The sequence below is a fragment of the Dama dama genome, chromosome 13 (genome assembly GCF_033118175.1).
Source record: "Dama dama isolate Ldn47 chromosome 13, ASM3311817v1, whole genome shotgun sequence".
Classification (NCBI taxonomy): Eukaryota; Metazoa; Chordata; class Mammalia; order Artiodactyla; family Cervidae; genus Dama; species Dama dama.
Window position 1 is genome coordinate 54,339,346 of NC_083693.1, and position 63,144 is coordinate 54,402,489.

At 37.5% G+C, this 63,144-nt stretch overlaps 1 protein-coding gene across 3 annotated transcripts; it reads right to left on the minus strand.

Moving 5' to 3' along the window:
• Positions 1-36,501: 36,501 nt before the first annotated feature.
• Positions 36,502-55,688, minus strand: MBIP (MAP3K12 binding inhibitory protein 1). 3 transcript variants are annotated; one of them, XM_061159185.1, is made up of 9 exons: positions 55,485-55,688; positions 51,727-51,846; positions 49,756-49,980; positions 49,570-49,666; positions 47,156-47,221; positions 46,776-46,928; positions 44,183-44,280; positions 39,040-39,078; positions 36,502-37,035 (listed from the first exon to the last, which is right to left on the minus strand). In XM_061159185.1, exons 1-9 carry the CDS (start codon positions 55,611-55,613, stop codon positions 36,931-36,933), a joined length of 1,032 nt encoding a protein of 343 aa, XP_061015168.1. In that variant the 5' UTR covers positions 55,614-55,688; the 3' UTR covers positions 36,502-36,930. The 3 variants fall into 3 exon arrangements, with proteins under 3 accessions (XP_061015168.1, XP_061015167.1, XP_061015169.1); XM_061159184.1 differs by having other exon boundaries at positions 36,502-37,038; XM_061159186.1 differs by lacking the exon at positions 44,183-44,280 and having other exon boundaries at positions 36,502-37,038.
• Positions 55,689-63,144: the final 7,456 nt, after the last annotated feature.

Here is a 63,144-nt window from a genome sequence, read left to right on the forward strand (position 1 = left end):
ACACTTCCTTGAAGTAAGCTTTTTATTCTTTAATTTAAAAAAGAAATCTCCCTCTGCCTTTTACTCTGTCTCTCTTTCGCACACACAATTGGAGGTTTTCCAGGAACATGACCCGTTCTTTGCATTTTGAACATGCTCATCACGAAAGGTTCCCAAAGGCTTACGCTAGTCTGTCTAGAATGTGTGACCTGCAACATGGACCTCAGGAAGATTTGAAACTGACCAGTCTCCATACTTTCAGTATTTTGAGGAAAATGTGGAAGAGCTTGAACCACATTCACTTTGTGCAAATTGCAGGATAATAGAAACGACAGGGCATCTGCATTCCTTTTACAGTCTGCCTTCCAGTGATGATAAAACTCAAGGACCAAACAATCACAGTGGGTTCCCAAATTCTGATAAGGTTTCTGTGAGTTTAGTGATATGTGCTTTAAACATAATTTGAAGCTTTTAAAATACTGTAATGGCAGCTCTTGACCTTTAAAAAAAAAAATCACAGGGAGCAAGAGGTGGTGAAAAATGTTTATTTACTCTGCATTAGTGGCTAAACTCCCGCGCCTTTCTAGAACCGGTAGTTCCTTTATACTTGGGAACTCACGCATGTCGCCCCCATTCTTCCAGCCCGAACCAGACAGGCCCACTTGAGCTGGAGAAACAATGGCCCGCAGTCAGTCCTATGCCTCAGTGAGAAACAACAATGCAGGCCTCTTGACAAATTCTGGCGTCAGGAGTGGAATCTTGCAGTTCAACATGTCTGCTGAACAGAAGTTGGAAAAAAGAAAAGATCATCTTGTAAACAATTAATTAATGTTTGTCATGAATTATCATTTTTACTTCCTTCTCAAGAGGCTCAAAGGGAATCAAAAGGCATTTTTGCAGGTGGTGGCATTCAAAGTAAGGGCAATCAAAGGTTTGAGAGCCGAGGCACAGCACTCCGCGCCTCGAAGGGTGAATGGTGCTAGGATTAGAGCACAGCGGGGGGTTGAGGGCTTCAGGTGTGAAGCTTAATGTTTGTGATCAGCAAAAAAAGTCTTGAATTTATCTAAACTGCTCTTCTGCTAACAGTACTTCTAGCACATAAATGTTCTGAAACTGACAAGTGTTCTCATTGCTCTTCTAATGCAAACATGATCTGCATTTGAAAGATGCATCCTTTTGCCTAATTTAGAATGTGCATCACAAAGAGCATTAGATGATGACCCCACAAAGAGATAGCACACATACATACCACACACACTCAGACACACATACACACACACTCCAGACGTGCCCGCTGCATGCATATAACACACATGCAAACCGCATCTTTCTTGCCTGGATCTTCTCTGGAGTTCCCAGCGAGGATCCTGCTTGTCTAGAGTACTAAACCAGAGGTTGAAAACTAGGAGACTTAATAGCCATCTGACCAGTGAGTCCCTCTGAATTCTCTCCAGAATAATTCCTTTTCATTTGGTTTGAATCATTACCTAGAAGGTAGCATGCTGCATTTTAATTTATAGTCCTTCTCCTGCCTCCCCCTACCTCTTCTAACAGTAGAAAGATATCAACACATAAAAATTTTGAACATGCACATACATACAATCAATGATATTAAAATGTATTGAAGAATTGTTAAGTAATGTTTGCAACCCCTAGAACCAAAGACCAAGACAGGCATTGTTGATGGTGAGAAGGTTGCTAACATCCATAGAAATACATCTGATTGTTTAATGAATCCCCTCCTAATCTACTGCTGAACTCTCAATACTCATTTTCTCTCTCTCTATGTCATCGATAGGTGTCACCTACTAGAAGAACTCTAAAAAGAAAGACTAAGTGAAATGTTGATAAGACAGGATGGGGTGAAAGTCAGTCAAAGGCAAAATTTGGAAGGACTAAGGTCAACCTAAGATTGTTGAGTTAATTTTTAATCTAACCTTCCAAAATTCTCCATTATCCCATGGTACCTATCCATTTTCTGTTATGCGTTTATAGTTTATATTCTCTGTACTATTCATTTACCATAATTCAATAAACACAGCTTCTTGGGGCATCAAGCTGCCTCTTTCCCAGTGGAGCCTAAAGGGCTAAGATAATAAAGGGAAATGTAGGCTCACATTTACCTTCTTTTGCCTTGGCTCCTCTGGAGTGAACAAAACTGAGCACTGCTCTGAGCTTTGTGGTCACCATCCTTCACTATCTCTAATGATGTTTTCCTTTGAATCCAAATTTGGAACATAAACTTGTGGATTTAAGACCCTCAGCAACTAGAGAAGAACTTGGGCAGAAAGGGCCAAATTGGGGGACAAGGGGCATGAAAGGAATTTTAGGAAATTTAGAAGAGAAAGGGACCCAGAAGGAAAAAAAACCGGCACAACCTCTGAAACAGAGTGCAGGTTAGGGAGCCCCTTTCCTCAAATTTCTGGAAACTCTGGTTTAACTTTGAAGAGTGGGTAAAATGACTTACCAGAAAAAGTAAATTAATTGTTCATAATTATCAAAGTTCTTCAAACCTAGAGCCCTTCCTAAGTATTTAGCTGGTTCCTCACTCTTTGTAAAGATGTTAAAATCCCATTCAAAGCCTAATGCCAACTGCCTTAGAATCGTAGATGAGAATAGTGAAAATAAAGTAACAATAGTTGCTAATAAACTGAAAAGAACTCCTGACATTCAGGACCCAGTATAGAAAGGAACACTTTTAACCAGTGTCAGGATTATTAGGGTTGTTACCTGGTTCTAGGATCCTGGAGTCTAGGATCCAGAGTTTGTGGTTCTGCCTGGTGGCCTGCCCTATGCCCACACTGCGTCTCTGAGCCTACCTCACGTCCCCCCCAATCCCTTGCTTAACCATGCTCTCCATGGGGTGCTGTCTCCAGGACAGATCATTTGTTTGAGGAAGACGGAAGCCCACCTTTATTCCATGCCTGTCTCATACCAGGCTCGAAGCCATGTGCTGTCCTTTCTTCCCACTGCTTTGGATGGCTGAGGTGGCATGCACTAGTGGGTATGGTAGGTGGGTGCTGAAAAGTCTGCAAAAGAGTAAAAGAATTGAAACTCTGCATGGCTTGTATTGGTTCAATTGATCAGGCTCTAACTGGAAAATGTTTTACCAGAGAATGAGTATTTGCAAAGTTAAGAGCATCTATCGTCAAAAGAAATAACACTGCCTAATCCAACCCTTTAAAAAATGTACGAAAATGTATCAGCCTGATGCCCTCTCCCTACCAGGAATAACAGATTGAAAAGTAGATGGCAATGATTTTTTAAGTTTTTTTTTTTTTCACTGTAAATAAATACAAGTATTTAGCTGCAAGTTGCATTAACCCAAAGTGACAAAGAATAGTTTAAGGAGCTTTACTAGGAATATATGAACTTCCTCCCATAGCAGAAAAACAGTGTTTTTGAAATAAAGTCCTCCTGTAAATTACTAATAAATGCCCCCCTACCAACACCACCCAAGAATGAGTTGATGATGAGCGAATTAAAAATTGTCACCACTTGAACAGCTCTCCTGGTTGGATATGTCTTTGCCAAATGCATTGACCTTTCTAGGACTTCAGTCTGCAGTAAGAGGTCCCACCCACCCTGTTACTATTTTAAGGAGATCTGTAAAAGCTTCTTCTTTGGCTTCTCTCCTCCCCCCACCCCCCTTATGCCACCACTGTGTGCTAGTCCTTGAAATTAATCAAGGGCCCCTTCTGGGGAAGGGATTCCTCTTGGAGAGAGAAACGGAACTGGACACTTCTCTGCCTTCCCACGTCCCCTTGCCCTGCCAGGACCTGCTCCCAAGGACCCTGGAGGTGGGGGTGGGGGGGAGGCTGCTAGAAGCCGGAGACCTGTCTTTGCCAGACAGCTGCTGTTTGAACCCAGCTCTGACCGTAAAATCAAAAGCGGGTCCGAGGGAAGCGGTAAACACTGTGCACTGAGCCTTTTGAAGGCAGCTGATGCCTCATTTGGGGTGACATGTTGTGGCTGATGAGTGTGGATGATGTGGGGTTTTCGATAAGTGCCTCATCAGTACCCTCATCATGCTCGTGTTGCCCCGCCGCGGCGTGTGCCCTGACTTGATTGTAATTGCCCGAATCTGCTCCTGCTGCTCCGGCGCGCACGGTAATATGCAATAAAACAGCAAGAAGTGAATGTTAACCATCTGAGTTCTGACACGGCAGCTCTGCAGTTCAAGATCTCCATTAAGGACCAAGAAAAAAAAAAAGATAAAAAACCCATAAGAAAAAAAGGAATCATTCCCAGGGTCTGCTGCTGTGATCAAAGGGAAAGTCCAGAAATGAAGGTGCTATTTAGCCTTCCTAGGTCCTCCCAAGTAGAGACGAACAGATAGTTTGCTGGTATTTATTTATTTATAATTTAATTTTTTGAGCCCAGGTGTCCCCGCTTTTGCTCATTAGCTCTAATAGCTGTGCTGCCATTTGCCTCTTCCCAGGTGTGGCTGGTGGCCCACCTTCGGCAGGGTGATCTCAGTCTGTCAGTGCCCAGGCTCTGTAGCGGCTTGTTTCAGAGGCTAAATTTCTAAGAGCCAATTTTTAGCAACTCCAAGAGGCAGACACCTGAAGCAGGGCTTGGGCAAGTCACAAACCGCTGCCAGGCTTGGTTGTCAACTTCACTGACATGCAGAGTGACAAAAGTTATCACCTGTTCTTTTTACCATCGCCACATACCAATGGAAGCCTCATTCAATACTTTGAAATTAAACCTGATAGTATCCGGGACTCTTAGAAACTGACTTTGAGGAGTGAGGCGGTCCTCAGGACTGGGTTCCATCTTCAGTTTTAAGAAAGTCTCTGAGCAAGGAGACCTCAGTCAAGTGTGTGTGTCGGGAGTGCCTTTCCTTTCTCAGCTGAAATAGGCTGAATGGTGGAGGAGGGGAGGGCTTGTGGGATATTTTAAAAGAATTTTCTTAGTCAAGTTTGGACTTTGTACAAACGTTTTGTTTTCAGCTTAGGTCTAGGGATAAATATGCACACTTGAAAAATCTGATTTTACACTATAAACCTACTTTTCTTAGCATACTCCCTTTTTCTTCTACCCTGGAAGGAACAATAATTGCTTATCATTTGGTGGTAAAAGCTACTCTCCAACCTATTGTCTTCTTAGTAGTATTTCTTAAAGTGTCTTGAAGAAAATACCATGTTCTTTGCAGTTTCCTGTTAATTGAGTTCTTTGGGAGCCAGTGGCAATGGTAACTTCAAGGATGAGATTTTAATTACATATGGAAACCTTTGCCATTGTTTTTCATTTTAAAGAAAGTAGCATTTGCTTGAAAGCATTTATTCATTTTTTCTCCCATCTCTTCATTTCCAGTAGCAGTGTCTTTTCAGAACTTTACAAATGCTGTTTGTTTGGACTGTGAGTTTTCTCCTGGCTTTAAAAAAAAAAGAGCTGCACATGTGAAACTAATGAATTCAGCCTGCACTCCCACTTGGAAGCCGCTATACAGATGGAGTTTCATTAACTGTTTGAATATCTGTATCAGTAACTGCTCCAGAGAAACAATTCCTGCTCACTTGGATAATGAACAGAGTACTTCACGGGACAAGACCATCTCTTACCGTAACTACCTGGCCCTTGCTTCGCTAAACCGTCAGGGTTCATTCACCCTTCCTATCTGTGCTTGCCCAAAGCTCTTCTTTCTATGGGGTCACTGACTGCTTCCGCACAACTGTTGTAGCCCACCACAGGCTCTTGCCTATATTCCTGGAGTGATTCATCTTGGGTCTACACAGAAGAGAATCAAATCACCCTGTACTTGGGACCCTCAATAATGCTGTAGGAGGCAGCCTTCCTCTCCACCCCAAAGACATGCCCTAGCCTGGTGCCTGGTAGACCTTCTCTTTGATAATAATGGCTTTATCCATCTTTTATTATGAGGCAAGTTTTAATTCTTCATTTTGGGTTCAAAGTCCCATGTAGGGTCACTATACTCCAGCTTTTAAGATTCTCCCCCTCAGCCCTGCAGATTCAGGTAGAAAGATCTTTCGGTTCTCGTCTGCCCTGACCAGGTGTGCAATGTTAGCAGGGCTGTGCTTCCTCACAGCTGTTGCTTTTCATCCAAGAAGCGGCTGTATTTCAGAGGTGGGTGATTCCAGTGTAGAGTTCTGGCTCTTATTATCTTGGGCATTATATTGCATCTTATAAAAGATGTTTCCTCAGCAGGTGATATGCACATGAAGGAATAAAGTAGGATTTTTAATCTCCTAAAGGCAGACATATTAAATGAATACAATTTGAAACCAGGATTTTTTAAAAAGCTACAAGAGTAATGATAATTGTATCAGAAAAGCAAAAATGGATAAACTGAGTAAAATACACAATTTTCAATGAAAGTGAGAGCAACCTAAATCAGGAGGCTACTTTGTGAAAGAAGTTAAGCCAGGAAATGGTATGTCGGAATATAGAAACTGATGCTTGTGTCATTTTTCAAAAACCGATTTTAAAGAATTTGCAAATAAGCAAATTATAAGCAATTTTTCAAATATATGGCTGCAAAGGAGGTTTTTAAGTTTCTTTCTTAACTAATATCAATCCAGTTAGTATGGTAGCTTAGAGAAGTAGTAAATGGAAAAGAAGTTACATAGAACTTTGTAGATGTAAAATATGTATGAGGTTTATTTTAGATGTTTTACTTTGTCCTGGGGGTATAGCTGACTAACAGTGTTGTGATAGTTTTAGGTGAACAGCTAAGGGACTCAGCCATACATCTACATGTGTCCATTCTGTGCCTACCTTCCCTACCATCCAGGCTGCCACATAACTGAATAGAGTTCCCTTGTTGGTTATTCATTTAAGATATAGCAGTGTGGCAGCGTGTACATGTCCATCCCAAAGTTCCTAACTATCCCTGCCCCCCACCAACCAGTAACCATAAGTTCATTCTCTAAGTCTATGAGCTTTTAAATGCATATTCCTTCAAGCATTGCAAGTATACACACACTGCGCACTGTGTGTGTGTGTTCACTTAAATTTAGAGTTTGCAAGAGAGTTTCTTCTCGAAAGTAGTTCTCTGCTATAGCAATTAAGAAAATCGTGAAAGGAGGAAAATGAATTCTGAAATGCAAAAGGCTTTTATTAAATGGCAGGTTTAATCAGTAAGAATGCATAAGTCAGCTTTTAGATGGTGTGTCTTAGAGAACCTGATTGGACTCAGGCTGATAAGTCCCGACTGTGAATTCTGCACAAGTTGAAGGATGTGCAAAAACTGCAGCATCAACAGTTCATTTCAAAAAGGTTCCAGAAAAAAAAAAAACAAAACCCTGCAGTCACATTTCAGCATTAATAGATGGAGTTGCCATGGGCACCAGAGAGAAGCTGAGGATAAGGAGTGCTGCCTGAAGTTCCTCATGGGGGATGGGTGAGAGCAGGAGGCACATATGTAGGGCTGGGCATCAGGAGCTGAAGGGTAGAATCATCATTCCATGGGACCTCCCCAAATGTCATGTACTATTGCCCAGTGGAAGAGAATGGGTGTGTATACTTGTGATATGTCCATGAAGTGAGAACTAACTGGTACCCTGGAATTTATAGACAGAAACTGAAGCTCCTGATGCTGGGATTATGACTAGGGTGAGGGAAACAGTTGGTGATCTGATGCACTTGCCCAGGTGCTAGTCCTGCCCCCACGTGCTGTTACTTAGGGAAGTGACTGGCTAGTCACTGGTAAATCCTTCTGGATTGCGATTAACTGAGATCAGAATGAACCCTCAAGCTGGAAATACAGACAGAATTTGGTAAGCTCGTATGGCCCTATACCTAAACCAACAAAAAGCATCAGGGAAGAATGTAGTTTCTTCCAGAGCCAAATACAGAACGTGCATTTGTTCAAGGAGAAGTTTAGGGTAGTCCAAATAAATCAGCCATCCTGATGGAGGTCCCGATTGCCTGCCACAGCGTAGACAGACCCCAGAGGGCCAGCAATAACATGTACCCTCAGCTGAGAATCACTGTCTTATTATCTCCCATTCCATGAACATACAGAAGGAGCTTTATTGATTAATGGTAAATTCACAGTGGAGAGTCGGTATTAGCCTTGTAAGGAGAATGTCTTAAAGAAAATGAAAACAGTAGGGAAAATGGCATAGGAGCGAAAAGGAGCAAATATCTGAACATCAATGAATAAGATATTCCCATCTTTCCTACCTAAACCTGGGACAAAAGAGACTAGTCAGGGATCTGAGTTTTATTCCTTTTCTTTTAGCCAATGGAGAGAACTTTTCAAGAAAAATCCATGGAATAAACTAGAAATGTGCCTCAAGACAGACAAAGGGAATGCAAAATTAAATTCTTGATGTGAAAGGAAAGGCACAATGAAGGCTTCTAGATGAGATACCTTTGGAGAAAATTTCAATTTCACTGTTTCTTTTCTTACTTGCTTGCTTTATTTTTTTCACAGATATGCTCTGTGGAACGCCTGAAAGGCTTTGTATTATTTCTTATTTTCTTTCTCTTTTTACTATGTGGTATACATTCATTTTTTTTTTTTATCTTCCTTCTGATGTTGAAGCGGTTCCCATTTTTCTAGTTTTGTTTCTGACACCTAACTGTGCCCAACAATACCTTCCATTGAATTCTTTCTTTCATCTGTCCCATTTCTCTTATTTCCTTCATCCCTCCTCTTCCTTCACCTCCTATATACCTCTTATTAACCCTTGACGTTCCAGGTATATTGTGACTCTCATAATGATACTTTCCTCTTTTCTTTTTCAAAGTCTAACCTATTTTTCTACATAAGCTCGAGTTTCTCGCCGTGATTCTATCTAACCAGGTCCGTGGACTCAGTCTTAGCAAACAGGGAACTCATATTAACTTACTATATGTTATATAATTTTGCCTATATTTTGAGGTGTTTATAAGATGTTATTCTCCTTGGGAGAATAAAGTTTATTTTAGCATGGGTGTAGAACAACTCTACAAACTTTATATTGTATTAATATAAGCTTTTTATTGTATTAATTTTCTAAGTCAGTGACTTCCAAGGGTCTCTGACCCTAGATTATGATGTGGCTTGGATATGGACATAATGTTTTCTGTCAATTTTTCATATCATTTTTCTTATAGAAGGATAATCAGTATTTCATTGAGTGACATTTATGTCTGGAAAACATCTTTAGGAAGCTGAATTTATGAGATATCAACTAAAATTTTAAGTTGCCACTTTTCAGTATCATTTTTCAGTATCAGAGCTCTTCCAGACACATACATATCCATGACATTTGGGTGCATTCACAATTTTTCACCATGAAAATCCCAAATTTATGAATGAGAGTTATCTCATTATAACTCTCATGTTATTATAACATGAATAACAAATATTCATGAATATTTGTTTTTTGCTATATTCTTCCACATGTTTATTTTTTGATGTTATATTCTTCTTTATAATGCTCTGAAACAAGGCAAAAAGTATTGTTTTTGAAAAACAGGGATTATGTTTGCTTGTGAATGTGGAAGATGTAAGCTTTTCTTTAATATCATCTAATATAAAGTCAGAGAAGATGTAAAATTCAAACGTGCTTATTTATCAGACAGAAGTCTTCCTTTAAATCTACCCAGGAATTTTTCTTTTAACTCTTAAACTAAATACTCTGAGATACCTCACAAAAATCTCTGTAAGTTAAGGAACTTATTGGAAAATTGATTAATGTGGCAATATATTTTGCATGAATCAGCAATGAAATTTTTACAAACCTAATCAACTTGGAAATTTCTTTTTTTTTGTGGTCTTTTCTACTTTGGAAATAAGCCTTAAGGAAAACACCTTTATTTTTTTCCTTTAGAAGAAAAAGTTCTTTTTTAATACAACATAGAAATAAGTTTTTACTTTATAAAACATTTATAAAAGTAAAGCCTTGAATGAATAGACACTTTGAAAATCCTAGGGAACAACATTTGGCTGTACCTCAAGGGTAAAGATGTGTTGTTTTTGTGACAATACACTCATGCATTCCACCCAACGTACTCTAGGTTATTAAGCAGAGAAAATTTAAAATAAATGATCTTGAGGAAAAGTCTATATTTCGAATTAAGGTGAAATGTGAAATATCTAGGAAATCTTAGAAACTTTTTAAAGTAAAATTTTGTAAATGATAATGTTTTTCAAATTCAGAAACTCCATTAACTCTACAGGCTCCTGTATCATTAAAAATCATGGAATAGAGAATTGATACTCACCATACTAAGGTAGCCACAAAACTGAAAATAGAATCATGTTTTTCAAAATATTTGTTCATGCAACACAGATGATTTTTGTGCCATACAAGTAGTCATGTTTAATGGCAAAATGCATATTTCTAAAAACTTATAAGAAAGTTTTATGGGAAATGATTTTCTGTTTTGGGAAAAGTTTCTTTTCCCTTTAGTATTCTCTTCCTGTATTTTCTTAGTAGTTATTTGCATCATAAACTTTCATCAGTTGGACTTAATATTTTTATTTCCACTATGCTCTAGGAGAGAGTTTTAGTAGAAATGTATTGCAAAGCCAGTGAGTTTGAGGCATGCTTTTATTTTGTTTGGGGCATTTCTTTTATTCATGAATTCGGAGGTATTGTTCCAGTAAAATATGCTTCCAGGATTGCTGAGGGGATCATATTCTTTTAATAGGCAACAGTAATTTTCTCCAACTACATTATGCCTCTCTGTGTCAGTCTAATAATTATACGCTATCAGTTTTGTGTCATTTCCTCGGGGATTCCCTGTCTGCTATCCACCACTTTTGACTGTTTCACTTCATTCAGCATGCTCTCTAATTGCCATATCAAAGGTTTACTTGAACTCATTTTTAAGGATAATGCATTTGATCATAAAATCAAGCATTTGCAGTTGAGTATGCATTTATGTCAAACTTATAGCTTTAAATTTCACTTAGGGGAAAAGCCTCATATTTTAATGCAGGTTTTGAATGCAGATTTACTATAAAATAAGTGAATAATAATGCCGGGTTATTTTGGAAAGTGTTCTTTTATGCAATCGCTGCATTTAATACAGTCACAAAAATGGCAGCCCAACAGGTGGTCTTTTCAGACTGTTAAGCCACAACAATCGGGACAAAAAGGACACCAGAGTCTAATGTTCTTCAGAATTTAAAAAGCTGTTCACTTTCTTTTGTTAATTTTCAGATTTAGCCATGTTCATTATTGTCGGGTCCCAAATGCAGGACATTCTTTTTTGACATTTTGCCCTAAATAGACACTGACCGAGGCTGACTCTCCAACTAGCTGTTTTGTCACACGCAAGCGGAAACTAGTCATGAACAATGAGTGGGCATTCTTGGTTCTTAAATGGCTAAGGAAAGGACCAGTTTTGACACATTGCAAATCTGGCAAAGTCTGGGTTAACAAAAGTGTGTTTGACAAAAGATGAAGTTTCTTTTCCTATATTTTCCCCCAAAGTATTTAATTATGTGGTAATGCATTTTCTTCTTCTTCGCCTGGAGGATTATATGCCCTAGTGACAGGTCCATTCACTCTCTGAGGTTATCGTGTGGAATCATGGACCATACCATTCAAAAGCCTTCTTTAGCAAGAAACTATTCTTTAACTAATAATTATTCACTAAAGGGAGAAGGACTCCAAAAATATATAATTTCATTGTAGCATTATTGTTACTTTATAATAGTACAATTTTGTAAGGTAAAGTTGTTTGAGAAACTTCTCAGAAAATTGACAAATATGGCAATATATCTTTCTAAGCCAAAGAGCAGGCTACATTAAATAACACTGTGCAGGATTTGAGTTTATAAATGCTCAAGTGAATGAAAGAAGGATAAAAGAAGATAACTTTTATACTTAAGTGCAAGACTTAAAGTATACTTTAGAGTCAGTTGTGAATATCTTTTTCACTGGAAAGTCCTTTTAAATTGAGGCTTTAAATACTAATATACATAAAGCATGGCATTGTTTATATTTCCATAAAGCTAAATATGAGAGAAAGAGGCAAGTGATAGGTATTTGTGAGAAGAATATGTAGATCTTATGATATTAATAAATTAGCATATTTGTAATAAATTGCATTCATTTGCCATAAATAAATAGGTTAAATAGCTGAAATGGTTTTATCTGGGTAGTGTCATAGAAAGAAAGAAGCAATAATAACATCTTACTCTTCAGGGTTTTAAGTTTTATTTAAAAACACAACCTAGGGAGTGTTCTGGGCCGTGTCAAATTCAGCCAAATCACCCTTGTCTTTTGCATCAGCTGTTCAAAGAACGCTGATGCTCAGAAGGGTGAACCTGAAGCTTCTGGACTTCTGACTTAGCTGCACAATCCTCAGAAAAAGATTTCATTGCATCTGGCAAAGTTTTTTATTTTTTTTAATCTCTTTATATTATTAAATCTTAATCCTTGGCAATAAATACTGTGTGTATTGTAAGTGGGACTTTCAGTTTTACAGACAGTTTTATTTTTCCATGGTATGTTTTTAAAAAAAATTTTTTGGAGTATAGGTGCTTTACAATGTTGTGTTATTTTCTGCTGTACCACCAAATGAATCAGTTATACATATACATGTATCCGCTCTTTTCTAGATTTCCTTTCCATTTTGGTCACCACAGAGCACTGAGTAGAGTTCCCTGTGCCCTACGGTAGATTTTTATTAGTGATCTATTTCATATGTAGTAGTGTACGTATGTCAATGTGTTTTGTGGCTCAGTCCTTTCCAACTCGTTGCAACCACGTGGACTGCAGCCCACCAGGCTCCTCTATCCATGGGATTCTCTAGGCAAGAATACTGAAGTGGTTTGCCATGCCCTCCTCCCAGGGGATCATCCCAACCCAGGGATAGAACCCAGGTCTCCCTCATTGCAGGTGGATTCTTTACCATCTGAACCACCAGGGGAGCCCATATACGTCAGTACCAATCTCCCAGTTCCTCATACCCCCTTCCCCTACTTGGTATCCATAAAGTTTGTTCTCTTCATTTATGGCTCTCTTTCTGCTTTACAAGTAAGTCCATCTGTACCATTTTTCTAAATTCCACAGATAAGTGATTTTATTCGATTTTTGTTTTTTCTCTTTCTAACTTCTTTCACTCTGTGTGACAGTCTCCATGTCTATCCATGTCTCTAAAAATGGTACCATCTCTTTCATTTTTATGGCTGAGAGTAAAAAAGTTGGCTTAAAGCTCAACATTCAGAAAACTATAATCATGGCATCCGGTCCCATCGCTTCATGGCAAATAGATGGGGAAGCAGTGACTGACTTTATTTTTTGGGCCCCCAAATCACTGCAGATGGTGACTGCAGCCATGAAATTAAAAGACGCTTACTCCTTAGAAGAAAAGTTATGACTAACCTAGACAGCATATTAAAAAGCAGACACATTACTTTGCCAACAAAGGTCTAGTCAAGGCTATGGTTTTTCCAGTAGTCATGTACGGATGTGAGAGTGGGACTATAAAGAAAGCTGAGTGCCAAAGAATTGATACTTTTGAACTGTGGTATTGGAGAAGACTCTTGAGAGTCCCTTGGACTACAGGGAGATCCAACCAGTCCATCCTAAAGGAGATCAGTCCTGAGTGTTCATTGGAAGGACTGATGTTGAAGCTGAAACTCCAATACTTTGGTCACCTGATGCAAAGAAGACCCTGATGCTGGGAAAGATTGAAGGCGGGAGAAGAAGGGGACGACAGAGGATGAGATGGTTGGATGTCATCACTGACTCAATGGACATGAGTTTGGGTAAATTCCAAGAGTTGGTGATGGACAGGGAGGCCTGGCGTCCTCTGGTCGATGGGTAAAGAGTCGGACACAACTGAGTGACTGAACTGAACTGAATATTCCATTGTATATATATGTACCATGTCTTCTATATCCATTCCTCTGTTCGTGGACACTTAGATTGCTTTCCTATCCTGGATATTGTAAATAGTCCTGCAATGAACATTGAGATACATATAGCTTTTTGAATTATGGTTTTCTTTGGGTATATGTTGAGGAGTGCGGTTACTGGGTCATATGGAATTTCTATTTTTAGTTTTTTGAGAAACCTCCATACTGTTCTCCATAAAGAGACACACAGTCTTTTAAAAATGGAGTTTATTGTGATGCCCGTAGCTTTTATTAGCCTGGCCTAAACATCTTTTATTCTTCAAGGATTCCAAGGCTTTCTGGTTTAGAGAATTTCAGCCTAAAATTCTATCTGATTTTTAAGGTAGATCTAAGTTTTCCCATGTAAATTTGGACTGACCTCAAAGAAGATCTGGCAAGAAGAGACCAAATGGGTTATGGCCAGTCCAGAAAATGGTTTAGATTATGTTTATAGCTTATATCACTTCCACCCACATTCCGCTGGCCAGAACTCGGTTACATGGTCCCTATCTAACTGCAAAGGAGGTTGAGAAGTGTAGTGTTCTTTTATGTCTAGAGAAACAGAATGATATTGGTGAATCTCTAATAGATCTCAGTCGCAGTGATCTTTACTCCAGGTTAGAGATCATTTGCTTTTCCTCCCAGTCACTCAAGTGTCCATATTTCCAAGCTTGGCCTTCTTTTGCACACATCTGAAGTGTCTTGACCTCTCTGGTCTGCATTATAGACTTGGTTGATTGTTAGCACTTAGGATAAAAATGAAAACGTCTTTCCAATCCTTCCAAAGCATTTATAACTGATCTGGGTTTTGGTGAAACAGCTTTAATTAGCTTCTTCTGACATAAATAAAGGGGAAAATGTCTCAGTATTTACATGTGAAAACTCTGGCCTTTAAACTTCTGTATGTGTGTAGTGTGTGTGTATGTGAATGTATGTATGTGCTCATTTGCGGCCAACTGTGTGCGACCTCACAGACTGTAGCCTGCCAGACTCCTCTGTCTGTGGGGTTTTCCAGGCAAGGATACTGGAGTGGGTTGCCATTTCCTATTATAGGGAATCTTCCCAACCCAGGGAATGAAACCACGTCTCTTGCATCTCCTGCACTGGTAGTTGGATTCTTTACCACTGAGCCATCTGGGAAGCCCTTAAACGTGTTTCAGTTCAGTTCAGTCGCTCAGTTGTGTCTGACTCTTTGTGACCCCTTGAATTGTAGCACGCCAGGCCTCCCTGTCCATCACCAACTCCCAGAGTTCACTCAAACTCATGTCCATGGAGTCAGTAATGCCATCCAGCCATCTCATCCTCTGTCGTCCCCTTCTCCTCCTGCCCCCAATCCCTCCCAGCATCAGGGTCTTTTCCAACAAGTCAACTCTTCGCATGAGGTGGCCAAAGTACTGGAGTTTCAGCTTCAGCATCAGTCCTTCCAATGAACACCCAGGACTGATCTCCTTTAGGATGGACTGCTTGGATCTCCTTGCAGTCCAAGGGACTCTCAAGAGTCTTCTCCAACACCACAGTTCAAAAGCATCAATTTTTTGGCGCTCAGCTTTCTTCACAGTCCAATTCTCACATCCATACATGACCACTGGAAAAACCATAGCCTTGACTAGATGGAACTTTGTTGGCAAAGTAATGTCTGTTTTCTAATATATTGTCTAGGTTGGTCATAACTTTCCTTCCAAGGAGTAAGTGTCTTTTAATTTCATGGCTGCAATCACCATCTGCAGTGATTTTGGAGCCCCCCAAAATAAAGTCGGACACTGTTTCCACTGTTTCCCCATCTATTTGCCATGAAGTGATGGGACCAGATGCCATGATCTTAGTTTTCTGAATGTTGAGCTTTAAGCCAACTTTTTCACTCTCTTCTTTCACTTTCATCAAGAGGCTTTTTAGTTCCTCTTCACTTTCTGCCATAAGGGTGGATGTCATCTGCATATCTGAGGTTATTGATATTTCTCCCGGCAATCTTGATTCCAGCTTGTGCTTCTTCCAGCCCAGCATTTCTCATGATGTACTCTGCATGTAAGTTAAATAAGCAGAGTGACAACATACAGCCTTGATGTACTCCTTTTCCTGTTTGGAACCAGTCTGTTGTTCCATGCCCAGTTCTGACTGTTGCTTCCTGACCTGCATATAGGTTTCTCAAGAGGTGGGTCAGGTGGTCTGGTATTCCATCTCTTTCAGAATTTTCCACAGTTTATTGTGATCCACAGTCAAAGGCTTTGGCATAGTCAATAAAGCAGAAATAGATTAGACGTGTTTAGGTTCATCCAAATGTCAAATCTAAACACACATACACACACTATACATACATACATACATACATACATACATATATATATATATATATATATATATATATACACACACACACATTGTAAATTTCTAAGAAAGAAAATTGAAAGGTTCTGAACAGACATTGTGGTATCAGTGGTGCTGTTAAGTCGCTTCAGTCATGTCCTACTCTTTGCAACCCTATGGACCATAGACCGCCAGGCTCCTCTGTCCAAGGGATTCTCCAGGCAAGAATACTGAAGTGGGTTGCCAGGCCCTCCTCCAAGGGATCTTCCCATTTTAATGGTACTAATTTTAATTCAAAGCAGGATAATAAAGGTGTGAGATTCAATATAGTATATTACTAAAGTGGAAAATATCTGTTTATTGAAAAAAATTAGAATCAGTGCTATCCATGAACTAATTTGAGTGGACAATGGCTCTCTGGGTTATCAAACATTTATCTGTGTACTTACTTTTAACAGATGGTTATAATTTTTTATCCTTGATTCAAAGTGTAAAAAGTCTTCACTGTGAAATTTAACATCAAGTAGCATTGGAGATGACTGTCCTTTTATTGTGTTCTTGGAGAGTTTTCAGTATATTGTGAAGCTAGAACACTGTGCCATAATTAATTTGGGTAGCTAGTCTACCACATGGACAGAAGCAATTCACTTGCACTTATGAAACTGATTGGTAGGGAGACTCTATTTTACTGTTGAGACCAAATAGATTTTTCATGATATTGTTATGCTAAGTTGAACATCACACCTTTTATGTTCTCTCCATTTGGCCTTGAATAAACATCACTACAGTAATAATCTAAATGGTTTGCAAGTGGTCATGAGCAGTTGCCCATCTGCTTGGACAGTATTATACAAATCAATTACATGGACATAAAAGCCAAACAAATGTGAGTGAATCAGCAACAGAAATGAAATGGATGAACTCTTAAGTTTTGTTCATCATATATACCCCCTTTAGTAACCAAAGATGGGTAAATTACACTCATTAACCTTGAAAAAATTAGATGATTTGTGCATAATAGGTTTGAAACAATACCTTTCTGTTCCCAGTTGTGATGAGTATTTTGTCCAGCACAGGCATAGTTTAATTAAAGGTCTACAATGGAGATCATTTTGATATGGTTTGTTCCTTTCTAGAGAGATTATGTCATAAAATTAACATGTATTTGTTTTCACTCTCTAAAAATCCAATTGTTCAGTTATGCCAGATAAAAGTGACCGTTGACTATCCCAAGAGCAAAGTAAGTATTTATTTAGTTTTAAAAAATCAGTGCTGAGCCAGTGGGTAGGGCCTTACCTTGAGAGAGGCCAAGAGAAACACTGTTTAAGCTTTCTAGTGGGTGTTTGTCAAGAGAGTCTTAAGCTAGTCATCGCTGCCATGAAAAACCTATTAATAGGGAATTCCCTGGTGTTCCGGTGGTTAGGACTCCATGCTTTCAGTGCTGTGGGCCTGTGTTCAATCCCTGGTCAGGGAACTAAGCTCCAACATACTGTGCACAGCCAAAAAACAAACAAAAACTTAATGAAGAAACCTTGCATGTTGAGATAAAATTAAGGCAAAATCTGAAACACTTAGTTTTTCTGAGGCTATTCTTCTCCCATCATAGGAGGACTCATTGAGATTACTTTTGCAGCCATGAGACTGTTGGGGGGATCATTACTGGGAAATCCTGAGAGATAGGTTTTGGGTCCTGGTTCTGTTTCTTATTAGACACTTCAATATCATGAATACATGGTGGTTGTCCCCTCCCCTAACAGGGGAACCTTTGATTTACAGGATCTGGGCTGAAAATCCAGTCACATCCTCTCTGCTTTGGAGAAAGCCATTGGCCGTGAGTTCTCTGAACTGAGGAAAGCCTATGAATGAATTAACAGGTTTATATTACAGAAAGGGAACATTATATTGGTGTAGGAATGATTAAATTGCTTGGATTAAAAAGTGGGCTGTGTAAGTGGAGAGTTATACCATAGATGATAGTTAATTTTATGTGTCAAATTGACTGGGCTGTATTTCTGGGTGTGTCTGTGAAGGTGTTTCTGGAAGAGATTACTGTGTGAATCATTGTACTGAGTAAAGAAATTTGCTTTCATCATTACAGGTGGGCATCATTTGATCTGTTGAGGGCCTGAATAGAACAGAAAGGTGTAGGAAGGGCAAATTTGTTCTCTGTTGAACTGTGGGACATCCATTTCCTGCCCTTGGACCTGTATCCTCATGGTTTTCAGTCCTTTGGGTTTGGACTGAAGATAAACCACCAGTGAAGCTTTCCTAAGCCTCTGACTTGCAGATGGCAGATTATTGGACTTCATTCGCCTGAATCATGTGAGCCAATCTCTCTTTATATTGGAATGGTCCAAAAGTTCATTTGGGTTTTTTCACAAGATGTTTTCCACATCTTATGATGTTCATTTCCCAGGTGAACTTTTTGGCTAACCCAGTATCTATTTGCCTGTCTGCCTATCTGTCTGTCTATGCTATTGATGCTGTTTTTCTGGAAAATACTAATATGTTCTGATATAGATTAATATGTATACCTAAGACATCTCATCAGATGTTACCAGCCTGGACAAAAGATACCTTGAATCCCCTTTCTGTGCTCTAAAACTACCTAAAATGATCACAGAAAAACTATTTTGTTTCCATCCCTATTTTTTGTCAATGTTTTCCATTTATCTCTGCTATTTTTTTATCTATCCATTTATATGCTATTTTTTTTTTTTTTTTTGAGGACTATGTCTGTGCTAGGCGCTCTGCTAAAAACCTTGCATCTTTCATGTTCTTCATGCCTCCCTTCCTCCCACAGCATCTTCTGACATGCGATGTGATGTAAATCTAACATGTTCAAAGCCTTAAGTTTTTAGCTTGTTCTGACAGTATGTCTGGGCTATCTTTCTAATTCCCATTTGCCATCTTTCAGTGCATTTTTTTTTTTTTAATGAGCACCTGCACACATCTTGATTCCTTAATCACTCTGGGTTGTTGCTTACCATTGTTATGTTTTCAAAGCTCTTCATGAATCAGGATTAATCCAGAGGACTTAAGCTTGGCACTGGGGGAGTTAAAACACTTGAGAAGTAGTGTACGTTCTTAATTAATACAGAAAGAAGAATCACTTATAATTTACCAAAAAGAAAAAATATCCAATGCTGATCTAAATAACGTTTTGGAGTAAATGCATATGGAGTGAACAGTCTTCTATGGTTCCTCATTCACTGATTCTTCCTGCTGGTGTGAGGGCTGTTCAAAATAGCACTTCACTTTTTGGTTTATTTATTAAGATCCTGCACTCAACTATAAGAAATTAGCCTCCTAGAGATGAATCGCTTTCTACACAGCAAAGAAGAAATCTGTTCCTATAGCAAAGATGAAAATCCTGCATACATTCCCTAGGCAGACAATAAAGGATCAGAGATTTATTGCATAGCCTATTCCCCATGTGAAATAGGGCAGCTGGGTGTTTAAGTAACGTGCACTGTAGTGTCTGAAAGAGTGATCTCCTTACTACCCATTAGACATGGGGGATGCTTGAGATGGGAACATGATGGGTTTGGGGGTGAACTTTTAAACTCAAAGCTCTTTAGTAATTGAGAACTGGAATGATTGAAGAAAAGTGTCTCCCCCCGTGCAGGATATTCTGAAAGCTAATAGCATAACTGCAAAGGAAGAGACACTGAGAGACCCTAGTCAAGCCCTGTGCCAGATATGTTAAAATCACCCTGCTGTGAGTCACAGCCTTCGCTTTAATTATCTGCAGAACGCTCTGGCAGTGGGAACATCTCTCTTCCCTCCTGTTCTCCTCCAGGGTACTGCCGGGGGCTTTACTGCATCGGAATGTTCAAAGACCTCCCTGCCCCCAACCCGTTCCATTTCCAGGGAGCAAATGCTAGTCAGACTTTAAGTGTTTAAACAAAAATAAACTCCTCAGTAAAGGCTGCCTCAAGGACACAGGTGTACTGATTTATGGTTGGCTGGCCTGCCTAAGTGATGCTGTCTATAAGCCCCAAGAGGCCAGATAGGGGCAAAGATAATTAGTAAGTTTGGCCTTGCCTCTCTACCCTCTCATTCCCTTTTTCATTTTTTTTCTTAGCTGCTTTATTAACTGAGTAGAAAGGCACAAAAACATCCATCCATATTTAGAAAAGCTCATACATGGCTCTCACTATGCCCCATGAGAAGGGAGTACCTGTATTTGTATATATTATATTTATGTGAGTGTACACTTAGTCACAAATCACTGCAGATGGTGACTGCAGCCATGAAACTAAAAGACGCTTACTCCTTGGAAGGAAAGTTATGACCAACCTAGACAATATATTAAAAAGCAGACACATTACTTTGCCAACAAAGGTCCGTCTGGTCAAGGCTATCGTTTTTCCAGTGGTCATGTATGGATGTGAGAATTGGACTGTGAAGAAAGCTGAGCGCCAAAAAATTGATGCTTTTGTACTGTGGTGTTGGAGAAGACTCTTGAGAGTCCCTTGGACTGCAAGGAGATCCAAGCAGTCCATGCTAAAGGAGATCAGTCCTGGGTATTCATTGGAAGGACTGATACTGAAGCTGAAACTCCAGTACTTTGGCCACCTCATGCGAAGAGTTGACTCATTGGAAAAGACCCTGATGCTGGGAGGCATTGGGGGCAGGAGGAGAAGGGGACGACAGAGGATGAGATGGCTGGATGGCATCACCGACTCGATGGGCATGTGTTTGAGTGAACTCTGGGAGTTGGTGATGGACAGGGAGGCCTGGTGTGCTGCATTTCATGGGGTCGCAAAGAGTCGGACACGACTGAGCGACTGAACTGAACTGAGCTGAACTGTGCTTAGTCACAGTCATGTCCAACTCTTTGCAGCCTTATGGACTACAGCACACCAGGCTTCCCTGTCCTTCTCTATCTCCCAGAGTTTGTTCAAATTCATGCCCTTTGAGTCGATGATGCCATCCAACCATCCCATCCTCTGTTACCCCCTTCTCCTCCTGCCCTCAATCTTTCCCAGCATCAGGGTCTTTTCCAATGAATCGGCTCTTTGCATCAGGTGGCCAAAGTATTGGAGCTTCAGCTTCAGTATCAGTTCTTCCAGTGGATATTCAGAGTTGATTTGCTTTAGGATTGACTGGTTTGATCTCCTTACAGTTCAAGGGACTGTGAAGAGTCTTGGAAAGGTCAATTCTTCAGCGCTCAGCCTACTTTATGGTCCAACTTGCACATTTGTACATGACTACTGGAAAAACCATAGCTTTGACTATATGGACCTTTATCAGCAAAGTGATATCTCTGCTTTTTAATACAGTCTAGGTTTGACATAGCTTTTCTTCAAGGAGCAAACATCTTTTAATTTCATGGCTGCGGTCACCATCTGCAGTGATTTTGGAGTCCAAAAAGAATAAAGTTTCTCACTGTTTCCATTGTTTCCCCATCTGTTTGCCATTAAGTAATGGGACCGAATGCCATAATCTTAGTTTTCTGAATGTTGAGTTTAAGCCAGCTCTTTCACTCTTTCACTCTCCTCTTTCACTTTCATCAAGAGGCTCTTTAGTTCCTCTTCATTTTCTGCCATTAGAGTGGTGTCATCTGCATATCTGAAGTTATTGATATTTCTCCTGGCAATCTTGATTCCTGCTTGAGCTTCATCCCACCCGGCATTTCACATGATGTACTCTGCATATAAGTTAAATAAGCAGGATGACAATATACAGCCTTGACGTACTCCTTTCCCAATTTTGAACCAATTCATTGTTCCATGTCCAAGTAACTGTTGCTACTTGGTCTGCATATGGGCTTCTCAGGAGGCAGGTAAGGTGGTCTGGTATTCCCATCTGTTTAAGAATTTTCCATAGTTTGTTGTGATCCACACAGTTAAAGGCTTTAGCATAGTCGATGAAGCAGAAGTAGATGTTTTTCTGGAATTCTCTAGCTTTTCCTATGATCCAACAGATGTTGACAGTTTGATCTCTGGTTCCTCTGCCTTTTCTAAATCCAGCCTGTACATCTGGAAGTACATGTTGAAGCCTAGCTTGAAGGATTTTGAGATTACCTTGCTAGCATGTGAAATAAGTACAATTGTGCAGTATGAATATATGTATAATCACTTCATTCACCTAAGTGGTTTTTAACCTGTTCAGATATAGTCAGTGGAAAACTTGTTAAGTAAGCATTAGTTTGGGGCCTGATTCCTAATACCTACTTTTCATAATACCTCAACACTTCTTTGAGAAACACTGAGCAGTGACTATGGTCACAAAACTCTGTGGTCTCTTAGATATGCAGCCCCATCCTCTTAACCTGAATAGATTCACCTGCTTCCTGGTGAGATGGGTTACCCTTAGGTCAGTCTTTTCCCCTCTTACGTTCCCTGTCAAATCTCAACAAATCTGTGATCCATTGCCTAGAGGATTGGTAGCTGACTGGCCAGTTCATGAGGTGAGTGAGTCATGATGCAACCACACATATTAATGCAAGATCTCCACCAGTTAGTAGGGACGCTAATTCAAGAAGTTGCCATTTCCTGTGCTCCTGGAATTTCAATATGTGGGTCACCATCAGCTGTGCCCCAGGCCTGGATTAGCCTGTGTCTTTGAAAGGGCATGAAGTGATTTTTCAGAGTGACTGGCTCTCCGGCCAAAGAGAGTCTGTATTCTAGAACCTTTGTCACAAACCTAGATGAAAAAGCTCCTTTTGGAGACAGAAGACCCTCTGTTCCCTGTAGCAAGGAATGTTATCCTGCTGGGCAACCAATACACTCAAACAGCTGACTTTCAGAGGATCTGAATGCTCATCAAACCTCCTTGACCAGTGACAAATACCAGGTTATGTGAGAGAGGTTGTGTTAAGTGATTTAATAAGTGGATTTCTTCTCTGTTGCATTTTATTTTTAATAGTAGTACCTCAGCAAGAAGAACATCTCTTGAATTCTGTAGTTCAATAGAAACTATATTTATGGCTGTACTTGTCATCTTCCAAAAAAAAATTCAAAATTGATGCTCTCCATCACTCCCTATCTCTTCATTTGAGATGAAAATTTGCCATTCTTTGCTCTTATCAAAAGGATAATTCCTCATAATTTTTTTCCAATTAAATTTTTGCCTTTACTCTAGCTGAACATCTTCCCCCTTTTATTCTGTTGTTATTCAAGGTTACCTCAGCCTTTCCTCAATCCATCTTCTGCCTAACTTAGCTGTACTGTGAATGTATTTGCAGCTTTTTATAAAGAAAAGAACGTGGGCTTAGAATGAGGGCAGGTTAGCCAACTCTGCCCCGTACAGAGGGCAAGACTCACCTTTCTCAGTCTCAGATCCATTATCTGCAAGTAAGGGTAATAATCCAAGACTTTCTCAGCCTGTCTAAGGATTATATGAGATAATGCATGAGACCTTCATCCTTTGTCTGATTTGAGTAGATCCTCCCTATTGTTAGTTCACATCAGCTCTTTCTTCCTTTTTCTCCATTTTAGACTCTACTCTTCTCTGTTAGTTGGAATTCATAGAATCGAATACAATTGCAGATGTTTGCTATTTATATAATTTCAAATAAACTACATTTGAATAGACTGTGATATTTAAACCCGATCTACCATGGTTTCTTCAAAGCATCCCTTTTCTGAAATTTTTACTTGGAAGCCTAGAGGTTTAAGATTAAGACCCTGTTTATAATAATAAGTTCTTAGTCAAATGTGATGTAGTTAATAACTATAGTAATCTACTCTCCACACCGTGGTCAGAAACCAGGGTAATTTTTCTAAGGAGCGAGTCTGACAGGGCCATTTCCCTCCTCCTCCTACTGGCTCCTTAAGCTGATTTCCCAGGTCTTTCAGACTTGGTCCTTCTCTCTCCACTGTCTCCCTCCCACTCCCCTCTCCCCATCACCTAACACAGTGCTCTACACATCGCAGCTAAACCGCAGCTGTACGCTGAATGGATAAGTACATGAAGGAATCATGGAGAACGAGGAGGTCACATATTCCATAGCTTTTATTAAGCCGTAGAATTCAACAGATGGTGGCCATGTTGCTGCTAAAAAATTAATTTATTAATTTAAAATATATATCTCTGTTTGGCTGCTATCAAAGACGTAATTGGGAAATTCAATCACAGTGTTTGGATTTTTTAAAATATTTATTTATTTGGCTGCGTTGGGTCTTAGTTGTGGCACATGGAATTTTCAGTTGTGGCCTGTGAACTTCCTAGTTGCAGCATGTGGGATCTAGTTCCATGACCAGGGATGGGACCTGGGTCTCCTCCACTGGAAGTGTGGAGGCTTAGCCACTGAATCACTGGGGAAATCCCTGGATTTTTTTTTTTTTAGGTAATTTTTTTCCCCATGGGAATTTTCAATTTTGTTACTTATGTGTCTGGTGTATTTTTTTGGAAGGCAAACCTCTTTTCTATAGTGTACAGCAGATGTTAGTGTTAAGTGGAAATCAATTATATTAAGATATGTGCATATGTATTAAACATGTGAAAATAGTAAGGATGGAGAGATAGCAGCGCCTATGTTTTCTCAAGTGTTTTCATAAACTTCCAACCCTTCAAAACAGTAGAAAAGAAATGTGCTGAGAAATAAACATTTTTGATCACAAATTAAATTTACTTTTATGCTGGAACTGCTCACATGTAGATCATTTTTCCAGAGGAGGGGGTAGACAATAAATGTGATACTAAAGTAAATTATGTAGTTTGTAAGAAGAAACAGTGTTAGGAGGAATGGGGAAAAAATTAGGGCAGATGAGAAGAAATCTGGAATGTGGGGGAAGAGGGAAGGCAGGATGTACTTGGGTCGGTGTAGGACCCGTTTGTAGGGTTGCCAGATTTAGAAGAAAACAAAACAAAGGGATATATAGTTAAATGTGAATTTCAGATAAACATGGAAGTATTGGGTACCTAAGAGACTATTTATTGCTTACCTGAAATTAACATTTAAATACTGCCTGGTGTTTTTTCTGGCATGTTAACATCCTTGAGAGTGAGGTTTGAGTAAAGAGGGGCAGGGCATGTGGGACAGTCATCTGAAGAAGAATGTTCCAGGCCAGGAGGTAGGCGTTGCGTGAGTGTACTGGGGCAGCAAGGCAGCAGATGTGTCTGGACCAAGGGGTGGAGAGGAGATGGTCAGAGAAGGAAGAAGGCAGGCAGATCCTACAGATTCTCTCTTGAGTCAACACTGTAGGGCTCTCAGCAAAGAAGTGGCTGATGTGAACTGATGTGGTTACCCTGGTGATGTGGTCACCCTGGTGGTGTGATCTGAGTGACCATTCTGGCTGTTGTGTTGAAAACTGAAACTGAAGTGGTGGGGCAGAGGCAGGGAGACCCCCGGGGGGTTTCACTGTTACCCAGCGGCTCAGTGTGATGGTGGCTCAGGCTGGGGTATAGTGGAGAAGTGAAGAGAAATGGTTGGATCTTGAATATGTTTTGAAGAGGCAACAGAATTTTCTGACAAACAGTGTGGGAGATTAAAAAAAGAAAAAAAGGAGTTAAAGGTGGTTTTTGAGCTGAGGGCCTGGAAAGACAGGAGAGGTCACAGCTGAGATGGGCAGGATGTGACCAGAAGGGGTCAGAGGAAAAGATCAGAAGTCTAGTTTCTGAAGCGCCGGGTCTGGTGGGAGACTCAAGATGGCAAAGCAGTGGGACTGGTGGGACTCGAGCGCGCCATGGGCAGAAGAGTCTGGTCTGGGCAGGAGATATCAGTTTTGCACTCTGTATAATCTCCGTGTATAATAAATCAGCATTTCCAAGGAGAAATGGCTTGTCACCATCCTCTTGAGGAAATTTTTGTTTCTTCTTGTAGTTTTAGTTAGGAAATGTCTGGTTCTCTGAGCCTGTTGCTTTCTTTAGTTTCCTATCACCCAACCTTCACTTTTGAAAAAGAGGGGTCAAGTGTGACAGATTTAAAACATTTTATCACTTTTTATCCTCCTAAAGTCCAGGAAAGTAGGAAGAGTCATTTTTCCTATACACTGACCCTTCCAGTGAGATTTTTCTCAAATTTGTCTCTAGGATCCCGTTAAGTTATTCTTGTTCTTCTTTCATTTGACTTTTGGCTCTTTCTGAATCAAGATGTAACCAGTGAACCAGTGAAGTCGCTCAGTCATGTCCGACTCTTTTCGATCCCATGGGCTGTAGCCTACCAGGCTTCTCTGTCCATGGAATTTTCCAGGTAAGAGTACTGGAGTGGGTGCCATTTCCTTCTCCAGGGAATCTTCTGGACCTAGGGATCGAACCCAGGTCTCCCACATTGCAGGCAGATGCTTTACCATCTGAGCCACCAGGGAAGCCTAGATATAACTAGGATTTAAATTCACACACATGCCTAGGCCAAGGCTTGCTGCATTCTGAGTTTATATGGAATATGTAGCAACTTCTAATGAGAAGGTGATAGCAACATTTGAAAAAGAAGTATTTTGAGCCTAATATATCCAAAGTACCTAGGTTTCAGGGATCTAATAGCTGGGGCTAGACTGAAAAGGATATGGCCTTAAAGAAGACATTATATTAGAATTTATTCAGAAGAGAAATTCTGGATTTTTTTAAACAATCTTTTAAAGGGTTTCTAGAGTGTCATAATTTTAAGTTACATGAAACTTTGTTAAATTACTCTAAAACCTTTGGATTAGGAATGAAGTAATTTGATTTTAATCTTGATTCTGTGACTACTTGGTCATAAAGCCCTTGGGGCAAATCTTTTAACTTTCAACAATCCCAGTTTTTACATCTAAAAAATGAGGAATCAAGCCTCATGGTACCTGTTTCTAGAGTAAGAATGTGGAACAATTCAGATTACTGTATGAGAAGGTACTTTGAAAACATAAATTAAAGGGATTACTTCCCTCTTGTCAGCAGTATTATTTATTTATTTTCTTAGCAGTATTATTTAATATAAGAATAATCCTTTCTATTCTATCATTGACATAAAACTTAAAATTTGGCTTGTTGACACAATATAAAACAGAGTCAGGGACATATTTTTATTTCTTGAGGGAAGAAAATGTTCCTTCAGTAATGATGTTTAACTGATGAAATGAATAAGAGTTTAAAATCTTATTATTTCCCACTTAAAGTTTCAGGTTTGAAATTATTTTTCTGAGAGCAAGCAATTGTAAGAAAGACTTAATGGAGACATAGGCATCTCCCAACATTGATCTTGTTTTCCAGCATAGTCACATGGAAACATTAAAAACAAATTTCTTGATCAATTTATTTAACACAGGGATTTTAATTTCCCATTTACATCACTACCTGTATGTCCCTGAGCTTTACACAATACTTGTCGTCTATTTGGTTTGTTCATTTATTTTTTTTAGCTAAGAATAGAGAACATTTGGCGTGTGGGTGCTCAGTATTTTAAATTGAACTAAATTAGTCTAAGCCAGTTGTGCAAATATAATTCCTCTTGGTAGTGATGGGTTTAGGAAGGTGTATGTGTTGTAGTTCTGGTCAATGAAATGTAAAAAGAAGTCTCAGTGAAAAGAGACAGTTGAGGAGTGTCAAAAGACAACATCTTCTGCTGTCCTACCTACATTGTTTTTCCTGGATGTGATGCCTGTAAGTGTGGCAGCCCTTTTGCCCCCATGAAGGCTATGGGTGACAGCAGAAAGATGAGAAGAACCTGTCTCTTTAATGAAACTAATGGATTAACCAATCTTGGACTTCTCTTTTTGTGCAATAACAAATGTCTCATTGTTTAAGCCAGTTGAGTAGAAGTTTTCTGTAATTTGTATACAAAAGCAGCATAATAGATACACAAACCCTAATGATTAGCTTTTCTGGTTATTTTCATTCTCTTGATCATGTTAGTTATGCTTCTTGGCATTCCAGATCCCCTGAGTTTTCTTGAAAAGAAGTAACTGGGACTGTTGTCAATGCAGTGTATAAGGACATATACTGCTTAAGGCTTCTGAGGGCAGCAGTTCCACCTGTTTTGTGCATCACTGTATACCCAGGCCCTTCATAGTGCTTGTTTTTTAATACAAGCTGAGTGAATAAATGAATTTTCCACAGTTCCTTTTATATCATAATGTTATATTAGGCTGAGCATCTCAAGCAAGAGAATAAGGTTAACAGAATGTCTTTTCAATTCCTTTTTTTTCTGATTTTGTTTATAAAGGCAAATAAAAGTAGAGGCCATGACTTTTCAAGCATCAGTCATGTTTTTTTTTTCCCACCAGATCTGTTAATTGGCACGAGAGGTCATCTATACTTATCTTTCTATTGAAACAGATAAAATGAGATCACAATTCCAAGAACAAGGGATAAAAAAGAGGTGGTGAATAGAAGCTGTTTAATAGGCTGCCATATGAAAGCTGAAGTTCTTTAGCAACAGTGAATTTAAAGGATATTTCCCGTGCTGTTAAGCTCTAAATGTTTAAATCGACTAGAGTGGTACAAGAAGAAACAGAATTTTCACAGTTAAAAATTGAGCATATGTTTTATGCTTTGTTAAACTTTCCTGTATACCACTTGAAATATCTGGTTCTACCTATATTAAATAACTGGTTAACTTACATCCCTCTTTTAAAATTATATTCCAGCATATCCCTAGGTTAGCTTATTTTCCAAGGTTGGAAGCTATGTGTTTTGGAAACCTACCAATCCCAGAGGCTGCCACACATAATTCAGGGTATCTGCCAAGACATGAAAAGAGTGGAAGCAATTTAGATATCCCTCATTTGGGAAATGAACATATAAACTCCAGTTTATTCATATATTTGAAATATTAATTAACAGTTAAAATAGGTAAAGTAGATATACATTAGTCAATATGGTTAAAACTCAAAACTGTGTTCAGTTAAAAGTAGCAAGTTTTAAGTAGGATACGATTAACATAACATGCTAAAAACAAATCAGTATTTTTAAAATATCATGAAAATGATGCATACCAACTTTAGGATTGTGGCACCCTCTGTGAGAGAGAGAGATTGATTTGATTTTCACTCTATCTCTACTTGGCCTTTTCCTTTAAAAATAAAAACTTGAAGTAAGTATGGCAAATGTTAACTCCTGTTAATTCTGAGTAGTGGGAAATGATTCATATATTATTGTCTGTATTTTTCTGTATGTTTGAAATAGTTCATACCTTTTTTAAAAAGGGGTTAATTTCACAATTTTGGAATGACAAAGATCTATTATTATCTTAACCCCTTCTGCTTGATAGTCTAAACTTATATCAAGATTAAAGCTTTTAATTATAACTTAGAAAACTTTTTCTAGTGGATTGTAGCAATGTAGATTAAGGTCATCCCAGAAAGGCCACTTAAAGACATGAAAATAGTACTTAGAATAAATCAAATTTCTCAGCCAGTTCTGTGCTTACCAGGAAGTGCAAGTTATAAAAAATAAGTAAAGAACATTTGAAGCGTTTTGTCCTACAAGGATGGTTTGTTTTTTAAAGTATCCCAACTTTTCCATAGAGAAAGCAGTTTGCCAGCAACTTAAATGTTTACTTTTTTAAAAAACAGAAGCATGTCAATATTTTTCAGTTCAAGGATTTTCTCATGGTTTTATTCATTCCTCTTGACTGAAGTTTCCTAGAGAAAGTATGTGGGAAAGTGACCTCATGTCTTTAAATTTCTTGGAATCATTTAAAAAACAATCTTGTAAAGTGATTTTATATTCTTATCTAAATATATGATTACTTTTTTTACTTTGGTACTATTATAAAGTTACCATTAGGCATATGAATTTTACAAAGCTCTTCATATGTGAAAAATAGATCTTAACTTTCAGTATACCAGGAAAAATACCATTTGCATTGATTAATCTTAAAATTTAACAATATATATTTAAGTCACTATGAATAATTTTACAGAAGTATAAAGTTTGAAAATTTAAGCATAGTGAACACAATATTTTATTTCCTTTTTTTTTTTTTTTTCTTTTTGGCTTTGAAGTTATAGACCCTTAAAATGGACAGTGTCAGTTGAAGGTAACTAACTGGTAATTACCTGCCATGCATGAATCTGGAAAATACCCATCTTGTAAATAGTGACTCCAGATTTCAAATACATTTCAATTAGATGCTGGCTTATTGTTACTCTGATTCTTCTTGCATGTGCACTACCAAATTGCAATACATTAAAAAAAACTTTGACATAATTTTTTGAAGAAGGATGGCAATTATTGGAAAAAAATTTAATTTTTAGATTTATAGGTATGAATAATTAGAATGCAAGTCCAGTAATTTTTCATTTCTACATCATTTATTTACCTTTAGTCATGTTTGTGTTGTTCTTCAGTCACCCAGTCATGTCCAATTCTTTGCAACCCCATGGACTGCAGCATGCCAGGCTTCCCTGTCCTTTACTATCTCCAGGAGTTTGCTCAGACTCATGTCCATGGAGTCGATGATGCCATCCAACCATCTCATCCTCTGTTTTCTGTCGCCCCCTTCTCCTGCCCTCAATGTTTCCCAGCATCAGAGTCTTTTCCAATGAGTCAGCTCTTTGCATCAGGTGGCCAAAGTATTAGAGCTTTAGATTCAGCACCAGTCCTTCCAATGAGTATTCAGGATTTATTTCCTTTAGAATTGACTGGTTTGATCTTGTTGTCAAGGGACTCTCAACAGTCTTCTCCAGCACCACAATTCGAAAGCATTAATTCTTTGGTGCTCAGCTTTTTTTATGCCAACTCTCACATCTGTACATGACTACTGGAAAAACCATAGCTTTAACTATATGGACCTTTATCAGCAAAGTGATGTCTTTGCTTTTTAATATGCAGGATTAATAATCTGTCTGGGTTTGTCATAGCTTTTTTTCCAAGGAGCAAGCGTCTTTTAATTTCATGGCTGCAGTCACCATCCAGTGATTTTGGAGCCCAAGAAAATGAAGTCTGTGTCTGTATTTAGCATTTTTCACCTGGGAACTATATCAAGTAAATTTTGGTGGCTAAACATAAAAAACGGTGGATGGATACTTCCAAACTATCCACTTAGCAAAATTAGATGCTCCAAGTCCTTGTCTTAAATTATTGCATAATGAAGCCCTTCCTGTTGAGTAAGTGGATGAGAATACCATATTTCCTTGTTGTTCTTAGAAATATCTGATTCAGTCATCCATTCTTGAGTTTGAGAAAACTTATTTAGAATATGTACCTGAAGGCTCATAGTCTGAGGTTTTGCCTCAGTGATCACTTTCATCAACATCATTAGGATCTAGATAACCCTCTGTCTCTTTGCATCCACCTCTGATTCTTTTAATAACTGTGAAGATTCCTCTGTTGATTTTCTCCTATTCATACTTGTCATTATAGTCAAAATGAAATATTCTAAACTCTAAACTGTGGTCTAGGCCATACCACCCTAAATGTGCCCGATCTCATCTAAACTCTCAACTGGATTCATTGAAGGCCTTAAAAAAAAAGAAAAAAAAAACCCTCAAAAGATGGTATCTTTCTAGAATTTTATGTCTTCTTAAAAGATGTTAATATTGGGGGAAATACAATATGGAAACTAAGGATGATGTAATAGTCATCATCATTTATTGTAAAATAGTTACATGGGAATAATTGATTGGTAACAAATAATTCCTGAGATAATGAAAAAGTAAAATATTTCAAACGATGTAAGAAAAATTGAATAAAATTAAATCACTGAGATCCCATAATGTATCTTAGAGTAATAAAAGGGTCCAATGGATTCTCATGGGGACTGAAAGATATAATGGATTGTATCCTATTTATAAAAAATAAACTTTCTCTTTATCCCTGGGAGAAAAATTAAGAAAAACTGAAAGTCATGAAATATCAATCCTTACAAATAGATGCTCAAAAGAAAACAAAAAGCTACAGTTTTGTCTAGTGATCCCAACTAGTATCTCTAGGGTTAACAATCATAAAATGTTTTCAGTTAAAGTTACAGGATAAGAAGTGTATCTTAAAGAGCTAAAAACTTTATAATGTGGCAGAGATCACAGGGGCAGAGTTCTGAGTCCATATTTTCTTTCCACATAAGGCTTGGCCAATGTGTTTGTTCTTGGAGATCCTAATACTCAAACCAAAGAAAATTGGTCCAGGGTGGATAGCTGACCAACTTGAGAATGTGAGCTCCTTTTTTTTTTTTTTCCAGGTTTTGACTCATAAGAAACAAACTCAGGACACCAGAACCAAAGGACTGGGTCAAAACTAACAGCACCATGGAGCTCAAAGTCTCGAGCAAAACCAGATTGCAAAGACATCTTTGAAGCCAAACTTCAAACGGAGCAAAACAGGCAGGTATGCAGAATCCAGATAACAGGCCCCTGTGAGGGAGAGAGGGTGACCAATCCTGCGTGAACTTCCTGCAATTTGAATTCTTCACATTCTTTATAACAACACCCTTTACTCAAGTCAGAATTGGTTTTCTGTTTCTTGGAAACAACGAAATCCCTAAAACAGAAATCAGTGCCAGGAATAGGATTGTATTAGGCTCTGAGTGAAAAATGTAGAACTGTCTGTGGAGTGGAGGCAGAGGGGTGGGGTAAAAGCATGGGGGCAGAGATTTCCCAGTCCCATAGAAATCGGGTGGCATAGAGGTAAGAGGTTGCGAGATACCTAAACAACTGCCCCAAATCTCTTGAGCCCAAGCCTCATGTCACTAAAGTCAAAGCCTCAGATATAAGTTCTCGGATGTTGAAATGTGGGAATGTGTTAATTCCCTATGGACGTAAAAGTCAGTGGCAAGGAGTTCTCAGTCCCAGGTTGTTTGGCTAAAAGTAGATTTGAAAAAGCAGGTAATTATGTATCTATATTTCATATTCTTTTCTGCTTAGATTGTTGAATATAAGATCCAGATATTATTCATTAATTTGGAAAAACTCATGGCTCGAGAGCCTGGCAGTTGAAAGGACGATAGCTAGCAATAGCTAGACTGGTTGAGGAAGCTTAGCCTTTTTCCACAGGATGAGCTTGCCTATCACCCCCACAGTCCCCAGTTCCCAATCTCTAGTAAAACATGTCCCTAGACTGGAATGTAACTGTGGAGGGGGTTTTAAGGGTAGACTAGGGAAGAAGTGCTTCCTGTCCTACAGTCCTCTTTCAGGTCACTTTTACTCCTTTATTCTCTTGAGGACAGAGCCATTAAGAATAATGGGGTCTAAGAAGAGCTGAATAACAAAAATCCAGAAGGAATGGTCATTAGGTGGCCTGGTGATGAAGGGAGCAAGCTTACTCCACCCCCTATTCCCCTCAGAAATTCCTGGCATCACCTATCAGTCAGTGACACACTCAAGAAAGACAATGAATGAAAACCCACTAACATACTGGGCAGTTACCACCAGAACTGCAGTCTCAAGCAATTATACCAACTCATACCAACACAGTGCATCCTGGCCTCTTCTGGAGGCTCCAACTCAAGTAGAAAAGCATGCTGGCACCAGACAATACTTACTGGAGAGAGGAGGACTCTCTAATGTCCTTCTGAAGAGCAGGTCTGAAGGACAATTGAAAAAGGAAATCCTTCTAATGGCCAGATCCTAGGACTGGCGGGTGTGAGTTAGGAACTTACTTTGCTAAGAGCCAAGAAACAGATTTGGGTTATTTATTTTAGGGGCAGACCAGTGATCAGTATATGATCCTATTTTCTAAGTTTCTTCCCCACCTCTTAAGTCATCCTCCTTTTTTAACTGATCCTTTTTGTTGAGGTTTCTCCTATTTTATTGCTGATGTAATGGTAATAAAACGTGCCAATAAACAGAGGTGGTCATTCTGGCAGGATGGTGATTACGAACACCAGATAGCGACTGAAGGGCAGGCATTTGTTGCTGCTCCTGTAATACTGGATCACATTAGGCAAGATTATAGATATTAGTGGAAACAGCTCATCCACGTGCAGTTCTTGTGAATGCTTTTAAAGCCCCATTTTTTTTAACCAGGTGATCCCATTTTCAAGGCTTCCACAAACAGTGGTGCAAGGTCGTGTGTACATGGCATATTCCTATGAAGAGGTCCTGCCCCATCGACGGGCCACAACTGCCTGAGACCCCTGATCACACTGACATTCAGCCTCTAAAGGACTTAAAGGTAGGAAACACAGAGACAGGTAAGCAAGCGGCGGCCCATGGAACTGTGAGGTTCTACAGAGCTGGGTCTAGAACGTGCACCATGGAAGTTCAAAGGTCATGGGGACAGGGCAAACAGGTCACCCATGTGAGGAAGCAGAAATGAAGAGGCCTTCAGGGGAACCAGTTCACAGAGAATAAAACAGATGCATAGGTGATTATGAGTAAGAGAAAAGGAATGAGAAGGAGGAAGACAGAGGGCAAGAGACGGAGAGGGAGAGCAGAGAGCAAGGAGGGCAGAGACAGAGACAAAACCAGACAGAGCCCGAGGCAGACAGAGACACAGCGAAGGAGATGAACGAATCTGCTGGTGACTTTCTGGATGCCACAATGTCGAGCTATACTTCCTGCAATAAATTCCATATTTCTGATCCTTTTTAATAACTTTGCTTTACAAGCTTTTTTAGGCAGATTTCTGATTCTTACAACCAAATGATTCTTGAGTGAAATATCTGCTCCTTGATTATAGCTGCTTTAAAAAAATTTTTTTTAATTGACGTATAGTGGATTTACAACATTGTGTTCTGGGTGTACAGAATAGTAATCATCTGCACATTATATTTCATTATAGGTTATTACAAGATAATGGGTCTAGTTTCCTGTGCTGTACAGGGAACTTATCCTTATTGCTTCTCTGTTTTACACATAGTAGTTCCCATCTCTTGTTAATCCCATATCCTTAAATTGTCCCATCTCACATCCCTCTCACCTTTGATAACTGCAGGTTTGTTTTCTAGGTCCGTGAGTCTGTTTGTTTTGTATATATTCATTTTTTTATTTTATATTTCACGTTAGTGATATTATAAGTATTTGTGTTTGACTTCACTGAGCATAATATTCTCTAGGTCTACTCATGTTGCTGCAGATGGCAGTTACTCCATTTTCTTAGGGCTAAGTAATATTCCACTGTATATGTACACATCGCCTTCAGCTAATATGTTGATGGGCCACCTAGGTTGCTCCATTTCTTGGCTATTGTATATAATGCTGCTGTAAACACTAGGGTGCGTGTATCTTTTTTGGTGTGTTTTCTCTGGACATATACCCAGGAGAGGAGTTACAGGATCATATGGTAGTTCTAGTTTTAGTTTTTTTAAGGAACCTCCACAGTACCACACCAATTTACATTCCAAACAACAGTTTATGAAGGTTCTCTTTTCTCCACAGCCTCTCCAGTATTTGTGTTTTTAATGACAGCCATTCCGACAGGCGAGTTATTGCACTGTGGTTCTGATTTGCATTTCGCTAATAATTAAGAAATAACAATGTTGAGTATCTTTTCATGCACCTGTTGGCTATCTGCCTTCTTCAGAAAAATGTCTGTTCAAGTTGCTTACCCATTTTTTGACTGGATATTTTGATAAGAATTCTATGAGCAGTTTAGATATTTTGCATATTAACACCTTGTCAGTCACATCATTTTGCAAATGTCTTCTCCCATTCCATATGTTGTCTTTCTGTTGATGATTTTCTTTGCTATGCAAAAACTTGTAAGTTTAATTAGGTTCCATCTGTTTGTTTCTGCTTTTATTTCTCTTGTATTGGGAGATTGATCCAAGAAAATATTGCTATGACTTATGTTAAAGACTGTTTCGCCTATGTTCTCAGAGTTTTAGGGTTTCATGTCTTATATTTAGGCCTTTTAACCATTTTTATTTTTGTATGCTGTATGAGGAAATGTTCCAGTTTCACTTGAAGAGACTGGCCTTTCTCCACTGTATATTCTTGCCTCCTGTGTCATTGATTAATTAATCATAGGTATGTGGGTATTTAAATGTTTAATTTGCAACTATGGAAATATATATACTGCCTAATATAAAACTGGGGCAGTCCAAAGAGGAAAGGCACTTAAGGAAAAGGGACTACGTAAGTTGTAACATCTTAACTACTTTCCAAAGACTTAGTTTTAGTCAACAGTAATAACATTTACTAGGCACTTCCTTTATGTCAGACGGGTTCATAAGCTGTACATGCATATCTCAACTATTGTTCATTACAAATATAGGATATATTATCCTAACACTTTACAGATAAGGAAATTAAGGCCCAGTGAGAGATTAAGTAACTTGCTTAAGGTCACATAGTCAGTAAGAGGATAAAAGGTATGTGTATGTGTGCTGTGCTCAGTCATGTCTGACTCTCTGAGACCACATGAACTGTAGCCCGCCAGGCTCCTCTGTCCATGGGATTTTCTAGGCAAGAATAGTGGAGTGGGTTGCCATTTCCTTCTTCAGGGGATCTTCCTAACCCAGGGATGGAACCCACCTTTCTTGAGCCTCCTGCATTGACTGTCAGATTCTTTACCACTGCACCACCTGGGAAGCCCCTAAAAGGTATGATCTATTTATTTAGATTAAACTGACACTTGGAAAAGAATATATGCACTTAAAATTCATTTCAAACTTTTATTGAATGCCTATTATGTACAAATTACTGTTTTAAACTAAAACTGGTTAACATCAACATTAAAAATATAAAGTCTTAAACATCACTATTCAAAATAAATCTTCCTTTCTGTGATAAACACACATACACACAAAGATCTACTTTCTAATTAAGGTTTTCAATTTTCAAAATACCTCCTTTAAAACAGAAGGGAATAAATTCCAACAATGCTACTTTCAATGCATTACCTATCTTAAAGTATACTGGAATATTTAAAGACTGCTTGCTACAAAGTGGACTCACATGAAAATAAACCTTGATTTCAGAGGTAAGTCTACTATCAATAAAAACACTGCAATTAATTAAATGGATATGTAAGTTACACACACATATCTAAAAAAATAAAATGACAATGAGAACAACGAGGGGAGTTTTTCATGGAAGGTGACGTGTCGCCATGGATTCTGTTTCTCTTGATTTTCTGAGCAGAGCTTGTTTGAGGGCACTAATTTTCTCATCAAGTTCAGCCAGTGAATAGTTCTGCTGTAAACAATAACACAAATTGCTGAGTAAGACTTTTGATGCAGGTAAAGTACTAAATGTACTATAAATACAGAAAATATCCAAAAACATGGTAAATAACTTTTTTTCTCATGAGAATAATTTTTAAATTGAACCATATATGTTCACTATGCTATAATTTAAAGACATAAAATAACAAAGCTTAAGTATTTCTTACTTTGGATTTTCTAATGACTAAGCTATCTTGAACCTTTTATACTTTGAAAGGGTCAACTGCCTATTCTCATAAACAATAGTAAAAAAAAAAAAATACATTTTAGTTTAATTGCTTAAAATAACTGGGAATTCTCTTTTGATACCCAAGGTAGTTGATTGCAGTTAATCTAAAAAAAAAAAAATTGACACTCACATTTCAAAGTTTTACAATTAAAAATAGAAGGGGATCAAGACTGTGAAGGATATGGAGCTCACCTCTGCAAACAATCAAAATATACATGTGGAACAACTATCATAGAAAATTCACTGGAAATGGCAGAATTATACAACCAAAGCTGCAAGAAAGATCTCTACGAAACCAGGTAAGACAAAAAAACCAAACATCAGGTCAGGACTTGTGCCCCTGGGATGGATATGTAAGGAAGAGAAGGTTTCCAAGGGAGGAACGCTGGCACTGGGGAGGGAGCAAGCAGGCTAAGCCATAATCTGGGAATTCCAGTCCTGGGGTCCTGCACAGGGGCAGCAAGCCCCCACGCCTGCTGGGAAATCCACTGCGACAGACAGAAGGGCTGGTGAAGCCTAGACTCTATGGGGAGGAGCACTTGTGCTGGCTTCCCAATAATCAGGGTGCAGAGAGCCTTGCACTGGCAGATGCTGCCTTGCTAGACCTCTCAATCTAAAGGGGTGAACACCACCAGCCTTGTTCACTCCATACCACAGCCTGCGAGATCTGGGCCAACCAAACACTGGGAAAAGACTTGGTTCAGCTATGCAGAAACAGAAAAGGGTGCCAAGAGTATGATCGGGGTGGGAAGGAGGTGGCCACTATCAGAGCACTCAGGAACACAGTGGTTTGTCTCCCAACATGAGTGCCCCAGCATGTCCACTCCACACTGCAGCTTAGAGTTGAGCTCTGGGCACTAAGAGAACAGCCACAGAGGAAGTCCAAATCCCAGACAGCAAAGCAGCCACCTCAGTTCCTACAATCCCCATGCTCTAGCCTCCTCCATACCTTTGCACTAGATCTGGGACAAATACAAAAATAAGCCACAATAAAGGAATGAAATTTTGCCATTTGCAACAATACAGATGGATCTGGAGGGTACTATGCTAAGTGGAATAAGTCAGACAGAAAAAGACAACTGCTGTATGACACCACTTATATGTGGAATCTAAGAAAATAAAACTAGTGAATATAACAAAAAAGAAACAGACTTATAAAGAGAATGAACTACCAGTGGGGAGAGGGAAGGTGCAAGATATGAGTAGGAGCCTCAGGTACAGCGTTCTATGTATGAAATAAGCTACATTGATATACTGCACCGCACATGGAATATAACCAATATTTTATAATAACTAAGTGGAGTATAACCTGTAAAAAATAATTTATTAAATATTGAAATGGTAATATTGGATAAACATAAAATTTTTAAGATTCAATTAATACAGTAGTACTGTGAACAGGGGTAGACTAAAGTCAACTTTGCCAGACACCTTTTTTGACTTAGATGCTAATTAGCAGTGTCTGCAGAAGGAAAGCAGATGAGATTTAAATTGAACATTTATTATTTTTCAGCATTTTGTAATTGATACTTTCTTCTACAGTTAACATCTGGATAGATTTTAATAGTTATTTGATCCTTCTGCATCATTCCTTAAAATAACACATTCATTTATGTTGCCCTTTTTTTTCCAGTCCTAAATCCCAGGATAGGACCTAAAAGCAACCATAGTAGAAACTTTTATTAATAAAAGGGTATAAAACTAAACTATTTCAGAAACCAAAATAAAAATATAGTAACTTACTTGAGGTGGTTGAACTTTTCTTCTTTTTCCAGAAAAGTTCTAGATTAAAAGTAAAAAAAAAAAGTAATCAATACTTAGAAAATCTAAATAATTTTTCTTTATAGAAGAGTGAACAAAATAAGGAGAACCCTGGCAGAAATAAAGCCCACAAACTCACTGAGCACTATCTGTAACTGACACCTGCTTTTTTCTACTTTGGAAGTTGCCCTCCAAAGATGGTATTAAAAGTATAAGTGGTAATGTCAGAACAACATGCTTGTCCCTGGCTATACACAACTATACATTCGCCGTTAATTTCCGCCTTCTACTGAGGCTTAGTGATTGTGGTAAGAGGAGCTCTGTGGATCTTCTCCTTAGTTTCCTTTCTTAGAACATTCCTATCCCAGGATATTGAACAGGTGAAGCAGCAACAGTCAGAGGGAAACAGAATGTGGAATAGCCAGCAGCAGGATGAAAACAGTCATACACACCCTTGACTGACTATAATGGGCACTGTCTATGTGACTCGGGAGACTACTGGTTCAGCCCCACTGGTCACCAGTGACCACAACAGGCAAGGGCCCAATTCTGGCCAGCAATTGAGGAGAGGTCAGCTGGGCATTAGGGAAGAGCTTCTGGAAAAAACTTCCTCACTTTTAAGAGAAAGCCATCTAGGAGGCAGTTCTTCCGGACACTGCTGTCGTCTGGACAGGACACCAGAAAGCACGGTAGCTATCTTACCACCTGCCAGGGGAAAAAGTCAGCACCAAGTAGAGCTGAGAGGGGAAAGAGCTCAGTTCTTTGACAGTCATGATCTAGCCCAATAAATCAATTTACCCTGAAGACTGCATTACTGTTGAACTTCCCGTGTTATAAGATTATTTCCATACTGTTTAAGTCAGTTTGAGTATAAATTTCTATTACTTGAAGCTAATAACATTTTCACCAACATACTGCTGTGCATTTTTTTAAACCCTGATCTAATAAATTATTGCTTGACTTTGTTCTTAGTTTCACATACCCACAAGGCCTTGAATGGCAAATTATATTAGTACATTAGTATATCTGACAAAGAAACTGTCAACATAGGTGGCAAAATTTTCTTGTGAACGTCTGCAATCACGGAGATTTAAAGCTGTTTTCAAAGAATACTGAGGTATGCCTCTTATCAGTGGTTTCTAGTAAGTGGGAAATCGGTAAGTGCTGGAATAATTAAATATGGAAGTGCCTATATAAACATGCTTCTTCCTTTGTCAAACTGAGCAGGGTACTGTGGTGGGGCCTACGGGCAGGTAAGGGCTTAATGTTTCATTTGGTCACCACTCAGTCTCCGACCTTCCCAAGAGGTGGCTTTTTACACACAGATGAAAACACACTTCCCCTTGTTTTCGTAACAGCTTAATCTGTAAAATATGGCCAGTTTCCATGTCATTGAGCAATCAGATTAATGTATCATGAAACCAAAGTGAGAAGTATCAGAATAGGACATCAGTGGTTCAGTGACTTAAAAGAAACCCATGCTCTGAGGAAACTTAGTGGTAAGGAGACCTCTTTCATGACCAACCCCTTTCCTTACTTCTAATCAGGTGTAAAGGGTATTGTCAAGAGTGACAGGGGGAGTGCCTTAAATGTTTTGTCCCTTCTAGTCCCACTGCCCTGTTTCAGACCTTCATTTCTCCCTGGCGTGGGCAATGATATGCTTCTGAACTTTGACTCCAAACTCTAACTCACGCTTTCACAATGCCACCAGACAGAAATCCATTCAAGGTTTCTCTTTCTCAAAAAAATTAACTCAGTGCTCCCTTCTCCCCATGCTTCCCTTTAGAAGCAGGACTTAACCATTACGGACTAGAGTTATGATTCCATCTAATCAGTGCTATCAAACAAAGTCAACATACCTTTAAAAATCCAATAGTTAACTATCGGCCAAGTCCTATCCATTCATTTGCACATTTATGTAATGCCTACTACATTCTGTGTTCAAAGATGAACAAGACAGTTCCTGCCCTTCAGAGGCTGAAAATATAGTGTGAAAAACAGACACGTAAACATGTAAGTGATAAATGCTATCAAATGAACAAAGTGCGATGGAAATATACTCATGAAGAATGTTACACTTACTGTTTTCCAGGGTCATAATTTAAAAATCAGTAAGTAATTCTCTGGAAATACTCATAAAGATTGTATCTTTTAAATGGTCTGTTAAGCAATGCACTCAAAATTTTTAAAACATTAGTACATTCAAATTTTCCCATGTTGAATGTGAAGGGTAAAAATCTTTAGAACTACCACATTAAAAGTTTAAACAAGTACTAATCTTTGTTGTAATTCCTGCTTTATATACATTAACTTTTTTGGAGTTTTATGTCTGTTTCATAAATGAAAAGAACTTTACATAAGCTAGTTTTTTTTAGGAACCAAATATAATTTATATTGTTTTTCTGTTTGTTTCCCTTTTCATATGCTGTGCTGTACGGTTACCCATAATAATCTCTATCCAACTGTGTATAGGCTTTACCTACATGTGAATCTGGATTACATACATTTCGTTTAAAAACTTTTCATAAATTTGATTTCTAACAAAAGTTCAATCTTTAGGAAATTTAATGGGTTCAATTTTCCTTTACTTCCTACCTTTGGAAGCTAGAAGACTGTGCTACATATCTAATCTATTCTTCAAGAGTCTACAGAAAAGACATGTAAGTAGAATTATGCAATTGCCATTATGAGTACTCTCAGCAAGAGGAAAGTAAGAGTGGTGAATGATGTGCTATGTCATCTGCCGGGTGTGTATTACTCTCCTCTCACACACAACGACAGCTCTAGAGCTGGTTCCATTCTGAGAAAGGAATGCAGCTCCTATAGCTGGGACATTCCTCTGTTATGGAAGGGTGGGTGTAAAATCTTTGCCTTTGAGTCTGTACCATACATATTCAGAGGCCTTAAGGACAAAACCAGTTTGTTTAAACATTTCAGTGTTTTGTGCTTGTAGCTCACTATTAACTTGGATATGTCATTTCAAATACTAATCCAGAAATGACCCCTCTAATCTAATATGTTGTTTAATATATTTGGAAAAAAAAATTTTTACAGCACTAGTTTTATTACAAGTGTGACAACCCCACACATACAGGCCAATCCTGTTTACATTTATAACACTTCCTGCCTCTGAAGTTAGTTTCAGACCTCAGGCCTCTGACAGTCTCAACTGTTCTTACCCATTCTATCTATCATGTCTATATTGTCTCTCCTGATTATATCAAGTGTTAAGTCCTACCTACCTCTTCAAAAGCTTACCTGATACTTCTAACTGCATATCCTGCTGACTCAAAGTCCATATTTCCTCCCAAAATATCTCCTCCTCCAGATTTTATTTCTACCAATGATAGTAGTATTTTTCCAACCAAAGACTGGACTCATTCTTGCTATACAATCAATTATCAATATTTGCCAAATTTTCTTTCCTTCTGTCAATGGCACTAATCTTTTCTATTCTTGCTGTCATGTCCTTGTTTCAAGACCGCATTTCACATTTAAGCTAGGATAATACTGTCTTCTTTAGTCTCTCCCTTTTCATATCTTATAGAACAGTATCAGATGAATCTTCTACCATTTGCACAAGTCACATCCCAAAATTCACAGCTCAAAAATTTCCACAGCATGTAAACCTTAAATTTCTACCTCTTTAATCAAACATTCTATCCTATGTATCAAGAATCCCCCAAAATAAGATTATGATTTGAAGGGGTTGTTCTTTTGTTAATTAAATTTAGTAAGAGATATGTTAAGCTTTTAAAATCTGAATCAGAGAGAAGAAAGAAAGATTGAAGGGCCAAGATCCACTGAAGGTATGTAATACTATAATACTCTCTTTTAAGATGAGTTCTATTGTTAACAAGAATTATATTAACAAGATATGAAACTGAACTAGAAAAAATAACCTGCCTAAGGATTTCTTAATGAAGGCAGTTTGAATGGGAAAAACTTATTGTGTGTTACTGTAGCAAAAGGCATACAATATAAAGTTTCCTAGGAAGAGGCTAAGGAAAATCCTCAAGATGGAAAGTCCTTTGCAATTATGTGGAACCACCAACAAATCTCAAATTAGAGGAGAAGGCCAGAGGAGTTGTATGACTTACCCATGTTTATACAGCTACCTCTAAATGGTTTCTGAAATTAAATAAATGCTCATGTTTACTGAGGTTTTACCTTGCGCTACACAGTGTGCTAGGTGCCTGACTGGTATTATCTTCTTTAATCCTTGCTTCAGCCCTCAGTACTTTAATCAGCTTCATTTTATATTGGAGGGAAGTAAATCACTAAAACTCTCTAAATTACGGAGCTTTAAGATTCACTGCTCACTTTGGTTATCTGACTTACCTTCTTCATCTGGAAACATTCCTTTTTTGTACCTTACTCTAATACCAATTTGAAACTTTGGAAAGATCACTGTTATTCCTAAAATAATCCTGTTTTCACCAGTGACTTATAATGATCCATGCTAATTGAGTTATTTTACATAATATTTCAGAAATAGGAGTTTTAGTAAATTTCATTAAAAATTTAGTATTTTACTTTAGTTCTTTTGAATATGGCGTTGCTTTAAAACACACACAAAGCCCCAGAAAAGGCAGGTGTTATGTATAATCACCCCAGAAGACGGAGGAAAATAACACAATGAGCCCAGGATCAGTTGTCTGAAACATGCTAATATGACAAAAATACTTATCAGCACAGATTGTTTTTTAATGTTCTTGGAAAAGGAGAAAAATGAAGACTAGTCTTTCAGAAAGTCTGCAGAGAGAGGGATTGGAAAGGCAGAAGGGATAATGGAGAGTAAGACCCCAGAAGAAGCCTCTGTTTTTACAAGACAGCAAGTTCAGAGCAATAGGGCTATTCCAGCTCATTTATTATGCCACAAAAAAATGGCTTAAATTTGAGAATTTGGGTAATGTACCATGACGTAACTCCTCAAAAAAATTATGTCCATAATACAACATTAAAAATCTCAATCTTTAAAGAACTAGGTAATTCTTTACTCAGAACTATGTTCATTCATCACTGAACTATTAAAACAGTTTTTTGCACACAGCAGATCTATGAGTGAATTGTTATATGATAAAGAATCCTAAAATAACATTTATTTTTTCACAAAGACACTTACTACAGATTGAAAATATTCAGGAGAGATGCCTTCCAATTCAAGGATTCTGTCCTCAAGTTTTTTGATTCTCTGATAAATGTCTCTTGGCACTGGACCACCTAAATACATTAAAAGAAACATATTATTGGAGAATTCTTCTTACAGTTTTATCCTTAAAATATCATGCAAAGACACTTAAGCAGAAGAATGGGAACTATTTAAACTTAAGAAAATAGATTAACAGGAATAAAATAAAATTAAATCTTTAGCAAACATTTTCATATTATACACTATGGGATATATTATTGTACCACACTTCTCCCCAAGCCACATTTATGCCTCCTATGTTGCTAGGCATGTTGTTTTATGTTAAGTTCATTTGATAAGATATTTAGTAGTTCCCATACAGAACAACTTGTATCTCTGACAGACTCTGACACTTAGGAGGAGAAAAATGCATAGTGACAACTGACAATTCAGTGGTTGCGATATGTCATATTTTCTTCAATTTAAACTTCTTACATGCCGTTTTTTCTCCTTTAACTCAGAAGAACTTTTTATAAAAAGGAACTTTACCATAATTCTTAACTAACTTTTTAGGGAGGGGATTGGTAAAATTAAGGTTACTGAGATTTCAAGGCTATGATTATATCCCAAGTTCTTCCATCCCTCAGCACCACCTCTCCCTGGATTATCATAACCTCCAAATTGGTCTCGTTGATTCTGCCTTGCATGCCTAAAGTCTGTTCACAACACAGCTGCCAATGATCCTTTAAAAATGTAATTCAGATAGTGTTAGTTCTCTGCTCAAAACCTTCCAACACATTCACACCTCACTCACATTAAAAACCAAAACCTTTACAGTAGTTTACAAAGTCCTATACAATTTGGACATTGTCCCCACATACCATTTCAGCTATTTGATCCCTTTTTTCTGTTATTCAACTAGGCCAAGTACTCTTACAACTTTAGCCCTTGTGGTTCTCTCTACCTCTGTATTCACAAAGCTAGCTCTTGCCAACTTCAGGTCTTGGCACAACAGTTACTGTATCAGTAAGGCCTTCTCTGACTGCTCTTTAAAAAATACCAGAGCTACCACCTCCCCCTACCCAGCACCCCCTGCCTTATTTTTCTCGTAACCCACTGACATTCTATATATTTTGCTTCTATATTGCCTGTTTCTCCACTCTAACAATATAAGCTCTAAGAAGGCAAAATGTTTTGTTTTGTTCATTGGGTATGGCTGTGCGGCCTGTGCACTGCACAAACCTAGGAAGCATCAGTTCACAAACTGCACAGGTACTCAATATGTACTGAATGAATAAATACATTAGATCATCATTATGCAATTAAGAATATTCACATCCAAAGTATCAACTTGTTAAATACAAAAACTCTAGAAATATGTTTTTTTCTGAAAACTTCTAATTTTTAGGAGCTTGGTTTTTCCTGCTCTTGACAAAAGGAAAATGAACAACTTATTCATCTGACTTTCCTCTTGCTGCTCCCTTTAGCTAGAATGTCCTCTGCTGCACCTCTGTACCTTTCAAGAACCAGTTCAAGCTTCACTGGGTCAACAAAGCACTGCCTGAATCTCTTCACAAAGAGGCTCATTGAGCTCCACCATATCCTTCCTTCACAAGCCCTTAACATCCCCCGTCACTGTTAATCTTTCTTCCATAGATTATGAAGTCTTCGAAGCCAGGAACTGTGATTACATCATCTCAGTATCCCTCCTGTCTAAAACAGTGCTTTGCGTATAGTAGGCATTCAACAGGTACTTCTCAAAATTAGCTACTTGATACTATTAGATTTAATAAACCAGTCAATCCTAGTATACAGTTGCAGTTTAAATTAGTTCTGGGAGAATTAATTTGAATGCTAATCTCTTTATCATCCTCAATGGTTTACTCATTCTCATTATCTTCTACCTCCATCCACAAATACACCAGCTAGACTGGATTTAGAAATTCCCTGAACCATATTTTGTGCCTCTGGGCGTAATGATATTTATAAGATAGAACTGACAGGATCTGATGACTAAATGGGGAAGGATACTGAGGCTTTATAGCCAGTTAAGTTCTAGGTTTGCTTTCTAGTTTCCACTTACTACATTGGGCATGCTGCTTGAGTTCCCAGAACTTCAGTTTCTTAATCTGACAAGGGTAACAACACCAACACCTCACAAGGTAGTCAAATGTTAAGTGAATTGATATACGTATAATACTTTCAGAGTGACTGGCACTTAATAAATGTTAGTCACTTCCCCAATGGCATGTCTTTTTTATATGCTTGTCTTCACTGGAAAATCTTAAAGGACTAGGATCAGACCTTTTAATACTTTGTACCTAGCACAGTGTGTGAAAAGAATGAGAAAGATGGTCATGGTTAAGTCATGAAATTGATGGAAGTGTAAGGGGAGGAAGAGGAACACAACCACATGAACTGTAAATTCCTTAGAAGCAAGGACTATGCTTTCTTCATTTTTCTACTAATCAGAACAATGTTTTGTATATGACAAGCCCTCAATGAAAATTTGGTGAATAAATGAATTGGAATTTCTTTAACCACTTGCAAAGGTACACTACAGGACACTGCCAAGCACTCTGCTTACCTGTTTGCAATCGCAAGTGAGCCTCGATATTCTGTAGTCGTTCTTCTACAGCCTGATTACCACAATCTCGGAGCATGCTGTTAGGTTTATGACCCGACCCTTGAATTCCTTCAGATCTAGTCTGTGGTCCATATGTATTCACAACTCTAGAAACTAAGTTCAAAAACTTTGAGTCTATTAAATTTACATTTCAAAACTTATAAATTCTCTCTCCCTAATAGTATTTTGTATGTTCTTTTCATATCACAAACCCAAGTAGGAAGAAAGGCAAGATTTTTTTAAATAAATAAAATTTAGATAGGAAAGTGATTTCTATTCCATTTTGCTTATAATTAAGAATAAGCTTCTGTCAATGACGAAACTATGTGGTGGATACTTACCTTTTACATGACTTTTAAACCCAGGGTAAGGAGTAAAAATCGCATCAGTTCTTGCACAACTATTTTCTACAAAGAATTTAGATGAGTATAAGTTTAAGTATATTCTTAACTTCAAATGTACATTTTGATAACCCTTCAATAATGCATACGTTACTCATACTCATAATCAGAGAACATCTAATCTTATCTAATGTCCAATTTATATACGGAAAAGTCCTCAACATTCAGTTTTTAACAAATACCAACATTCCTAAAGACCATCTGTGTCTTTGGATAAAATAATTTTATATATTATAAAAAGTTAAAAATGTCTAATCTAAAGAGATATTGTTCAATTTCAACATAGAAATAAGCAAAGCTCAGTATTTTTACTGAAATATAAAAAATACAGCATTTGTGACATTGCTTGCTGACCTAATTAGGGAACATCAAATATAGAAGATTATGCATTTAATACATTTTGTATTTCAGAATACCACACAAAAAAGACCTTGAAACCTACAACACATACTTTTACACTGGCCTAGATTTTCAATACTCATTTTTTTTAAATCCCTAAACACAAAAGCTAGCTATATCTTTCTAGACTATCCCTTTCAGAAAATGAAATTTTAAGGATACCATGTGAAAATTTGTTGCAAATTTTTCCTAAGCAGGAAAGTATAATTTCTTTTAAGTTAGATATCAACAAATAAATTAGGGGGAAAGCTGGAATGATATTAATATATAAACATAAAACAATCTTTAAAATGATGTTAAGTAAAACCATGTACGGCAGTAAATTTACTATAAAATTCCCCTTGATTATAATAAAAATGGATGGTAAAAGATACTGAAAGAAAGTTCTTTTCCCTAGGGAATCTGACTTTAAAAAAAACCTATTGTATGTATTTTGGTCGAGAGGTCCTGAAAGGAACACATTACAATACATCTGAATTTTTTCAGTCTAAGTTTCCTTGAGATAGTTCTGCTGACACAAACTGTGGGAATAAAATTCCAAATTTGCTTATCTTTTATATATTAATACCAGACAAGAGTCATTTTCTTTTTCTTTTTGAAACTTCAAAATATATTTAAAGGGCCATCACCTCTCCATTCTCTTCCTACCATTTCACGGGGCTAAGGGTTTAAAAAAAGAAGCTATCATCCATTCCAGAGCTATATTCCAAATACATAGATTAACTGACCCATTAGAGAGAAATTCAGCATAGTGTGAAGACATTGAATGTATGAGTGCTAGTCACTCTCCACAGCAATTCTTCCCAGCACTGTTTGGAAGCCAGCAAGGGACTGAATGGGCCAAGGAATCCTGCTGAGCATTTCAATTCTTGTCAATTTCTATCCCCTGGTGGTTTATAATAATAGAGTTAGCAGGGAGAACAGAGGAATAACATTAGTGACACATGTGCTTGCTCCCTCAACAAACCCTTTCTCATGGGTTGCTTGCAGTTTGATTGCACTACCTGAGATTTTGCCACTGCTGCACCTGTTCTGAAAAGCTAACAGTAAAATATATCAAATCTAGAGATACGCGTGTATAATGTTAATAATAGGAAAGGCTGAATTTAGGACCCACCTTGAGCCTGTTATTACTTCATTATGAAGAGAATCAGTGCACCAATGTGGTATGAGTCAATTCTAGGTTCATCTGACAATTCAGTATTCATAATAATTAGTCAAGAGATGTTAGAGGCAACAAGAAAATGCCTCATCCCAATTAGGAACGCTTCTCCATAATTTTTTCTAAGAACTACTTGTTCTGATTATTACTATGATGCCTGAATATGATCCATGCCAGTGCTTTGCAGTTTTGTATTCTGCAGCATACCTGCAGATCTGTAAATACACTATAGCATCATGTGAAGAGGAAAGGAGATTCTGATGAAAAACAGCAAATGTATGCACGGTATGAAAGAAATGGAAGAAGCATAAGATACCACAGTCTTGATGACAAATTGGTTTTATCATGACATAAAACCTTTCAAACAGCTAAGGAGTAGTGAGAAAACTGCTCCCTCTTGAGGAGTATTAACTTTACTAAGTTTAACTTCATGTATTAATATCATAATTTCATAAGTACCTTTAAACTTAAAATTTATATAGTTCAGGTCCTTATTACTAGTGTGACTGAGCAACCCTGTCACCCATATGTTATCTTCATTTCCTAAAGGAACTTTAAAACAATCTCTTCACCTGTGGTAAACATTGGCCTTTTTACAGTAGCATCTGATTTCTGTATAACCAAAATGAAAACAATTTTGTAATACACTCTATTATTAAACAGAAGAAAATTCTGCTTAGTTTCAAAATAAACCTGTGAAATAATTAAACTGTGTTCTTAATGTTATCCATTTTTTTTTAAAAAGAAAGATCATTAAAATCCTAAAAAAAATTAACTTCTTCTAGGTAGTTACCTTGATTACAGTCAATAACATTGCAAAATTCCCTGACATTGTTTTCATTGATTTCAGCTTGCTTTCTTTCAATAAATGCAGATATCCGTCTGTCAATCTGCAAACAATAAGTATTTGCATCTTAGTTCAAACATAGTAAAATTTAAAAAAAATGCTCCCTTGGCCCCCCAAAACCCAACTTCTTACTTCTGCTTTTCCAGCCTTTATCTGAATTACTTCTGAATCAAAATGGATCTGTGTCTTTTTCACATCTCCTAAATCACAGTCTTTGTGCTTTTCTTCCTCTTCCAGGTCTCCAATGGGAAAGTTGGCATTTACTTCATTCTTGTTCCCTGTTTCTGTTTTTCCTATTTCTTCAACAACAGTTGTATTCTCCTCTTTAATCAGAGGCTGAAGTTTTGCTAAAAAAGGCTGAGAAAAACACAATTCCATCTGCTAAGGTTCAAACTGATCATAATTAATCACATTTACCATATTTATATAAATTTCAGCTAAGTAAAAGCAATATTCAGTATCAATTAACTAAATATAAAAGGTTGGCATCATACATAGATCTGACCACTTCTAAGTGTTTTTGCTGTTCTCTATTATTGTGACCAATATCATTTGCTATAAATCTATTTAAAGAAAAAAGGAAAGAAGAGAAAGAAAACCTGAGGAAATCTAAAATTTTCTTTGAGGGAATCATTCTGTCACTCATCTTTTATTTTGTGCCAAATCAAAGCCTCAGCCTCTGGCACCAATGCCACTTAATTAACATGTCATTCAAATGCCTCCTCAGAACACTAAGGCTTAGTATTTTTCCTCCTTAACACAAGAGCCAGTGCTCTCACTCAGCAAAGCCCTGCATTAGCACTGTATCACTGGAGCTTCTCCACTTGAAACTGCAGTTGGCCAAAGTGAATGAGACAGCATAGACATGAAATATATAGGTGTTATGCTGAGTGAACACTCAGGCTTTTCCTGACATGATAAGATATCTTCTTGGGTCATGAATTTAAATTTTTAAAAAGAAAATGAACAAGAAAAAAAACTACCAAGAGCCATAGCTGAAAGAGGTAGATGCCTACAATACTAGTGGGGAATACAACTCTATTCTATCATGTAAATTATACTACCATCCCCTCCAACACACTCACACAAAATAAAATTAGGCCTCAACTGAGTCCTATAGCTCATTGCTTCCACCCTTCAAAACTATGGTTAACTATTACTTTTAATATGAAACAGTTAAAATTTCCCATAAAGTAATTGAATAGAGGGCTGAAAATTGTCTACTCCACTAATCAAAACATGCCAACACTTGTCAAAGTTCCAATTATTTTTTCATACCTATAATTTTGCTTCTGTTGTCTGCTATACCAAAAACTCTTCTGAATCCTTATGATATCTTAATGGCACTAAACTGACCAATCCAAACCTCTATGACATATTTTATACTTTGATTAGAGATAAACTGTAACCTTGTATCAATTATAACTGCAAATATGTTCAGTTGGAAACTAGCAAGGTCATAATAGTGTTTGGTTATTGAACTGAAATATTTAAAAAAATAGCAATACTATTATAGATTAACAATTCAGTGTTGGCTTTTAATATAAAGAATGAATTATTTCAAACTCTTAAGATGATAAAATAGTGACTGGCTACTTACTAATATGAGACATTAATGTCACAGAAATTACTTTCTTTTTAAAAACTATGCTGAAACTGTTTAATTGCAATAGACACTCCAGGATGTGTCATGCTGGGATAATGCCACTTCTTCAACCACTGAAAGCACTCCATGAGCCTCCAAACTCACCCAAGGCATGGAATCATTATCATAGCATGACACACACCTGCCGTGTCTTATTGCTTAATTATAACCCACCATAGATGCAACTGTATTGAATTTTCAGTGCAAGTCTGGAATCGAATAGAATTGCATTCATTCAGTCATCACACCCACATCAGCCCATTCGGCTATATTCCTGTAACTGTCCTGATCACTATGGAAATTAACAGATTTGGATCCAATCTGGCTGAAGTAACCTTTTATTAATAACAGTATTAATAAGGTGTTAAGACAGAACCTACAAATACTCCAGTGCACAATTTAGCTACAATTAATTTCTAGTTTCAATATCGAGTTAACATTTTTAACAAGAAATTTACCTGTAAATATAAAACGTGTTGCTCAAGTGCACTAAATAGAAAAGCGGGCTGGAGTGCCGAGACGCTCTGGAGCTTGTTCCAATCGATTGTAATTTTCACCACATCATCTCTGAGGTTAAGCTTCAAAGGGGCAAACCAGCAATATCACAAAAATTACATGATTAAGCTGTACATATGGGATTGTCACAAAAATAAGACTTCTATAGAATAACATGCCATTTAGCTCAAAGTTCTCAAGTTTTTAATGATACATAAAAGTGGTCTACCTAGTTACCACTCCAAAAAGGCAAGAAAGGTCCAGTTCTCAGAAAAAAGCAGACGACTTCTCTAATTCTTTTCTTGGGTCTGTGTAATGGGACCATCTCACAGGTAAAACTATCCAGGAAAGATGAGGCTTTCTTTTTTGATAATTCAGTATCTAAAAACTTTTGGATAGGGGCCAACAAATGCTTGCCCTATTCAAAATCCTACTGTTTCTAGCTAAGAGCATTAAATACAGGGGGGAGATACATTGATGAAAATTCTGATTTCATAATTTCTGCGTTTCTTTTTGTTAAATATGCACATAAATACGTAACAAATATATCATTCCTCTGATGTCTTCCGAATCACATTTTCATTGTTTTCAATTTTACCCTATTTTTAAAAATTTAAAAATCAACTCATACATTCATATTCATATTCATATATATTATAAAGTCTGTGGATACATGGCAGCATGTTTACTTCAAATAAAACTTAAACTATTATTTCGCTGTGGAAATCTGAAATTTAAAAACAAATACTTTTCCACAACAATGAAATAAATGGCCAGAGACTAGATGGAAAGGTCAGACTCATTGCTAAACAGTATTTTCTAGTAAAGTATAAGAGTTCATTATATGAAAATTTCTCATAAATTGGCTATGTATGACCTATTACAATAAAAATATACATAGAAAACTACCACAAACCTGAATATAAAATTAATATCAAGATGAGTGAACATTTCAGAGGGAAAGCCTCCATCTTTAGTATTTCAAGTGAATAAAAGTGAATCACTGTAAACATTTTTAGGGACACGTGTATTATGGCATATATCCTGCATCGCAGGATCAAGTTAACTCTTATTTTTTCAGAAATCATTTATTTAAAATTAGTCATGTTTTATACAAAATAAGGACAAGTGTTCTATTAGTTAAGATCTTATGAACTATGATTATAATAAAACAGAAAAATGAATCACTGTACCGAAAGAGATCCAAAGTTCCCCAAAAGGCACTATCCAAATGAATGCCGTATGACAGAAATTTCCCACCCTTTGACCAGAAATATTTAAAGTCCATATTAGACAAGTGTAAAGAAATAAGTTTTGTGTAGGATGCACTGGCAAAAATTAGTTTGTTATTTTAACTTAGGTTTTATATTAAGATAACCATATTAATCTTAATTTCTATTTTTTAATGCTTATAAAGGTTTCCTTAGACAACAACTTAGGCATGGAAGTAACCCATTACTATACTTTTACAGTTCTGAAAGAACCTATAGTTGATTATAACAAATTTATGAATACAGTTTGGGGATAATGCAGGCAAATCTTCAACCAAAGCAAAGCATAAAATTTTCTAGAGAAAATAACTTACAGAAATTAAATTGAATGTCTGGATCATATTCTCATTTTAATTTAGCAGAATTATGTAAGCTTTCAAGTGCAAGATATTTGGTCTTTGAAGAAACCACATAACAATGTCACAAATTAACTTTAAAACTATCCCCAACACATCCAACTATTATTCAACAAATTCCATATTAGTAATATATGAATTCTGTGCATTTTTACCTATAGAACTTGTAAACCATTCAGTCAAAAAGGTATTAGTCTGTCATTAATACAGACTATTTAAAATACACATTTCAGTAAAAACTTTATTACACTAATACAAAAATCCAAGTTAACAATAAATATTTCTTCAGCTTGGTAAAACGCAGCAACCAGAGGCAAAATCAGTATTCAATAAATTCAAAGTCTGGGCTACAAAAAAATTTTTTTAACATCTGATTTTATGTTTCTTATTGAGGAGAGCTAATAACACAATGATACTATGTAGAAGGAACTAGGCATTTTACAACATAGCTTTTTAAAAATTCCTTAATCTTGTTTCAAAAGGAAATAGTTATTTCCACCAGGAACAATTTTATTAGTATAGTACTCTGGCTTTCATTATCTTTAACAGTACATCTCAAGATATAAAGAGTATCACCAAATTGGCTAGCATTTAATTGATCAGACAATCTTATTTTTTTACAATCTTATTTAGTCTTATTTATGGTCCCTTTACTCTGTCATGAAAACTAACCAAATATTTACTCTAAATATTTTTGACAGGTGACATAAGTAAATTTTAACCATATCACTATTTTTACCTACAGAATGTCAGAATGTTTAAAAATTTTAAATGAGTTTTAAAAATTTAGTATGCAAATTATTTCAAAAGATAGGTTTAAATTAATGTTTTTAAAAAGTATCTCATCAGTGGTGTGGGGGGTACTTTTGTAAACTATAGGTGAGTATCAACTTTTTTCATCTTGATATTAAAAAAAGTTCCAATGTCCATGCCATAGAAAGTTCTCAAACTTTTAAACCATTTACAGGTCTTGAGTCTTCAGACTGAAATAATTACCCTAAGTCTTAAAAAATAAATAAATAAAAGTTCTAAGTCCTTGACAAACTAATGAGTTTAAAAGTTATAACTTTTAGCTGACTCTCTATTAATAAGCATCCCATTACTCCAAAATGAATGTTTACCTAATACCAATGCTCTTTGTAAGTCAGGACAAACACTGAAATTTTTTAAAACACTGAAATAACCTTTTAAAAGACTGATTCACCATCTACCCAAGGCTTTTAAAAATAATTTTCATAAATCAAACGCTCTATTTTCATAAAGGAAGTTACCTTATCTTCAACACAAATGCGTAAGTCCAAGATTTTTATTTTTAAAGATTTCTTTTTGAAAGCAGATAAACGAATTTTCAAGCTGTTTCTCATTTAAAATTTGCTTTGCATTTACATCAGGAAACAGTGCCTTCAGCGTAAGGAGTACCTTTATTTGAGCTCCATTTTATTATGACATTTCTGCAAAAGCCAGTTAAACTAATAAATAGTTGAATTACGAGTTAAACAAGTTGTGATACAAGCTGTACCGACCAAGAGTAACTCAGCCAACTTAACGCTAGAAACAGTTTAGATTAATTCTTCTTCTTTTCCTACTCCTTTTAAAGGGGAAGAGATGCAAGCTACGGCCAGAAGGAAAAAAGTAAACAAAGGCAAGTGACTCATAAGAGCAAATCACCCTAAAGAGGCGGAGAGCGCTTTTCCAGAAATCTCAGGCCCTACGAACCTATCAATTTCTACAATGAATGAACTGGAAGAAAAAACGATCCAGAGGCTCCAGGCGCCTCCCAAACCATCAGAGAAGCTCTTCCCTATCCATTCTCTCCAAGCCTGTTTCTAACCGAGCCGCGTTTTCACTTACACTAGCCTCATTCACTCTTGGTAAGAGCTGCAAATCTAGCCTGTCACCGGTCATGATCTAACCCACGCGGCCATCCTCATTCAGCCCACAGGCTACCCGGCCCGCGCTCCTCCCCCGGCCTCTGCGACTCCAGCGGGGTCCCACACCCTGCAGGCCTCCGGTGCCCCCTGCCTCCGTACAAGGGAAGATGGGGGGAGGGGCAGGCTGGTTCCCAGACCCCTACTCCCACAGCACATTACTCACTTGTCCAGCCAGGTTTTGCAAGGAGCGAAAGACTTCACAGACTATGTCTCGGGAGAGGCTGGGGCTGCAGCTCCGCTCCAGGCTCCTGTCACCGATGGTCGGGCGACTAAGCTCGGCGGCAGCAGCCATGACACTTTCTGAGGCTGCCCCCGCCAACACCAAAGTGCGCTCACAACCCACCCCTCCCTCGATCGCTTTTGTCGCTCCGCGATGATGTCAAAGCACTGCGTCTCTTTTAGACCAAGGCTTTGAGGACCACTGTGTGACTGACAAGCACCTGCGCCAATCAGGTTCCGCTAAGGACCGAGAGCGGATGATTGCCGACCTACGTGAGGCTGGCCACAGTATTTCCACTGGAGATTGGAATCGGTATTCAAAGAGGGTTAGCTTCGTGAAGTCTACCTTGACTCATGTTAGTTATGAGTATTGCTAGAGAAAACTTATAGTTAAATGTTAGTGGTTTAGTCCCATATTAAAAGTTAAAATTTTAACACAGCCCTGTGGAGTGATCTGGAGAAAGACTGTATCAGGGATGCAGCGCTGCCAACGCTTGTTTGTAAATATTGAGAACTTTTTCACAGAGAATTGTCATACTGGATAGAGTATTTTCATCCGTATTCAAATTAACATCACTAATTTTTCATTAGAGGAAGAAGATATAAAACAAAAATGTTTATGCCTCATTTACTATCAAGGGAATGTTATTAAATCTGCAAAGTAATTCTGTCAAGTTTTAAAACTGATGAATTAGTTGTTTTTCTCTGGGTAATACGATAGAGACACTCATCCTAAAACTTTCAATAAAGGGAAACACTGTCAAGATGATCCCAACAGGAATTTAACCCAAGTAAGCAATCGCATGCAACACAATCTCTGAAATCAGAAGATACAAATCCGAATTGAAAATTGACGAAATATTACTTATCAGATAACTTTGGTAAAAGATGCTTGGTTTGTAGTATTACAGAGTCTAACATTGAAAATTCTGTCCTGTGCAATTTAAGAAAAAAGTTTAGAAACTTTTTAGTGTTAAAATCTATTCATAAATCTATTCATATTGTTCACACTTGAACAATAAACATCGTCAGTTTAGAGATAAGAGAGGACGGATTTAATGTTCTAATAATCTAATGCCTTTAGAAGAAGCAGAGGTGGAAACTTGCACAAAATGTATTCTTCAGTTTTAGAGTAGTCTGAATGAAAGGAATAAGGCACCAAGGAACTGGGATTAAGAGCAATAGGGATTAAAAAAAAGCCTTTGAGCTCTCCCTAGCTCTTAATTAGACTTTCATTTTCAAAGATCATCAGGCTTGATAGAATCTTCAGTAATCTTGTCTGGTCCCTGTTCACAGCAAGATATACAGTTTATAATCCAGCCTATGTTTAGAGATGTCAAATAAAAAGATCTAATCCCAAATTAAGCAACCTTCTCATTCAAGCCACTCATTCTCATATATAACCTAAATTCACGATTCTCTGCAATGTTAGCATATTTTCTCTGCCTTTGGTTCTCTTATTAGAGAATAATTCTAATGAGGTAACTAGAAGTTTTTGTTTGGTAACATATTAGCAACCAATTTCAGATCATTTGTTTTCATCTAGATGTGAGGCCTTTCTTTTATTCCCCCAATATTCAGGACACTGGTATGAAACAGATTTGGGAACTTGATTTGTATAAGAATACCATCTTTAATAAGATACTGCTCATCCTTTTCTTTGCCATTACTGATATTGAAATTTCTAGTTCTACTTTTTCCCTTGAACCTCTGATATAGAATTGATTGATGGCCATTGGATCTGTATATAAATTCTCTATTTCAATACATAGACTTCCACTTATAGTATTGATTACTTAGCTAATACTTGAAAATTAACTCTCTTGTGCATTATTTCTTCTTTCCAGGGACTTTTCTTACTCCTTCCTGAAGCCTATTATCAGGAGGCTTCTTGAAGCCTACTATCCTGAAGCTATTCCTGAAGCTCAGTATATATATGCTTCTTGAGTTGAATTTATTTGCCCAAGTTGAACAGATTTGTAAAATGGAAAAACAAAAGCTCCTACTCTTGAGGGGAAATTGTACAACATAGTAAAAATGCTGTAAACCATTCATTTCAAATAATGAGGCATGTCTGTTCATTCTCCCCTGGAACAGCAAATTCAAAGTGCTCAAATTTTCTTTAATGAATAAGCACAGCTAGCCTCCATAACCTTCTCATGAATGACACCCATAAAATTAATTGTAGCAATTGTATGCCAGGGACTCTGACCAGGTTTGAAAGTACAAAGATGAATCAGGCAAGGACTGTCTCTCAAAAAGTTCCAGTTCTCATGGGTGAGGCATATATGTAAACAAACAACTATGATATAATGTTACAACAATCATATTGGAGGTATGGATAAAGCAAAACACCAATTAGAGGTGTTTGGATTCATTATCAGGAAAAGCTTTAAATGCTTGATATAAAACATGGATTTTGAGGCTCGAATGATGAGTACAAATTCTCAATTTAGGTAAAATAGTAGCAGCAACTTTAACATGCCATGATATGTTTAGGGAGGATACACTGAATAGAGAAGTATGGTGAAGCCAGAATTTCACAAAGTTTGCTCTGCTGAATACCAGTCCTATAAGATGCTTTTCAACAGAAGTTTCCATGATCAAAGAAGTTGGAGTAAAGTTGACTGTGTTGCCATAGCATGCAACAGATCACAACATTCCACTTTCTATTAGCAAGGAGCTCAGCACTACAATCAAGTCCAAGGACACAACTAAACCAATTTCAAAATTCCAGCTTTGAGGATTGGTTTACTGGGACTTCCCATACTGATTTGTGATTCATTCAAGGTTAAGAAAACATATTGCTACTTCAACAGAGAAAATTTTAATAGAAATTGTTACATATGATAATTAACCGAAAAGATAACAAGAAAACAATAATCTATCACACTGTTAGGAAATTCAGGAAATAGCTAACCCCTCTAGAGCTATGGGAACAAAGAGAAAAGTTTGAAATTATTAAAATTTAGGAGCTTAGAGGTACATCCCTGTGGAGTCCCTCAAAGAAGAGGGTGCTGCTCAGCTTGGATTGGTGACTTAAGGATGGCATCATGAGGCCGATTTTGCAAGTTTTTAAAACTGAAAATAGAGCATCCAACCACCGTAGAACAATATCATGCAGTCTAATATACATGATATTGGAACCCCTAAAGAAGAAAGAGAGACTGGGGCAAAAGAAACATTTCAAAAGATGATGACCAAGAAATTTCCAAAACTAGTGAAAGCATCAAACCACTATAGTGAAAGCATCAGATCCAGGAAACCCTGAGAACTCCACTATTATATACTGCTGCTTAACAAATATCCCCAAATTTAGTGACTTAAAACAACAAATATTTCTTATCACCAAATTTCTGTATGAGAAATTCAGGAGTGACTTTGCATGGTGGTTCTGTCATCCACTTTGGAGAAAGACAGCAAGAGAGAAGTCACACATGACTTTAGGGCGGACTCAAGTCACAGGCTTCCCTGGTGGTTCAGTGGTAGAGAATTTGCCTGCCAAGCAGGAGATGTGGGTTCGATCCCTGGGTCGGGAAGATCACCTACAGAAGGAAATGGCAACCCACTCCAGTATTCCTGCCTGGGAAATCCCATGGACAGAGGAGACTGGTGGGCTACAGTCCATGGGGTCACAAAAGAGTCAGACACAATGAAGCAACTAAACAGCAACAGCAGCTCTCAAGTCACACACTGTCATTTCCATCTGATTCCACTTGTTAGTAGCAAGTTACTATGTGTGGCCCATACCCAAGAAGAAGGAAATTAGGCTCCAAATCTCCATTTCAAAGTTGAGGGAGAAATAAAGAATTTTTTTTAAGGTAAACAAAATGAAGATAATTCACTATGGCAGACCTGCACTATAAGAAATGTTAAAGGAAATTTTTTAGGCAAAAGGACTATGACAGCAGAAAAAATATTGGTATCTACACAAGAAAATGAATATATTAAGAAATGGTTAAAATAAAGTGATATAGGAGACATTTTTCTTTTATTTGTTCTGAAGATAATTAATTGTATAAAGTAAAAATAGTAGCATATTATTGTGGATTTATAGCATATATAAAGGAAATGTGTGACCAAAAATAGCACAAAAGTTGGGAGGGAGGTATTGTAAATATTCAGTTGTAAGATTTTTACCTTGCACATGAAGCAGCATAATATTTGAAGGTAGACTATGATAAATTAAAGATGTAAATTATAAACCCTAGGTTAACTAACAAAGTATTTTTTAAAATAAGTATAAATAATAAGCTAATAATGGAGATGGGAAGGAATAATAAAAATATTTAATGAGAAAACAAGGTAACAGATTGTAATCCAACAATATCAATAATTAAATGTAAATGATCTAAACAGATTTAAAGACTGATTAAAAATTAATATCTAACTATATGCTGACTAAAGGAAACCCACTTTAAATATAAAGACAGAGACAGCTTAAAAGTTAAAGATGGAAAAATATACACTATGCAAGTACCAATAGAAATAAATCCATCCATTCTCCATCAGCAATTCACCTGCATAGTATGCCCTTGTTCTTTTCCTAATAACTGCAACCTATCCAAAATCCAAAAACCAAATATTTCACTCTAACAGCCACTTTATATATTTCCACTGTACTGCCTCTATTGCCTTAATTCCAGTAATCCTCTACACCCACAAAAGAGAAATAAAGCCAGAAGGACTATTTTAACATCAGACAGTGCGGATATCACAAGACCAGCTGCTGCTGCTGTTTAGTCGCTAAGTTGTGTCCAGGTCTTTGCAACTCCATGGACTGTACCCACCAGGTTACTCTGTCTATGGGATTCTCCAGGCAAGAATACTGGAGTGGGTGCCATTTCCTTCTCCAGGGGATCTTTCCCACCCATGGATCAAACCCACGTCTCCTGCTTGATAGGCAGATTCTTTAACCACTGAGCCACCCCAGAAGCCCACAAGAGCAGTATGTAATGTTGAAAGGGTCAGTTCATCAAAAAGACTTTTAACAATATTGTTTGTTTGTACACTAAAAACGGATCTTGAAAATATTTGAGGCAAAAACTGATAGGACTGAAAGGAGAAAGATGCAAACCACAATTTGGACACTTTAACACCATTCTCTCAGTAATTAGTAGAAAAAGTGGAAAAATGGGGTCAAAGTTGCTAATATTAGTAGGAGAAAAGACCAGCTAAAAGAACATGGCTCATTCAAAGTTATAAAGTGCATTTTACATTTCTTCTATTTTATTATAGTTGTTAATTACCTCATTTAACTTTATAAATGCTCACCTTACATTAAAAAACATTATTTTCTTTGAAAAATCATATAAATCAAGCTTTATAAAATTAACCCCACTTTTCCCCTTTGATTTGTATTTTATTTTCAGAGGTAGTTGGTCTACATTTCTAATTCATTTTCATAAGTCAGTAGTTCATAATGTTTAAGATTTAGGTTTCCAAACTGATGTACAAAAATCTACCTAAACAAAACTATAAGACACTTCTGACAAACACATAGTAGACTCGAAAAAATTCAAAGACCTCCTACATTCTTGGCTAAGAATTAAATATCATAAAGATGATAGTTCTCCCCATATTAATGTACAAAGTTAATATACTTTGAATAAAATACCAATACATATTTTTTTCTAGATCTGGAAAATTCATTTTAAAGTTAAAGTTAATATGGAAACATAAACAAAACATCTACAGGAAAATCTACACGTTATGTGCTTGTGCTTATTCGCTCAGTGGTGTCTGACTCTTTGAGACCCCATGGACTGTAGTCACGCCAGGCTCCTCTATCCATGGGGATTCTCCAGGCAAGAATACTGGAGTGGGTTACCACGCCCTCCTCCAGGGGATCTTCCCAATCCAGGGATCGAACCCAGGTCTTGGGCATTGTGGGCAGATTCTTTACCATTTGAGCCACCATGGAAGCCCTAGAATACTGGGGTGGGTAACCTATCCCTTGTCCAGGGGAACTTCCTAACCCAGGAATTGAACCTGGGTCTCCTGCATTGCAAGCGGATTCTTTACCAGCTGAGATACCAGGGAAACCCACACACATTACATCTTCCCACAAACAATGATTATTATTTAGCCTTGAACCAACCATTATCTTTTAAACCAAAAATATGAAAAATTGTATTTTTCATTAACTCAGTTATTCAACATTTCTGGTGCCCTTCATTTCTCTGGGTAGATCCAAATTTCCATCTAGTATCATTTCCCTTTTGGTTGAAGAGCTTCCTTTAACTCTTTCTGTAGTGAAGAGCTTCCTTTAACTCTTTCTGTAGTGAAGGTCTGTTGGTAACGACTTCTCTTAACTTTTATTTTTCTGAAAATTTATTTTGGTTTCAGTTTTTAATGTTTGCTGGGTAAAGAAATCTGCTATCTTTTTCTTTCAGTACTTTAAAAATAGGTCTCCATTATCTTCTGGCTTGCATAGTTTATTGAGAAGTGTGCTATAGTTACTAGCCTTGTTTCTCTGTGTCTCTGTTAACTGCTTTAAAATTTTTTCTTTTTATTGTTGGTTTTCAGCAATTTTGATTATACTGTGCCTTGACATTGCCCACTTGAGCCCTTTGCACTCGATTTCCTTATGTCTTTTTTTTTTTTTTTTCCTTTTGGTTCAGTAAGTCGCTTCTTACCAAAAGACAATCTTGAGAGTCCCTTGGACTGCAAGGAGATCAAACCAGTCAATTCTAAAGGAAACCAACCCTGACTATTCATTGGAAGGACTGATACTGAAGCTCTAATACTGTGGCCACCTAATGCGAAGAGCCAACCCTTTGGAAAAGACCCTAATGTTCGGAAAAATTAAGGGCAGGAGGAGAAAGGGGTGACAGAGGATAAGATGGTTGGATGGCATCACTGACTCAATGGACAGGCATTTGAGCAAACTCTGGGAGATAGTGAAGGACAGGGATGCTTTGGGTTCCAAAAAGTTGGACACGACTTAGTGACTGAACAACAAGTCTCGTCTGAGATTTAAGCTCCCTCCTTTTGGTAAAGCTCGCCAACTTAATTCAGTGTCTGTTTTTGTTTTCATCAAAGCATCATTCTTTGATATGTATACATTTGTTTTCTGAACCACAGGCTTTAATGTATGGAATCCCAATTTTCTAAATTCTCTCAAGAGGATCTTCCTTCTGGGACCCCAGCTAATTTAGTCTCTCCTCATGTACATTTTTAGCTAAATGGACTAACCAAAAATAATTTAGAACTCCAATGGCCATTATGGGGAAATTTCAACATCCCCAAACTTGTTTTTCTCAGCACTAAATTAGAAGACTGCAGCTCTAAAATTAAGCAGACTGAATGGGATCCCTACTTAATTGGAAACTGGAGGTTTATGAATGCATTCAATACTAAAATCTCCTCTTGCCAAAATACTATTTCTAAAGAAACCAACACAAGCCTACATTTGAAAGCAAACAAGAGGCCTCTTTTCCTGAGGCCTCTTTTCCTCCTCGCCCACCTTCTTTGTCTATGGTGCCATCTTCCTCTTTCCCTTCTGTGTCATCCCCACCTCCTCTATACTAAATCTATTCTAAATCTCTCATTGAACTTTTATTTTTCCTCGAATCTCTCCTTACTTTTTCCTTCCCTGAATC

What these genes read in the sequence shown, in the direction of transcription:
- MBIP (XM_061159184.1), bottom strand. Translation starts at nt 55,613, where the DNA reads ATGGCTGCTGCCGCCGAGCTTAGTCGCCCGACCATCGGTGACAGGAGC. An exon ending in TAAAGGCTGGAAAAGCAGAA is followed by an intron (nt 49,667 to 49,755) that starts GTAAGAAGTTGG and finishes TATTGTTTGCAG; the next exon opens with ATTGACAGACGGATATCTGC. An exon ending in GTTTAAAAGTCATGTAAAAG is followed by an intron (nt 46,929 to 47,155) that starts GTAAGTATCCAC and finishes TTTTGAACTTAG; the next exon opens with TTTCTAGAGTTGTGAATACA.